General features: G+C 39.4%; 1 protein-coding gene across 4 annotated transcripts; it reads left to right on the forward strand.

Moving 5' to 3' along the window:
* Positions 1–19,406: 19,406 nt before the first annotated feature.
* On the forward strand, positions 19,407–60,639 carry PCDH10 (protocadherin 10). Of its 4 annotated transcripts, XM_045019801.1 has the most exons (6): positions 19,407–22,888; positions 24,659–24,717; positions 25,327–25,433; positions 34,471–34,776; positions 37,178–37,210; positions 59,384–60,636. In XM_045019801.1, the coding sequence occupies exons 1-5, from the start codon at positions 20,288–20,290 to the stop codon at positions 37,189–37,191; spliced, it is 3,087 nt and encodes a 1,028-aa protein (XP_044875736.1). In that variant the 5' UTR covers positions 19,407–20,287; the 3' UTR covers positions 37,192–37,210; positions 59,384–60,636. The 4 variants fall into 4 exon arrangements, with proteins under 4 accessions (XP_044875736.1, XP_044875738.1, XP_044875735.1 ...); XM_045019803.1 differs by lacking the exon at positions 37,178–37,210 and having other exon boundaries at positions 59,359–60,636; XM_045019800.1 differs by lacking the exon at positions 37,178–37,210 and having other exon boundaries at positions 59,384–60,634.
* Positions 60,640–72,089: the final 11,450 nt, after the last annotated feature.

The following is a 72,089-nucleotide window of genomic DNA, read 5'->3' on the forward strand; positions in this document are numbered from 1 at the left end:
TTCATTCATTCAATTACCATACTTCATTTTAACACTGAGTAATTGTGTTTATGATCACTCTTAGACATGCTTAGTCTCTCTCTGCTGGACTAACCAACTGTCTAAAGGTGTTATTGTATGCTCATTTAGTTAAACTGGTAGAACTTTGTGTGCTGACACTTTTAAACCACTGAAAGTACTCATATTGGTATAGCTTGCATCTGTAAATTTAGGCCTTGTCTACACACACACAAGTTGTACCATTTTAGCTATACCAATATAGTTGAGTAATACACATGATGTAAAGGTGCCTTTGCCGATAGAGAAGGAAATAAGCTCTTGTGAGACGACAGACAGTAATTTCTAATGATGCAACAAGAAAGAAAAGAAACAGGATGAGAAGAGAATTATCTTTGAGAAGGGAGTGTTGGTACCTCTGAGCACGGTGGAGCAATCTAGAGGGTACGCTAGCTGAGAAGCAGAACATCTGTGCAGAGATTCCCCCTCAGGAAGATGGTCAAGAAGCGCATCTACTGATCATGGGAGCAAAGAGTTCAATATTACATTCATAAAAATTTTCAGTAGACTGGGAGAGAACAGAGGACTGGGGGAAAGAAATATAAAAAAGAGTTAGTTATCTGAAATGGTGACACTTGGATCCCTGTAGATATACCAACAACTCCTCTTCATAAAACACTCCTTTAAATTATAGGTTCTCTGAAACTTAAGATTAGTTAGTATATTTCTAAGCAAGTGGGTTCCTGCCAAATGGCTGTCATTTCGGTATATTATCCAGTATATTTTGACAGAACATTCAGTACAGTAGCAAGAAACCAACCCAATGTTCAGCACTAGCATCATTCAAGGAATACAGAACAGAACATAAGTACATGTTTTAACAGAGGCTTTAATAATAAATCAGCTTAAAGGCCACCATTAGGATCAGGACCCCTGCTGTGCTAGGTACTGTTCAAGTTTAGATTAACATACACACTTTCCTTAGCAGATTTCTAATACTCTGTATAAAAAAAGTCTGTAACTACAGAGTTTAACACTTAAAATATCTGACAAATAAGTAGAAATGGATTAATTCCCCTCCTCTTCCCATTACTTGGGGATTACTCAAAACAGATTGCAAAGAATAAGCAGATATGATTAGGATAATAAAGTCATACTATGGATTAAGGTCTTGTCCATACTAGATTTTTCTCTTTTCCACTTGTGTAGCTACACCATTGCAAACCCCCAATATTTGTATTAAGCCTGTGTAAGACCAGGTAAATATCCCCCCACCTCCCAAGTGCAGTCAAACTGCTATATATTCTGTTTTTGCAATTAGACTTGCACTGATCTAATCACTGGTGCAAGTGTTCCTAGTCTAGACAAGTCCTGAACTAAAAGAAAAATAGAAGCTTTCCAGTGATTGGCCTAGAACAAGATGTATAAAGGTAAGAAATTATGTCTTAGCAGAATGGAGCAAGAAATCAAGTTAGTTTAAGGGCTTAACTACACCCCCAGAATGAAAGACTATTCACTGTTGCAAATATAAAGCAGACTGCCTGCTCTAATTAAAAGAATTCTTGTCTTTTACAATTCCTACGCAGCAGGCTCAAAACTATTTCACTGGAAGGTTCAGGGTCTATTGAGTGAAAGTGGCAGCTGTTTTACTCAGCTCGCTTCATTTCATACCAGAGTTCTAAAGTATCATATATTCTATTTCAATGTTTTCCAGCAAAGGAAAAAAAAATAATCTAAGTTGGAATGGAATTGGGGGGAAATGGTCTCTGCAAGCCAATTAAACACTGACTTTTTGACAGTCTTGCCCCCACCACACCCAACCCTTGACCAGGCAAATGTTGCATGGAGTGACTAGAGCACAAAATAGCAACAAAAGGAATGCAGTCAATAACTTTTACAAGTTTTAGTGTGTGTTCACTAGTTCTCATGTTACTATATTCACAGCTATCAAGGTGGAGGTAGTATCCTTTAGGTTTCCATATTCCTCTCAGACACTTTCCAGATCCTAACATTAATATGAAAAGTAATTGTTTTAATGTATATTAAAACCTCCCACCTGTTTTGTGTGAACCATATGCTTGAAAATGAATCTTGAACTTATTCAGCCCATTTAACAAGATTATCCTATTTGATTTTTTCCACTGTCATTTTTTCATCTTCCTTAACAGGCAGGCTCTATAGCTGAGGGAAGCCAATCTCTTTTAAAGCCTTATTCTTTTTAAGAGTTACAGAGGACCACAGACTACAATTGAAGGCTACAATGTCAGAAGCACAATCATTTCTTGTGTCATTCAAAGGCTACTACACAGTCAAAAACATAGAAAGACCAAGATAGGAGATAAACGAACATTTCTGAGTTCTAGCTAAACTCCATTCAGCCTTTGCTTCTCAGCATCCAACTGTGCAGCTAATAGGGCTGGTGGAATTTTAATTCATTACTGCCAAGTTATTTCACTAGAAGGGATTCTAAATTCTACAAAATTTTCCAAAAAAAAAAAAAAGTGTCAGCAGCTGCACCTAGGATTGGATTGCAGCCTGAGTTTATGACCAATTCTCTGTGACAAGGTTTCTCAATTACTACTAGTGGGCCATGTTTTAAGAGAAACTCCCCATGGATGGTGCTTGGAGATTCTCTACTCTAACAAATATAAAAATGAAATGAATCATTGCAAGCCCATGGAAGAACAATCACACAGTCCTCCTGTAAAGTCACAAAAGACTTACTTCCATTAATGTCAGAATTAACTAGTATCTCTCCCCACCCCAACCACCTCCACGTGGATGGAGATATAGACCTGAAAGAACGTAAATCAAAGGAACTAGAACTCTGGAGGGGGAAGTGTAAATAAAGAAATTCTAGAATAGAGTCCATAAAACACATTTGAGTTTGTGGTAACATACAGTACCTGGAAATTATTCAGAATTGCTAAGACATGTGATAGGAACTAACATGTGGTTTAGAATTCACAGAATTGACGGTCAAGAACTCTTTCCATCTTCCACCACCTCTGATGCTGTCCAGGATATTCAGCGAAATCACCAATCCCACTTCCTCCATTTCTACATATGTAGAACAGGAGATACTACTACTTACCTACATCTCAGCATATTCTAAAGATTTATAAGTTGTTCCAAAGTTGAAAAGTGCTAAGTATAAACAATATGATAGGAATTTAAGTCATCAAGAGAATGGTGATCTTAGAGATGGACCTCAATCAAAACCCTGGACAAAGCTACCCACAAACTTAAGTGACATTTGGGGCCAACTTAAATTTTAGCACCCTGGGGTGGGGTGGGGGGTAGGGATCCTTCCATAGTAAATTATGTAGGACTTTCACTTAAGGGGTGACTTAGACACACTTGTAGGATAAGTCTCTTATGAGTAAATGGAGTTCAGTGAGAATTCTCATGAGTGAAGTTACTCACAGTAACAGATGCAGAATCAAGCAGTTAGCATTCAACTCTCTGCAGGCTTCTTTATTTTTGATATTTTACTCAGGTACCATAGTGCTGAGCTGAGTCTAATAGTTTTTCCCGTGGTTCACAGTGATAACATGCATCACTGTATTAAATATAATTAAATACAGTAGCTAAGCATCAGCATCATGATGTTTGGTCATGAAGACCAGGGATCCACTTTCTCTGGAGCTCCAAACAAACTAAAGTTGCCCTTCAATGTAACAGTCAATCTGCAAACCCTCTGTCAACAGTTTCTTTGCCCAGGATCACTGCAATCACCACCAGCACTGGAGCTGCAATTTTCTGTGCCTTACACCAAAGCATGGAAGCTGTCACCAGAGTTGTTCTAATGTCACTTGAACTGTTATCAGCAATGGATTTTATGGGATCACTTGGGCCTGTTCACATCAATGAAAAGACTAACCTTGTGGTTTTTTTGGTCCAAGAGCTGACCCAGTTTATCCACATTCACTCTTGTTGACCTTGCCGAACTTAAAGAGACAAAACTTTGCTTTAGGTAAGTACAGCTAAATTTAGGCAAGGACAACTTTATTTTCTCATATCCTTTCAATTAATTGGCTCTTCAGCTGGTACTAGTAATAATTAACTATTACCCTTAAAGTTATATTTAACATTTGTTAATTCCTTGTACTTAGTTTTCAGAACTATTACACCAGGGGTTCTTAAACTGGGAGTCAGGACCCTTCAGGGGGCCATGAGGTTATTATATGGGGGGGGTTGTGAGCTGTCAGCCTCCACCCCAAACCCCGCTTTGCATCCAGCATTTATAATGGTGTTAATTAAAAACACTTTTAATTTATAAGGGGGGAGGGGTTCACACTCAGAGGCTTGCTATGTGAAAGGGGTCACCAGTACAAAAAGTTTGAGTACCACTATTACATGGATTCCAGCACAGAACATTTGTTCTTCAGTATATCCAAGCATAATGATACATCTTGCCTATTCAACCAAAAGGCAATAAACATTATGAGACCGTGGGGGCATGGCTGCCTACATTTGGCAATGTTAGAATCTCCCACAATATTACTCACCCTTTCTTGTGTCCAGTTTCTTTATATTTTTAAATATGTATTCCATTGTACTGTCCATCATTCTTCTTCACCACCTTTTCCAGTTTTAGGTTCTTAGAGATGCTAGTTAATACAGGAATGTTGCTCTATTTGTTTTGTTTTATATCATCATGAGCAAACACATTTTTTGCTTTGCTAATGCCTAACATATCAGCACCCATCTTCAGATCCAAATTTCTGGTCCATATCACATGGACCATATACCCATGGTGCCTCCTGTTATGTGTTGTTCCTCTTCTCTGTGCCTTATCTACAAACATTATTTCTCCTAATTGCTGTGTATTAAGGCAATTTGTCTCTAGAGACCAGCAACTTTGCTCTTCATGCCACATGCAGATGTAATTTGCTTCAGCATATTCAAAGAAGAGACATTTTACTCTGCTTAGAATCCTGTGGCACCTTATAGGCTAACAGACGTTTTGTAGCATGAGCTTTCGTGGGTGAATACCCACTTCGTCAGATGCAAGTAGTGGAAATTTCCAGGGGCAGGTATATATAAGCAAGCAAGAAGCAAGTTAGAGATAACGAGGTTAGATCAATCAGGGAGGATGAGGCCCTGTTCCTCATCCTCCCTGATTGATCTAACCTCGTTATCTCTAGCTTGCTTCTTGCTTGCTTATATATACCTGCCCCTGGAAATTTCCACTGCTTGCATCCGACGAAGTGGGTATTCACCCACGAAAGCTCATGCTGCAAAAAACGTCTGTTAGTCTATAAGGTGCCACAGGATTCTTTGCTGCTTTTACAGAACCAGACTAACACGGCTACCCCTCTGATACTTTACTCTGCTTGTGAATCATAAGATCTTAATCCATGATAGGTCCTTAAATATTCAAACACCATCACTTTTACAAATAAGAAATACATTGAACGGGGGAGGGGGGAGAAGAGGAGAGTGGGAAAGAAAAAAAAAAAGTCTTGATGTAAAGCCAGATAGTGAAATTCTATACTAACACAAAGTCACCATTTGCTGAACCCTGCCGTTCCCAGGTGTTTACTACAGGATATGCCCTGACAAGTCCTCTTTCATAAAAACTATTCAAAGACCTTTGACAATAAATACCTTAACACAAAAGCACACTTTAAGGGGATTTACTTGTAACTCCTTATATACAAAAACAGCTGGAAGGGGAAGAGAAGGACAATGAATTAGCACAAAACTTGCAAGTAGACTATCAGTTAGTAAGCCTCCATCTTTACATTTAACCACAAAAACAAACCCCATCCACAGTCTGTGCCAAATACCCTGTAGTTCAATTAAACACAAACATTTCTCAGAGAATAAAGAAAGACCATTGAAGTCAATTGGTTGTCTTCACACTGATTTGAAGAGTTGCATCATAATCCTATTAAAAAACAAAAACAAAACCCCACACTTCTAATGAGAATTCAGTTTAAATTTATGAAAAAAATTACGTTTTCTTTTTATTTACAGGTTTTTTTTTATAAACCTCATAATCTGACTGTTTTCTTCCATAAGGCAGTCCAATTCATTTGGAAATTTTGGAGTAGCAGAATGGAAATAAAATGACTCTCAGAAGGGCAGTCCATAGTTTATGGATGTGCCGCAGCCTACAAGAGAAATTCATAAAGATTTTAGCAAGCAAGTAAAGGATTGAATTTGTATCAAAGTCCTCACATCTGTAGTATACAGAGATGGAACAACCTAGACATTTAATTTTTCTCCATAATGAGAATCTTTAGTGCACACACAAAACCTCAATTGACTTCAATCAGAATTTTATGTGTGAAAGAAATGCAGGATCAGGCTAATATAATTTATGTTCCATATATACACACACGGCTAGGAAAACAATACAGAAACAGACAACCCAACAAAGTTCATGGTTTACCAGAAACCAATTCATAGGTATTAGCCAAAAATGGACCATGGACCCAATCCTGTATTTGTTACCTCAAAGAAAATTTCCATTGGACATTTGACAGGAGAAAAGTTTATTATTGTTTATATTTGAGCAGAAACTCAAAGAATTTACACCTACAGGCTGATGCACGTGCTCAATGCATGTGTCCACACATTTGCCAAGTCAAATGGAGCAGTATTTATAAGTAGGATTTGATCCCACTCCAAGTGAATTCAATTAACACAAAAACCACCATTGAGTTAATTGGGAACAGGATTGGGCCCTAAGTTTTACTGCATTTATTGCATGCATGGTTACACTTTTCTAGCATCATCCCCACAAGATGAGAATTCAGTCATTAGGATGACATTTACTTGCATACTGAGGTCCTGAGCAAGGTTCTCTATGTTGGTAAATTGTTGGGGCCATTATGAAATGTACTCAGACCAAATAACCAATATGACTCAGATTTATTGCCAGTAATAGTACAGAGAAAAGGTTCACTATGATATCAGTTTCTGGGAAGCTAGCTTGTGCAGCATTGCAAAGTTTACCTTACAGAGAAGGTGTGCTTCCACATTACTAAATATTTCAGCTAGTAATAATTTTAGGATGATTTTTTGAGTTTTAAAAAAAACCTCTTTCACTAAAAATCAACTCTCCCCCTCCCATTGATACTATATCCTTAAATTGTTGTTCTCTACTTCCTTTATCTTTGTTTGGATACTAACATTGCAGGTACTAGTCTGTGAAGGTACCTCCCCAGCTTGTACCCGAGTAGAACATTAGTGTATTTTGCCTTTGACAAGTTTCTTATGTTCTAATGCCAAAGTGATCTTCAACTTTGCCAAGTGTTATGGAATATTTAGCATAAATTAACAGGATTATAAAAAGATAAGCCAGTTCAGCTCTATTTTCCTTCAAATTACATTCACAGTTATGCAAAATTATGAGGGGGGGGGAGAGGTCAGACAATTATTTAGTCATAGCAGATGTTGAGGTTAAGACTGTGAAAGCTTTACAACCAGTTGCAAATTGTCAACATCACATGCCAAAATATATGAAGTAAATAACCTTAAATGCCAATAAACTCTCAAGCAGCATTTGTTACTTTGCCTACCTGTAAATTTTGATTATTGATGGAAAGTTTGCAGGTAAGTGTACAGTGAAGTGGACATTGACCAACATTTTCCAATAACAATCTAATCTTTCCAAGCCTCGTCTTAAACTGTAAATGTCTTCACACAGTGTTTGCATGGATATTATAGTACTATAATGTAATGGATGGAATAACTACCAGGACACCATCCTTTCAGGCTAGTGCTATCACTTTGCAGAGCAAAATTGCATTGTCTATATGCTCAGCTGTTGAGTCTATCACACTCACAGAAGGAGAACATGCTGGAGCTTCACATGCTAAAGTGGGTGGGGTGGGGGAGAGAAAGAGAGACTATCTTTTAAGGAGAGGGGGGAAAAAAAAGGAAGAGTGGAAGCTCCCAATGACCATTTATTTCTCAACTGCAAACTTGAATATTCCAACACAGTCATAATTTATTCAAAATCAGAAATTAAAGGAAAAGGTGATGTCATAATAGGAATCATGAAGAACCTCATTGACTTTCTGCAATGATTGTGGTCCAAATCCTGCTGTGTGATGTCTACGATAGATAACCTTTGATTGAAGTGTGTTATCAAGTTCTGCAGTAAGATAATGGTATAGTAATATCTAGCTCTATATAGCACTTTTCACAGAGGCCTGAATTTGTTTCACAGAGAAGACAAGTATCAATATCACCATTATTCAGACAGGGAAACTGAGGCACGGAAGAGTAAAGTGACTTGCTCAGGATCACTAGGCCAGAAACTGAGCTAATAACAAAACCTAGGCCTTATTCTCCTTAGTCCAGAGTGGCCTCACTGCTTCCCTAAAAATGTGTAGCAATTAAATAACCCCTCACCATGGTAATCACTTCTGATACTTACAAAAATTGAATTAAAAAAAAACACACACATACACCCACCCACCAGCAAGGAAGCCTTGCACAAAGCATTCTTCTGGAAAAGGATAAAAAAAAACAACACCAAACATATCTAAACATTTTCCACCTCACTAACAAGCCATGGTCATGTTTAAGAAATTGGCATGTCAATCAGATTTGTTTTTATTTTTCCCCCTCCCTCAGCACTACCACTCAAGATGATAGAGAATAATTACTGCCTGCTGAAAAATGAAAGATGGGCAGTGTGACTTTGTCAGTTATATAAACACTTATGCAGATAAAGAACCATTGGTCATGTTTAAATTGTCATAACTCCAATCAGGGATTTCCAGTTAATATACTTAAACACTACCTAATAATCCTACAGGAGTATTTTAAAATAAGAGTAGACAACTATCATTCTTCATTTCAACCCTTTGCCTGTGGTAAGAATAGCATTTCTGAAGTTGTTTATCATGATATTTAGTGAAAGTCAATATACAATGGTAGTTCCAAGATAGCATGCAGTTTCCTTCAGTTTGCACTTTTCCTCATTATTATGTGTAACCAAACACGGCAAAGGGTCAACTACAAGTCATCATACAGAAGATGCATAATCAAGTTTTCCAGTAAGTTACAACTTTAGCCTCGATTCTCCACCATGGTCAAGTGCCATTTGGGAACAGTGAAGTTGGATGCGACACAGCTCCTTGATCCCATGCCACATAGCACCAGTGTAAGTTAGAGCTGCTGAGGAACACCTCTAAAAGGTCTCGAGCTCTCCACACATCTTTATGGCAGCAAAAAAATCAATAGTATTGGAAATCTGCTCCAACATGCTCTTTCTGACACCCATTGTAGCTCTCATCTCACAATGCCCAATGTTGATGGTGGGGGCTGCAGTTCAAGCAGGAGACATGCCAGATTTCCACCAGAAATCATAGGGGAGCTCTCAGCTAATCAGATGGAATCCCCCAAGTCATTTTTAGCCACTATATTCTTCTCAAGTGGTGCCAGCTCTTCTTACTCCCAGATCATATTCAAGTTTCTCCTTTGTCTCTTCAAGATCTTTCACAAGTTGGCTCCCTCTTACTTGCTTGTTTTGTTTGTTCCTTTTACTGCCTCTTCTCTGCCCCCCAACCTCCATGAACTCTGCTTAGCCCAAGCCACAACACAATTCTTCCTTCATGTCTCCCCCCGCCCCCAATTTCCACACCTTCTTTAAAGCAACCTCTTCTGCCTGGTGCTCCCATAACAAATCATAAACACCATGTCTTCTCCATATTTTCCTTGAGTCTTTTCTCAAACCCAAGTTCTTTGGCTGCACATAAAACTTAACTTCAGCTATATAGGAGCATTTGTATATATTTCATTAAAAAAAGGAGTTAAAAGAAATTAAGTTTGCAAAAGTCAAGTACTCAAAAGTTAGGAAGTGCCAGAATGAAAGCTGCCCCCACTCTCTTCAGTGTCCAAGAAAAACTGCAGAGCAGACTTGAGCAGGGTGAAAAAGTCCACAGAGTTTATCAATGCAGTTTCCCTAACAGCTCTTGTTGCAGGGTCCCCTGCCGAGAGTGTTAGTAGGCCCCTCAGGCCTCTCCCAAGAGCCAACAGAACTTTATAATAAAACATAGTTCAAAACAAACTCACTCGTCCTGTGTAAGGCCTACCTTCCTCTAGCACAGCTCCAACAGTTCACTATCCCTACAGAACCCATCCTTTCCTCACAGAAAGAAAGGTGAGAGCTCTGCTCTTCTCCTCAGCTGGCCAGCCAACAAGTAGCCTCTCTTCCTCCCCTTTTTAATCTACCCCTTAGCTACTTGACAGTGAGTGCAGGTGAAGCAGGGTGGTGCTGAGTGGATTTACAGCAGCTCATTAATCCTTGCTGACTCAGTGAGGGGTTAATATACCCCTCCACACTGAACAACCTTCGTTCACCACCCTTGCACATGCGCATTATAATACTGTCTAATTATGTGATCACATATTTTTCCACAGCCCCATTCACTGAATAGGTAACTATCTGGTATTCCCTTTTTTGGTCACGCTCATTCAGTACTTTACTTAATGCACAGCATCCAAACCCTGCACTAATACAAGATTAATAATTTCTTCCTGCGTGTTTATTTCTATGGATCTCTTCATAGTAACTGGCTGCTTCAGAAACATTCATGAATTTCTGTTCAAGGCACCCCTGTTGAGAGGCGTTATTATTGTACCAATTTTACAGCTGGGGAATGGTGGCACAGAGAGAATAAGGCCAAAATTGTCAGATGGCTATCCAACTAGAGAAACCTAGGGTCCTGAATTTTCAGAGTACATAACATGTTTATAGCACATTAGGTGTTCAAAGCACAGCTCCTATTGACTTCAGTTGCAGTTGTGAGCACTTAGTTATTCTGCAAGTCTGGCCCCAGATGTCTCACATTGGGCATCTAGAAAATGAGTATCACACAATCAGTGACCTCTTGTGAAAAATTTGGTTTAAATGACTTACCCAGCATCACACACAAGAAGTCTGTGGCTTAGGGAGGGATAGTATCCAATTCTCCAGAGCAGTATTCAATTGCCCTAATAGGAGACCATTCATTCTCTTCCTGAAATCTCCTGCCTCAGTCCCATTACACATCTTCTAGCTTCTGCAACAAATGAGGCAAGGGGTCATAGAGACAATCTCCTTCAATAAACAGCCCTGATTCATTCCCACAGTAGATGCAGCCTGCATATGGAATGATGCTAGGATCCTTTGGGGAAAAAAATAGTATGTGGTCATGTATTTAAATACTATTTCATAATGCTTATGCAGCAAGGGAGCTAAATAAGATTTCATGGACATCTTTAATTCCTGCTTTTTCTAACTTTTCAGTATTTGATTTTGTGACTTTTTTGTAAATAAAAATATTTTACTATTACTATTATTGCTAATGTAGTTTCCCAAGTTAAAAAAAAACAATTAAACTGCAATTACATCACGGGGAACCATAGTGACTCCAAACTTGGATCATCAGCAACATTTGGACCCTTAGTTCTGCACCACAGACCTCTTCTACTTGAAATAATGGGGTAACTTGTAGCATTAGTTGGCTCTTATCCTCAGTAAAGACCAACCAACCAATAGAAGGGGATGAGATACACACTTTGCCAGTGGACAACTATTTAAAGATAACAGAAGAATGTAGAGACTCACGCTGCCTGGGCCAAGTTTCACATTCTGGAAGGGAGTATTATCTACTGGTTATAGAGACTTCTACCCCTGTGCCCTTCTGCTCCTATCCAACCCCATTCCATTCTGCACCTACATTGCCCCAGCCCCTTCCTCACACTCTGGTTCCCGGAACCCACTCTTCCCTGACTCTTCTTCTACTCTTGTTTCCCCCTTAATTCTCTGCATTCAACTCAGGCTGCATCTTTCTCCATGCTACCTTGGCACCAGCATTGAGAACACAGGTTTGCTGCTTCCATTTCCTGTGCCCAGCAGCACAGAGCAGCCAGGAGCAACAATTTCAGGGAAAATTCTGCTCAGTCTTTGCAGCCTTGGTGTCATGGGGCTGTGCTTCTCTGGCATAACCCTTTGTGGCCTGTTGCAGCATTGCAGGCATATTGCACTCACATCTTTTCAGACAGTTACACAGAGTAGATTAGTTCAAGCCATGTTTGCTGGTCTGGTTTATTCACTCATTCTACAGAGAGTAACTCACTGTTTAAATCACTCAAGTTCATATCCATCCTGAGTCCATGAAAATACCATCTGACCCTAGATAGCTATCTAAGCCATAGATCTGATAATTTACATATGGTTAAAATTTGATTCAAGAGTACTGGTCAGTTTCCTCCCTTGTTTAGGAGGTCCCAGCACTCCTCCCAGAGCTGGGTTGTACTTCAAACAATCCCTCTGCCCATCTCCTTAAGGCAGGAACCTCCTAGCTCTCCTTTTTTGTTGCTGGAGTTGTAGTTCAGGCAGCTTCTCCTCCAGCTGGCCCTTTTCCCACTCCATCTTTCCATCCTCAGGCTAGGAGCACTCTGGGAGTAAGCTGGGAGTAAGCTGACTTTCACCTGGTATTATCTTCTTCCTGATAAGTTCAGGGTCCTGCAAAAGCCTTCTTGCTGCTTGTAGCATCTACAGATATCTGTCCTGCTACAAAGGAGGAGGCAGCATTAATGCTGGCCCCTTCTCCCAGCTCATTCTTATTGGCTGAGTGAGAGGGGCACCCTGCCTGACCCTCTCTACAAGGCTCTGGGACCTTAAAGATACAATAACAAGATTCCTTCTAAATGCTACTTCTTCCTAGAACCCTTTCCCCCTTTCCTCATAGCTCCTCGGCTTCACATTTCAGAGCACCCCAGACTCTTTAAGGACATGACATGTGATAAGGACGAGTTTACTGCTAGACAGCATTTAAAGGGGCAGATAACCCCATTACACTTGGGATTGAACACATTCATTTTCACTGGGAGGATGGCATATCCACAGTCTGGTCAACATATAGAAGTTGTGAGGGGATGAAGCATGCTCAGTGCATACACAATCTTCAGAGAATTTAGCTGCCAAATTTTTACAAGTCTCTACTGAGCATATTGTCCAAATTTAGGTGTATTTTCATGGGGACATCAGGGCAACCCACTACCCCCTCATCATCAAGGCAAATCCCAAAGCCTCCTTCTAGATTGAACAGAATCCAGGTCAATCTCTAGCTAGGACCTCAAGACCATCCGTCTGGATGTTCAGTTTATATTTGTCATTGGTGAGCTTATCATCCCCATGTCAGGGCCTATAACAAGGGATGGCAACCTTCGGCACATGGCCATCAGGGTAATCTGCTGGCGGGCCATGAGACATTTTGTTTACATTGACCATCTGCAGGTGCAGCCCCCCACAGCTCCCAGTGTCTGCGGTTCGCCGTTCCCAGACAATGGGAGCTGCAGGAAGTGGTGGCCAGCATGTCCCTGCAGCCCACGTTGCTTCCCGCAGCTCCCGTTGGCTGGGAACAGTGAACCATGGCCACTGGGAACGGTATGCATATCCTTGGGGGTACACAGAGGTCTTCCATGGGGTACATCAACTCATCAAGATATTTGCCTAGTTTTACAGCAGGCTACATAAAAAGCACTAGTGAAGTCAGTACAAATTAATTTTTCATACAGACAATGACTTGTTTATACTACTCTATATAATATACACTGAAATGTAAGTAAAATATTTATATTCCAATTGATTTATTTAATAATTATATGGAAAAAATGAGAAAGTAAGCAATTTTACAGTAATAGTGTGCTGTGAAACTTTCTTTGTATTTTTATGTATGATTTTGTAAGCAAGTACTTTTTAAGTGAGTTGAAACTTGGAGCATGCAAGACAAATCAGACTCCTGGACGGGGTACAGTAATCTGGAAAGGTTGAGAGCCACTGGTCTAACCTTCCTGTTTTGTCTGATCAATCACAATTAAGAGAGAAACTCACTGTGGGAGTGGTGGAGGTGGTGGCAGTGAACCTTTCTCCGCTCACACAGATATCTTTAATCAGGCCTTTCACTTAATTTCTGAAACTGTTCTGTATCAGCATCAATGTCTGAAGCAGGATTTTCAGTCTAAGGCCCCATCAGGAAAAACCCGCATATCTTCCCATTAGCAAAGCAGAAGGTTTGGTTTTGTTGACAGTGTCTTGTAGATCTTATTTACAATCTTAATCACATCATTGATTTCAGTAATCTTTCCTGCATTAAGAATGGATATTAATTCTCTTAAAGCAGGACCTAGGTGGGTTTTGAAAATCCAAATAATTAAAATTAAGACAAATAATAACACTTCATATATCCTTTAAGAGTTAAAAACTCCATAAGTTATTTTAAGGGCACAAAGAGTGCCACAATATCCCCCAGCCTGAAGACTATGGGTGCTGTCTAAAGCAATTTACTAAGGTCCAGATCCTGCCATCCTTACTAATGTTCAGTAGTATTTAACTTTATGAGTTGTCCAACTGATATTGCTCATGGAATAAGATACTGCTCAATATGAATAAAGACATCAGAATCTGGATTGAAGATCTTGGGAGCGTATAGTCTTGGGTAGACTATACGATGCACTCTCAGGCAGATAACTAAGGTTTCTGGGTCTAAGCGGGTCTCAAATCTTGGCAGGACCAAGCACTGTACCACAAAGTTTCTTTTGTAGCTTCTTCAGTCCCAGAGAAAGAAATGATCAATGTTTAAATATGAACATACAGCAAATTTTTCCCCATTAGGAAAATCTGTGAAATCCTGTAAATACCTTTGCAAATGGAGGTTTATGGAACATTATGATGAACCCAGAACATTGATTAGCAGCCATATATTCTTCTTCCGAGGAAATGTCATTGCTGTTGAAAAGTGATCACAATGTTTAAGAGATCCTTTCCCAAATCCAAAACCTTGAGTAAGGCGGAGGGGAGGGAAACAAAAACTAGTTTCTGGAGGGAAAGGAGGGAAATGATGATCCAAAATGAGCAGTTCTGGAGGTGAGGTCACTTGCTAATTTTCCACCCCAGTCTGAAGGATGGATTTACAAGCTTTAAGACATTAATTTACAGTTCTAAATTGCAGAGTGGAGCAAAAGGCGGCTCTGAAAAAGATTAGTCTCCATTTGGTGATGTAAATGGCAGCTGAAAAGATGATACATGGTAAAGCTGTATGGATATTTGAGCGATAAGGTGGGTGATGATGACCCCCTTGTGTCTCTAACATGGCAAAGGTGACAGCCACCTGCTGGGCTCGATTTTCCTCACTTCCTTCAGCAAATAAATAAATAAAATAAAATAAATAAATACAAATATAAACCTCTTTTGGTGCTGGCTCAAAAGGCATGCCCGGTTTAAAGATACCTCGGGAGTTCTTATTAATCAATACCCCCTACCGAAGAGAGTGGTGTTCGGCATCAGAACTGAAACAGTATTATTAGAAAATGATATAGTGTGCGTTAGGATGTATAATTCATGTTGCCTTCATTTGCTCAGACCAGCGTAAAAATCCATAAATCATTTTCTTGTTCATGTATTGCCTAAGTGCAATTTGTCATTTTGCATTAGAGGGTTGCTTCAGATCATCAGCGCTTTTAATTCACTGGTTAGAGTTTAACAAAACACCAGCCCTGCTTGACAACTGAGACTACATAGGAAGGAAGCGCTATAGCATGTAGCTTAAACAAAATGGAGACGTGTGTTTGATTTATAAATGTGGAGATAATGCACTTATCTGCTACAACTCTGGCACTGTCCTGAGCTGAGAAAAAGAAAAGTGATCTGTTTGTTCTCAGAGGTCCTCAAAGTATTATATGCTTGACAAATACAGTGTTTATGTGAGCAGGCTTCTTTGCTTAACCTAGCAGCTCCAGTGTATTTTTAATGTTGGCTGTATGAGAATTATTCTCACTTGAATATATCCTGGGTGCCAATAGACAAATTAGTCATATTACTTTAAAATATTTATTTATGCTCCACCACTGAAAACAAACACATGCAATGTTTACCTAGAAGTGATGAGCTTGCTTTCTTGATGAAATGCAGTTCCCTTGGCTTTGGTCGTCATTGGTTGTTTAATCACACAAAGTGGGCCATTTTTAACTTTTGAGGGTCCCTGTTTATTGTCACATCTGGACTTACTGCTTTTACTCAATTACTTTAAAAAAATCGCCTTTCTCGATTCTGAGCACTGAGCTCTGGCACACTGCAATAATAAGAGGCTTTAGATTAGAAACAGATTGCTTTCAAGTCATGTTAAATCACTGCAAACAGTCATATATCTAGACGTAAGTTAACAAAGTGGTTCCCTTACAAAGGAAAATAGGATAGAAATTCCGGGTATTTTTAAGTTTGTTGTTACACATATAAGGAGGAATTACTGCATTTTAAAGAAAAAATAAACAAAGGGGAAGAAAAATAAACAAATGATCCAACTCCAAAATAAACAGCCTCAGTCATTAAATCATTTTATTATAGAAAAACCAACTAAATCCAAGAGCCAAACTGTGCTCCTAAAACTTTCGTTTGCAACGGAATAAGAGGTGGGGGAGAGAATTGTTAGTGTAGGGTCGACTTCCCGCCCTGTGAGCACTGATGGGTAACTTTAATGGTTCACCCTCTCTCTAGGTTGCTGCTCTGCTGTAATTACTGCTCCCGTGGAGACGCAGCACTGTGTTTGTTATATTGCACTTCAAAGCAGCCGTTATTACAACAACAAAGCCATTTGTTTATGTAATCCCTGTAAACTAAGAGCTGTGGACGCTGCCTGTGAAGGAAAATCAACAGAGCAAAGCGAAGCGAATACATTAAACCTTAAAGTTGGTGATAAATGCAAAGGAATGCAAAATAAGATCCCAGTTCAGGGCGGGTGGAAAGGGAATTTCATGCGAGATGGAGTATGCTTGGGTCAACATCTGGATGGTGGCTAGATAAAAAATCCATTAAAATTCCCTAACTGCAGCTGGCATGCAGAGCTTTGAATATTTTGGATTACTGCTCCTGCAAGCGAATACAAAAAGAAGCATATGAATAACCAACAATTGAGTAACTGATGTACTGAATATAAACAGCTATTGAGATAAATAAATAAAAGCATCTTACATCACAGTTTCATCCTTTGGAGACACTGGGGAAATCCGGGAGGAGAGGAGGAATGAAGCCAGCGTCCGGCACAGAAATGCCTCTAAAGAAATCACATCTTGCCTGCAGTGTGCAACTTTAACCGCTAGGAGGAGCCTGCTACCTACAATTGCAAAGCAAATCCACTCATCCCTTCAGCTACTACATCTGTATAAAACTTAAGTGTTATAGTTGATGCAGTGATTATTTACAACCAGATCCGTCCATCTATTGTGTATCCCTCTCTCTTTAAGATTTCCAGGTCTCAATGAGTTGCCGGCGCTTGCGTGAAATTTAACTTCCATCCCCAGATTGTCTGAAACAGAGATTTAACAATCTGCATTGTCATTCAAGAGGCTTTATTTTAGATAAATGCATACAAAAACCAGAGACACTTTTTTTTAATGCACCAAAATTTCGAGGAGTCAGCTAAAGCCCCTTCAAGTTACGTGTCCTTCCTTTCGGATTCTAGGAGTAAAAACGGAAGGAAGGAAAGGGGGTGGGGGGACAGACAAGGATGATATATTGATCCGATGGCTGTATTCATATTCAGATACGCCATAATCTCCTTTTCATTGATCCACAGGTCCTTTTATAAACTGTCTCTCCATTCTCAGCCCCAGACATCACGCTGAAATCATTTTAGCTGCAGCGGCTTTAGCTTGGCTTTGCCGGGTTGTAAATTTACTGCAGCTGGAAAAGGATTAGCCATTTTTTTCTGGTAACCCAGCTTTAACTGCTCAAAGATAGGACCCATTCACATGAAAGAAGCGAAGGGAGGAGCAGGAGCAGACTAGACAGCAATGAATGAACAGATAGAAAGATAAATACAAACATTTATAAATACATAGAGGATTTTTATAAATGAACCTGTATCGAAATGTAATTTCCTCTATTTCCACAATAGAAAAATGCATCTGAACAGAGAGCTTGTTGAAATGTATCAAAGGAAGCCATCCTTCTACTGTTTTACTAGTTATGATCAAAGATGTGATCACGAATCACTGATCTTACAAGAAGTCTCTCTTTCTGCCTAATATTTGGTGTTCCTTATAAACAACAACCAAATAGCATTTAGCAAAAAGTGAAATTTATGAACATTTCATCCTAATTGTACCAGGTTTAGAAAGTTATATAAATGGAACTTCAATTTAATAAATCACCCCCAGTTTAGATTTATGAACACTTGTATCAAAATTAATCTATAAATCTTAACTAGATGGTTTACATTTAATGTAGACACATACATACATATCTCCAAAATGCGTGTTACCTATGGACTTTAAATGCAAAACCTATTTACATCAATGCAAAAATTGTCATTGACCCTACTTATCACCGTCTTCCACGTCTATTGTCCTTCCACTACTGGGGTGGCAGGGGGAGAGAGAGAAGGCATCTCGTGTGCTGGTGTTATACAAGGCGTAGGACTATACAATGTGTGTTCCTGAAGGGTACTAGTTTAAGTTGCAAAATAGTATTTCAGCAAAGAATACAAAAATTGATATTGTGTACAGTTGCAATAGTGAAACAGCTACTAAATAACATTTATCAAAGTGCTTTCCATGTCAGGAAAGTTGAAACAAAGTAAACACCGATAAAAGAATGGTCCTTTGTATCCAGAACATTTTAGTAAATAATATTTTTCATCAGCAAACTTCTATTGACTCTTCCCATCTAACCCGCTTCTCCTCACGCACAAACTAATTTCAGATCAAGCATTGTTGACATTTATTCCATTCCATCACACAAATGATCATATTCTGCTTTGATTTACATCATGTACCATCTCTTTCACTTCAGACAGTGAAGCTGCAGAGGGTGTAAATCAGGCCAGGATTTGGCCCAAATGCATGACGTTGTTAATTAGGTGAAATAGGAAAAAGTGTAGGCGTGTGATGGAAACTTGCACTCTCTCATTTGTCAACTGAACTAATTATTTAAGGCAGCCCAGAGTAAAACAAGACACAAGTTTCCCTTGTTTATTTTTTAAAAATGTTTGTTTTACCATTGAACCAGATATAGAGCTGGCCAAATAGGAAAAAAAAAAGTTAGTAGCTGATGGAAATTCCTCCTCCACGGGGAAAACTGGTTATTATTGTCGTCTTGGTTTGCATTGATGACGATAGGTGATCTCCCTATTCAGTAACTGCAGCAGGGGAATAGTAACTTTCCGAGGCAGAGATTCCCCAGTAAGCGCTTCGGGAGCTGCAGGGTTATTCTCTCTCTCTGTCTCTCTGTGGCTTGCACACAGACCAACTAGAGCGCTGGATTCTCCCCCCTCTCTCTCCCCTGTGATGCAGCCTGCTTGACGTGCCCTGGACCCAATGAGCTGTCGACCCTGTGGGTGTTGCTACACATTCATTGGTTGGCAGGAGCAGGGCGCTGCGCAAAAACAGAAAAGCCGAGCGCTCGGAGCTCAGAAACTGCCAGTAGAGATCACAGGAGCTGGAGCCGGGACAGGAGGAGAGCTGCAGCGAGAGAGACAGCGGCAGAGTGAGAGAGGGTGAGAAGAAAAAGCATCAAGAGAAGAAAGACTGATCAGCACATCAATAACGAGCAAAATGATTGTCATCCTCGTAACAATGGCAATAAAAGAAGAGAATATAAATAAAGGAAAGAAAATATAAAATAACAATAATTATTATTATAATAAAGGAGAAAATCCCAGAGAAATTCAGGGAATGAAAGTTTTGGGCGGCAAATCTGCTCTCTGCCTTTTTGATATCAGATCCTTTTGCTGGTTATATATATATATTTTTCATTTTTTTCCTGCTTTTTTGCAACTAAAGAGGGCATGTGCAGCGGTTCCGCCAGCAGCATCTATCCCTCCTGCTCCCATCAGGAAGGCAAACCGAGGACAATCTTGAAATATAAAAATTTCCTCCTTGGGATTTGCTGCTGCTGCCTCCACTGCCGCTGCAGCGGTGCAGTGCCAAGACTCGGAATAAATAAGAGCGGGCTACTGTGTATACTGTGTGTATATCTATCTCCATACAGCTCTAGGTATTATTAGTTGGTCATTTATTTCGAAGATCACAGATGAGGTGGGGACACCTATCTTCTTCGTTTGATCAGCGTGTGAAATAATCATAAAAGGAGGGAAATGGGGGAGAAAAAAATACTAATATGAAGCAGAAGGAATAATAATTAAACAAACCCTAGATCTAAATCCCACTCAGATCCCCCTCCCTCCACGCACGCACACTGCCCTCAGTATTTTGAGAGGAGGAGGTGGTGGTTTCTAAAGGAGGAAGTGGTATTGGGGGGGATCTCTTTCCACATTTGGAGATGATTGTGCTATTCCTCCTTGCCTTGCTCTGGATGGTGGAGGGAGCCGTTTCTCAGCTTCACTACACGGTGCAAGAGGAGCAGGAGCATGGCACGTTCGTGGGGAATATCGCCGAGGACCTGGGCTTGGACATTACAAAACTTTCGGCTCGCCGCTTCCAAACGGTACCCAACTCTCGGAGCCCTTACCTAGAGCTCAACCTGGAGACTGGGGTGCTGTACGTGAACGAGAAGATCGACCGGGAGCAGATCTGCAAGCAGAACCCCCCTTCCTGCCAGCTGCACCTGGAGGTCTTTTTGGAGAACCCCCTCGAGCTGTTCCGGGTGGAGATCGAGGTGCTGGACATCAACGACAATCCGCCCTCCTTCCCGGAGCCCGACCTGACCGTGGAGATCTCCGAGAGCGCCACGCCGGGCACCCGCTTCCCACTGGAGAGCGCCTTCGACCCGGACGTGGGCACCAACTCGCTGCGCACCTACGAGATCACCCCCAACAGCTACTTCTCGCTGGACGTGCAGACCCAGGGCGACGGCAACCGCTTCGCCGAGCTGGTGCTGGACAAGCCCCTGGACCGCGAGCAGCAGGCGGTGCACCGCTACGTGCTGACCGCGGTGGACGGGGGCCAACCCCAGCAGCGCACCGGCACCGCCCTGCTCACCATCAGGGTGCTGGACTCTAATGACAACGTGCCCGCCTTCGAGCAGCCCGTCTACACCGTGTCCCTGCCGGAGAACTCGCCGCCGGGCACCCTGGTGCTGCAGCTCAACGCCAGCGACCCGGACGAGGGCCAGAACGGCGAGGTCATCTACTCCTTCAGCAGCCACATCTCGGCGCGGGCCCGGGAGCTCTTCGGCATCTCGCCGCGCACCGGGCGGCTGGAGGTGAGCGGCGAGCTGGACTACGAGGAGAGCAGCGTGTACCAGGTGTACGTGCAAGCCAAGGACCTGGGCCCCAACGCCGTGCCCGCCCACTGCAAGGTGCTGGTGCGGGTGCTGGACGCCAACGACAACCCGCCCGAGATCAGCTTCTCCACCGTCAAGGAGGCGGTGAGCGAGGCGGCCTCGCCGGGCACGGTGGTGGCGCTGTTCAGCGTCTCGGACCGGGACTCGGAGGAGAACGGGCAGGTGCAGTGCGAGCTGCTGCAGGGCGACGCGCCCTTCCGCCTCAAGAGCTCCTTCAAGAACTACTACACCATCGTCACCGAGGGGCCGCTGGACCGCGAGCAGCCGGGCGGCGACGCCTACACCCTCACGGTGGTGGCGCGGGACCTGGGCGAGCCGGCGCTGAGCACCAGCAAGTCCATCCAGGTGCGGGTGAGCGACGTGAACGACAACGCGCCGCGCTTCAGCCAGCCCCTCTACCAGGTCTATGTGAGCGAGAACAACGTGCCGGGCGCCTACATCTACGCCGTGAGCGCCACCGACCGGGACCAGGGCGCCAACGCCCAGCTCGCCTACTCCATCCTGGAGAGCCAGATCCAGGGCATGTCCGTCTTCACCTACGTCTCCATCAACGCCGAGAACGGCTTCCTCTACGCCCTGCGCTCCTTCGACTACGAGCAGCTCAAGGAGTTCAGCTTCCAGGTGGAGGCGCGCGACGCGGGCGAGGAGCCCCAGCCCCTGGCCGGCAACGCCACCGTCAGCATCATCGTGGTGGACCAGAACGACAACGCGCCCGCCATCGTCAGCCCCCTGCCCGGCCGCAACGGCACCCCGGCCCGGGAGGTGCTGCCGCGCAGCGCCGAGCCCGGCTACCTGGTGAGCCGGGTGGCGGCGGTGGACGCGGACGACGGGGAGAACGCGCGCCTCACCTACAGCATCGCGCGGGGCAACGAGGCCAGCCTCTTCCGCATGGACTGGCGCACCGGGGAGCTGCGCACCGCGCGCAAGGTGCCGGCCAAGCGCGACCCCCAGCGGCCCTTCGAGCTGGTGATCGAGGTGCGGGACCACGGGCAGCCGCCGCTCTCCTCCACCGCCGCCATCCAGGTGGTGCTGGTGGACAGCGCGGTGGAGCGCCAGGGAGGCGGCGGCCTGGGCGCGGGGGGCGGCGGCGGCGGCGGCGGGGGAGGGGCGGGAGGGGAGCATCGCCCCAGCCGCTCCGGGGGCGAGACCTCGCTGGACCTGACCCTCATCCTAATCATCGCCCTGGGCTCCGTGTCGTTCATTTTCCTGCTGGCCATGATCGTGCTGGCCGTGCGCTGCCAGAAGGAGAAGAAGCTCAACATCTACACCTGCCTGGCCAGCGACTGCTGCCTGGGCTGCTGCTGCTGCTGCCCCTGCTGCAGCCGCCAAGCCCGGGCCCGCAAGAAGAAGCTGAGCAAGTCAGACATCATGCTGGTGCAGAGCTCCAACGTACCCAGTAACCCGGCCCAGGTCCCCGTGGAGGAATCGGGCAGCTTCGGATCCCACCATCACAACCAGAACTATTGCTACCAGGTCTGCCTCACTCCGGAGTCAGCCAAGACCGACCTGATGTTCCTCAAGCCCTGCAGCCCATCCCGGAGCACTGACACTGAGCACAACCCCTGCGGGGCCATAGTGACAGGTTACACGGACCAGCAGCCAGACATCATCTCCAATGGCAGCATATTGTCCAACGAGGTAAGGTTGAAAGGAAATTGTAATACTCTCCAACCCCTCCGTATCTAGCAAGCTTCCCTCAGCTGTGCACGTTCATTATATGTGCATGCCTCCCTGTGCTGCTTTGCTTGTTTGTTATTGTTTTACGGTTTTGACAATGAAAAATGAGCTTGCTTTTGGTTTCTTAGGTACTCTGATGCCCCTGATTCTCACTCTCCCTAGGGCTTGCAGGTCTCAGCCACTTCTGATTCTCTCTTGACTTGTCAGTGTTACTGTCAAGCTGCACTGCAGTCTTTTCCCAACCCCATCTTTGCTTTCAATTAGTCTCTTGAAGCTGCTGCCCTTCCTTTCCCGGTGAAGAATTTCGCTTTTCTTTGCCCCTCCTTCATAATAGCCTCTTATCGTCATGCTTCTTTGATCATAAATATTTGCATGGTTTTAATCACCTGTCAACAAGAGAGCCTGACTGACACTGCATAATAGTTTTAGCTGTGATGTACGTTAAAGTGAGTCTGTTGCTTCTTTTCATTTGAAGCATCAGTTGTGCACTGGACAGCATTTCAGAAACTGTTGCATCCAAACTCCCACACCATGTGAATATGAATGAAGCTTGCTAGCGTTTCTGCATTAAAATAACATGATGATATACTAGTTTCTAATCTTATATTTAACTGTGTGCTGTTTTCTGGACATTGCTCCTGGCAAAATCACTGCAATTGGCATTCATGAAATTACCTGCAGAATGAATTCAGAGTTTTCCTAATACAAAAAAGTAAAGCATATATATTTGTTTTTAGAAATCTTTACATGTACAATTAATGCTGTGGGAAACCCCTCTGGAGTTTGTGAACATCTTTATAGTATGCAGGAGCTTTAATTAATGTGAAAATTAGTGTTCATTAATTGACTTTTTTGACTCTGCCTTAACAGTTCTTTTCTATACTGAAGGAGAACTTGGAAATAAAACATCACAAAGAATTTCCATGAAAGCATACATCAAGGCTTAACGTTCTTTCTCACCCATTAAACATGTTGTCTATATTGTACTATCTATTGCGTAAAGAATTTCTATGAAAGCATATATCAAGACTTAACATTCTCCAATTAATCATTTTGTCTGTTGTATTTTAACTAATGTGTGGATCAGTACATTATGATGATGTACCACTGAAAGAAACTGCAGTGTTCCTTAATACTGATTTGCTGAGTACTTCAAGGCCAGTTAAGATATTGAGTTATATTTTGTTTAAAATTGTTTAAAAATCTTTCAGCAAGATTTTAAATGTTAGCCTTTAGTGTAGACCCTACATCAGATGTTTGTAAAGACATGTAGCTTCTGGTGCCTTTTGAGGGCAACAGGATATCCCATATTTTCTTTTCAGGAGTCTATCTGTCTGATGATTACTCTCCCTTTTTCTCATACAGGAGATACACTCAGGGGCAGATTGAGACCCCCTGACCCACAATGTGTGGTACTTTACACCACAGGTAGCCCCATTGATTTCAGTGTAATTAACTTACAATTGTGGCATAAGATACTATTCATCATGATTAAGGGGATCAGAAGTTGGCCTTAAATAACTGAGGAAACCCCTTGTTTATTGATCTATAATGCCACTTGCATGAGTAAGGCCACCGGGGTTTGGCCCCTTAAATGTAAGGAAAGAATTATTTATGGCCTACCTATAGCTGTACCTTTGTGATGAGTGTTCCTGGCTGTACGTGTGTGCCTTCTGATGTTGTTGGTTGTAAAAATATTGAGTGAAAATAAGTTCCAATTATTTTTTCTAGACAAAACATCAGCGTGCAGAGCTCAGTTATCTAGTTGATAGACCCCGACGGGTAAACAGGTATGAACTCCTTATTCTTGTTTTCTTAATGTAGGAATATATCCAAGATGTATTTTAGCACGTGTGAGTGGGGATGCAGAAATGCATTTATTTCAGATGTAAAATAATATCTAAGCAACCAAAATGTATTTAAAATTATGAATTTATTTACACCTACCATTAAATAAAATAAGCAGTGCCATGTAAACATCTCTGAATTATGGCTTTTGTGAATCTGTTTTAAGTCATCTGAAAAGAGAGCAAATTCTAATTCTGTACTCGTCTAAAATGTGCTTTAAATACTTATGAGTCCATCTGTAGATTCTGACAGATAATATTGATTTATCTGAGTGTAAATTTAGCCTTCCAGCTTAAGCAAATGCTACCAATTATTTATAACAACTACATGCAACCCAGGCAGTGTAATAATGGCTACTGTCTATTTCAGTTGGATTAATAATTCCTGAAAATACATGTTTTGTGTATGATGGACTGATTGGTTCTGCAGAAATAGTGTTGCAGAGAGGAGGCCTGGATGAATGCAGCACCATGTGTGGCCATGTGATGGCAGAAGAATGTTTTATGAGTCTCTCTTCATGTTTATTCTAATAAGATTTTTGATGTTTCTAGTTCTGCATTCCAGGAAGCAGACATAGTAAGCTCTAAGGACAGTGGTCATGGAGACAGCGAGCAAGGAGACAGTGATCATGATGCCACTAATCGAGGTCAATCCTCTGGTAAGTCCGATAAGGGAATCTAAATATTTGATCTTTTGATAAGAGCCAGAAAAGGCAATTATGTGGTTATAAATAATATAACATGAGTGTTTATAGGTACAGCATATGTATATTATGGATGGATGAATTTACGGTCAACTTGATGGTATACTGAGATAGTCAAGAGATTGTTTCTCAACCCTGACTACCTTTTGAGAAGTATAGCTGTTTTCTGCATGTTGTTCTGTATCCATGGTTCTTCCTGCACATTAAAGCAAAGCTGTTGGTATATCTTTGTAGCAGACCACAGATTTTTCAGCAGCCGATTTGAGGGATTTCAGAGCATTAGGCAACTTTGGTTAGTAGTGTGACTTTAGCTGGCATGGTAGTGTGAAGCATAGTGGGAGTTCCCAAGGGAAAGACTGAACTTTCTGATTGAATGACAGCCAGATTGTGAGGATTTTTGCTGGGATTGGTGGAGACATTTAGAGTGCTTCGAATATGTAATGAGTTATACTTTCAGACTTTCTGAGGCTTGATTTGTAATTCAAATAAAGTGACTATATAATATAGTGATGTCCTTGTTAATGAGTGTAAGGTATACTATGGTCATCCCTTCAGTCTTAATAAAAGAAAAAATGTTTAAAAATACTATCATATCATGATTTAAGGCAGATAGATGTGTTTAAACAGTGGAATTATTTCTGCATGTATGTTGTTCTCTCTTTGCTCTCATATTAGTGTAAATTCTTTTTGAAAGATAGGCTCTGTGTATTTGTCTGTAACAAACACACATACACACACACAGACACTACACTCAGCTAATAATTCAGGTGAACACAATGACCAGTGGTGTGGGAACCTCAGATCAGTTATAACTTATTTCTCCTTCTTCTGCCCAGGCATTTGCTGAAAGTGTTCTATGAAAGGTGATTCCACACTCCCTCACTTCCCTCCTCTTATCCCCATCTCACTGATCTCAGACCAGCATTCCCAGAAGCATCAAAGAGAAATGCTGGTCGTTTCCACATCTTGCCCAGGAATTGTGGCTGCTACAGTCCCCTGCTCTGCTAACATGCTGTGTCTTCTCATGCTCTTGCCACTGTCTCCTTTGCCATGGGAAACCCAGGCATCAGGGGAAAACAGGACACTCAAGGGCCCCTTTATATTGCTGCAAGTCATTAATATGCAGACCTAATGAGACTCGAGAAGAGCCAAGAGTCTCCGGAGCTCCCTGCTCCTTGCTGGGCTTCCCGCTAGTTGAACAGAGTGTCTATTTTGTGTCTGGGAACCTGACAACAAACCAGGTCTTGCCAGAAGTTTACATCTGAACACAGAGCCCCCTTTCATTTTTGGCCTATATATGGCGTATGATTTATTGTTGTCTTAAAAAGCAGTGCATTTAGCCTTCCCCCACCCATTCTTTCACACAGTTTCTGATGCAGCAGCAATCAGTGCTAGAGAGTTATAAAAAGTTCCCACTCCTCCTGCCCCTCTCCCTCTGTTTTTTTAACTTAACTGCATTTCTTTCTTTTTTTTTACATGTTTTACTGCAGCACTCATCTCAATGAACATTTCAATCAGTTTAGTCCCTCAGCATAATGAACCATAATAACCAAACAGGAGAGAAAAGAATAAACAGCTGCATAAGGGGCTGGATTTGAAAGACTGATGGTGGGAATATAATCACATAGTTGCACATCAGCCAAAAGCTATTTTATTTTGGAATCATCCAGTGCTGTTACTATAGTTATGTTTCTGCTACCCCCACCACCTCCTCTTTTTTAAAGTAGTATAATTCAAACATGAATATTGAAGCCATTCTCAAACTTGGCACCAGTTTTCAGACTGAGACAATTCTTTTTGTTGTTTTTGTTTTACAATGAAGAAAAAAAAATCTATTTTGCTCTTTTAAAGACATTTAATGGTTTAATATGATTTATGGGCTCACGCAATTAAAACAGATTTGACATGAACAAATGAAATTTGACAATAAACTTTCTGTCTAATCAGAATTAATATAACGAACTGAAAACACAAACATACAAAATTCAACATCCAGTTTTGATGAACTACTAGAGTGCATTTAGGGTAATTATTTTGCATAAAGATTTTTACAAAGCAGGTTGTAAATATGTATTTATAAGGTTTACTGGAAATTTCTAGAGGGTATTTTGGATCTATTGGATGCATATAGTAAAGTCTAATATAAATCCTGGGCTGAATCTTGCTGTTGTTACACAGACATCGGCACCAGTGTTGATACAGAGAATGAATTTAGTATTAAACTTTTACTCATACACTTTCAGTACTTCTTAATAAATTATATGAAAGGATGGGAGTAAATCTTGTTTGAATTTCAATGATTTGAGGGAATATGATGTCTGAGGACATTGCTTCTTAGTTAATTTTAAATGTAGCTCTTCGATTTTCAATTCTTTCCAAATTAGCAGAGAAAAGACATTGGTCCACAGCAAGGCTAGCAAAAACAAAAACATAATGATGAGCAACATCATCTCAGTGAAAAATTATATACGTGCGGCCCAACTGTGCTCTCTTATCCCCTTATGCTGCTTCTTTTCAGCCTTTCTGCTTATATGCTATTATCTACCATCCTTCCTTTGCATTTGTCTTTTTTCTTCCTCTAGCTCTATATTTGTTTCCTTTTGCTTTCTTCTCTTTCGCCTTTCTTTATATTTTGTGTTTTTTCTTCCTCATCATCATTTTATCATCTGTCTCTCTTCTTAAGATAGTACCCGCCAGAGAATAGCATCATATTTATGTCCAGAAATACTTGATAAATGGTTCCTACAGCAAAATTAAATACACTCTTAGTCATTTTCACACTGAAGCTGGCTTTGCTTGGAAAGGCATTTTGCACTTCATTTTATTGTTCCTACTGTTACCAGTTGTCCTATAGTAGTCCAGTGCCTGGTCAAAGTGACTGTGGAAGAGGTAGTGGTTTAATAATTGTGAACCATGGCACATATACATATGCATAATATGAGTCTTTCACTGTGTGATAGTTCCACCATGCACAACTGCTTAGGAGGTATATATTGAAGTAAGATGTTACAATCCTTTGAAATATTATAGGCCAGACCCTCTGTTGGTGTAAACTGCAGCTCCAGTGACTGAACCAAGAATTTGACTCATTTAAAAAAAATATTTTCTTAATATTGATTGAATTTACTGCATGTGAAAGGTGCTTGATTCTGTCTGTCTGTCTATCTTAGATACTTATACGGCCCCCAGTACTGTAGCATCTGAATACCTCACAATCTTCAATGTATTTATCTTCCCAAGACCCCTGTGAGATACGAAGTACTATTAGTGCCACTTCACAGTTGGGGAATTCAGGCACTCCCATTAAAATCAGTGGGAGTTAGGTTCCTAGATGCTTTTGAAAATCCTGCTATAAGTGACTTTCCCAAGATCATACAGGTAGTTTGTGGCAGAACAAGGAACAGGTTCTCCCGAGACCCAGGCTAGTACCCTAACTATTGGACATCCTTTCTCTCTGACTTAGAGTCTTGGAGAGAAAAGTCCTTATTTATCTGTAGAACAGATACAGCTAGATCAATGACAGTTCTAGCTTCCCCACATCACCCCTAAATGTGCATCAATCATATTCTAGAGAAATCTCTTTAAAGAATGAAATTAATTTGTTCTCCACACCTAATTATTTTCTTGGCCTCTCTTTTGAGATTGCCAACATAAATGCCATTTACTGCTCTGTATATATATACACATAAATATATATACATAAATGCCATTTACTGCGCTGTATATATATATATATATATATATATTTCTATATATATATATATATACAGAGCAGTAAATGGCATTTATGTTGGCAATCTCAAAAGAGAGGCCAAGAAAATAATTAGGTGTGGAGAACAAATTAATTTCATTCTATGTGCTTTTAAGTTTTATAATGTAGACACCTGGCCACAAGGACTTGTTGCGATGCTGCCAGTTCATTTCATTTAGCTGGTCACCAAGTAACCATCTGATGATAATGGCTTTTAAACACTAGATTTTTTGGGATCTGCTGAATTCAGTACATCATTAGTTTTACATTACACATTTTATGGAATTAGTTTTGTAGCATAATTAGGCAGATATATTTGCATGTATATGAAACATTGTAATACAACAATACACCCACGTTGTTCCATTAGGTACATCTGCCTATTCTGCAAACTATTCAAACATGTAATATCAGAGATCACAAGGCTAAGATCTAAAATTAGTCTTCCTCTCACTATGGGCAAGTGTACACTACAAAATTAAGTCAACCTAAGTTACATCAACATACAGCCACCTCAATAATTTTACACATCCACACTACGCTCCTTATGTCAGTGGTGTGCATCCTCCCCAGGAGTGTGTGCACTGATTTAACTGCCAGTGTTGGGCATTGTGGGATTGTTTCTGAAAAGCAGCAATAGTCAATATAAACAACACAGTATCTATACTGACACTGTGTTAACCTAACTACATTGACTTAAGCATGATGCCTCTCCTGGAGATGGAATGATTAAGCCAGTGTAGTGGGCAAGTTACATTGGTGAGAGTTACATTTTAGTGTACTCACTTACAGAGTTAGGTCAACGTAAGCTGCCTTCCATTGACCTAACTCTGTAGTGTAGACCAGGTCTATATCTGTAAGAGACTGAACATTTTACAAAGACATCTGTTGAGTTTCTAGGAGTTAAAGTGCCAATTGTGCCATTCCACACCCTCATATCAAGTGATTTGTGCAACAGCTTTAGCACGAGCCAATGTGTCTATCCTGTGGGATGCAGGAACAGCACCATATTGTAACTGGTACGGGGAAAACAGATTGAGAAATAAAGAGAAGAAATTCCAACAGTGAAAGGACAGAAAAAAATCACTATTCCTTTCCAATAGAACAATTAAATACTGTTCTGAAGATCATTTGGGAAAAAAAACCATGGCAGTGAACATAAAGTGGTGTAGAAAAGTGCTTTTGACTCTAGCCGATTTTGGGGGGGGGGGGGGGGGGTTTGCAGGATTCTTGAATTCTTAATGATGTTTGCATCTCAGTGATCCAGATTAGGCTTTGAAGTTATTATTTGGAAGAACTGAATCTTGGGGATGTTTAAATCTTTATTCATGCTGTTGTGAAGATGGAGACAGTTTTATGCGGGACAGTATATCAGTTGCCTTGTGAAGGCTATCTTCATAACAAAAGAAATTACTAACATGCTTTCATTATTAATAAAAAATTATGCCGTAAAACATAACATACCCCGAAAAAAGAACAGTTGCTTTATTAACACTTTATTAGTATTTGCTATTTGTATTACATAATTAACATCAATAATATGTTTGAATATATTCATTCATTACTCTTAAGGTTTGGCATGTGGATCATTTCTCTTTAATTACATTTTTTAAAATAAGTTATTTAAAAAATGAATCTCAAAAATTGCCTAAATATCTCTTTGATCTAAAGAGAGTCTTTCATGCTAACTAACATACATATTCATAGACATTTTTGGTTTTGTCTTTTTAAAATTGGGATAAAAGGGATAATTTAGAGAATCAATTAAGAATCTGTCCAAACCAACCAAATTCAGGAATGAGAGTTAGCGTTAAAATTCTGCCCTCAATCCCTATCTCTGTTGGCCATCCTAAATATGTCAGGCCATGTGGCATGTGAAATTGTTCACTGTCCAGTGACCTATCGAATAACTGGATTACAGGGTAAGGAATGATCTCCTGGTCTTTTTTTTCATGCATATATTAAATTGCAATGTTTATCGCATATTGTTATTTGAGAACTCTGTGCCAGATATTTATATTCTTTTGATGCAGATATTGAATTTATTCTCACCTTTAAAATCTCAGTTTATCTGGTACATAAGACTTTATATTTTTCAATTCAATTATAGTATGAAATATTTCTTCACTGTGGATTTACAATTATGATGGATAGTTTAGTCCAGAAAGACTGTACATCTGGCAGGATATATGAAGGAGATACAATGGAAGTGTTATACAGCCTGAACTTTTTTGTGCGTCTTATAAATCACAAATATCGTGTTTGGTTTATGAAGGAGTCCTGTGACGGATGCTTTATTTCACTTTCTGTGATATAGCCTCCTTCCTCTAAAACAGAAAAATAGACAATCATTTTCCTTTCTCTATTGCTTTGCACATTGAATAGTGTTAGAATGTTTTGCAAGAATGTCATCCCATTATACCATAATTAAAAAGGACAAATATCTAGCTATTATATCATAGTTAATAAAATTGAGTATAGGTACCCATGAGATTTCAAAACTAGAATGCTAATTTGAATTTACTGTGCTGTAAATATATTAATATCTAAGGGCCTGACTCTGCACCCGTTAAAGTCTGTGGGAATGTAGTCACTGAGAAGTGGAAGCAGTCATCCCTGGACACTTCCTCCCCCAGCCATCCACCCACCCACCTATATACGCATTTGAATTCTGTCTGTCTATTACAGCCATGGATATTAGTAGCTAGATCTTTATTCTTAAATCATCTTCTGGTACCTTCCCTTTCCTTCAAGATAAATCAGATTTGGAATATACAATATACATTTCAGAGCCCCCTGTTTTCATTATTTCATTTATTAAAATATTGATTTGTAGTGGCTATAACATCATTTTCAGGTCCTATAATAAGCTGTTATATAAAACTGTTCAATGCACTGCTGTTGGCAAGCAGAAATCAAAGGAAACTAAGAACTAATAGGTGCGTAGACAGAATTTTCCGGTTTAAAAGCTGATATAAAACCAAAATGGTAATATAGCAGGTAATTTTCCAGGAGAAAGATAAACCTAGGGAGAAGTTAAAAAAAAAGGGTCTGCCCTTGAATAAATATCTAAAGCTGTCTCTTCCCACTGTCAAAACAAACAACAACAGTTCAGTGTTTATCCTCAAGCTTTTCTTTCCCTTTCCCATCACCGTTCCGTTTCAGAAGACATTGAATTAATTTGGTCACTGAGGTAATATTAGTGAAATGTAATTTGTAATAATTTTCCTACAAAATATATGGATATTATTTACATTTGACATACATTAGGAAATCTGAAAACAGAGTATATCAGTTTGTATTAAGCGTTGCCTCTACCTTCTGATTTGCAAAAATCCTTAAAACAGAAAGAATGCCTTACTCTGCACAGAAAAAAAAACATTGGAATTGTTCTAATACTAGTGTTAGTAGTGATGGTGTATGGCCACCTCTTTGTAGAATGTACATGGGTAAACCTTTCTTTCTTTGTTTTATTTATCATCCCTTTTTTGTAGTAGATGCTACCATTATGATATCAAGAACTAAACTAGCCAGCTACCTCATGAACAATTTGTATGTCTTGCATGCTGTTCCTGTCTGTTTCCTTAATTCCAACTGCAGTTCACGTTTGCATTCCTCAACAGCTCACTGATCAGTAATTTATTTCCAGACTTCTGCTTACCAATTATCAATGGAAGGTTATAATCGAAGCTGGACTTAGTAACATACATAGCTTAATTTAAAATAAAAAAGTCATTATAAAGTGAGATTAATCTGTGATGAAAGCTTCTTTTTTTATCATTTATCTAAATGAATGTCCTCAGTTCCCAAGCACTTGTTGATAACTCAAAGGAGATTCTTATTTGCTGAAAAATTGTTTTCCACAGTGAGAGATAACACATAACTATTACTAATATAAATCAAATTGCAAAGCAGAACTGTGGCAGAATTTTAAATACTAATCCTCACCCAGAAGATCAAGCTTTTCAAGTTCTTTATGGTGTAGACTGGTGAATAAGTTACATTACATGAATCTTGTTGTAGGTGTTCAGAATTTTTCCTAGTTCTCTTTCAGTGAGTTATGACACTTTTTTGTAATTCTAATGCACTGGTTGTAAATACAATATTTATAACTGATCTTGTTCATTTTTGACACATATATATTCCAAAACATTCAGTTTACTCTACAAATAAAGGAAAAAAATACCTCTCAACAATTGTGCTCTTTCTTTATGCTGTTGAATGTCAATCTGAGACAATAGTATTTATTCCATTTTACTCCAAAGACTTCAGACACTACTCCTCCCTCAAGAAATTTAAGCCAAAGATTTAAGGAATCAGAGTCAGGAAATATTCAGTTGAAATACCAGTCTGAAGATAGTCAATGGAAGTATTTCTTGTCATTGAAATCTTAATAGCTTTAAAGGATTTGTAAGCAAACAGTTTTCAGTTGGTGAAGACAAGTGTTTGCTGATATAGTGAGCATTAACACATTTGTCAATAGTATCTGCAGCCATGTCACATTGGACTACAGCTACCTTCATGCCACTAATTACAGTAATTTACTATGGGACTCTCTCCAGTCACTAGAGTGGCTTGATGATGGTAAGAACTACTATGGTGGCAATAATAACTAACTCTGAAGAATAAAAGGATGGTTTTAATATGTCATTTTCCTCGCACACTCAATTGATACGTACATTCACCTGTTTTGTCAGAACTGCTTTTAGTAATTCATAGTCTCTGTCTATATACATTTATATACACACAAACTATTGCTTTATAGGAGTCATTAGTACTGAGTTTTCAAAAGCGAATTCTCAGATTTCTTATTACTGAAATTTTGTTCTTTTTGTAAAATCCATGTTCACTATTTTTTTCCCATTTGCACTGTATTAAGTATTAACAAGCGATGATCTGCTGCCATCACCTGTAAGTTGAGTTAGTCTTGTACCTGAATGAGTTCTAGGAAGTAAGGTTCACAAGAGATTCTGAGAAGTGAATCATCATCACACTTCTTCTCATGATTGTTTTGCACACTGTGACATTCTGGCAGTACCTCTCTTTGTAAATGGTGGCATTGACTGGTGAAGACCAAAATGATCAGATCTTTTGTTGGTGGAATGAAGGCAGTGGAAAGAGTTCTAGTAAGATTTCTCTTCCTATCGCTCTTTTCACCCACCATGTTCTTTCTCATCTGTCAGCAGCTTGTCATGATGCTGAAGCTTATATCTACAGTTTCTTTCTCTTTCCTGCTTGCAGGCATGGATCTCTTCTCCAATTGCACAGAGGAATGTAAAGCACTGGGCCACTCGGATCGGTGCTGGATGCCCTCCTTTGTCGCATCCGATGGACGCCAGGCTGCAGATTATCGCAGCAATCTGCATGTGCCCGGTATGGACTCTGTTCCAGACACTGAAGTGTTTGAAACACCAGAAGCCCAGCCTGGAACAGAGAGGTCCTTTTCCACCTTCGGCAAGGAGAAGGCCCTTCACAATACTCTGGAGAGGAAGGAGTTGGATGGACTACTGACTAATACACGAGCGCCTTACAAACCACCATATTTGAGTAAGTACTATTCAAAAGGCTGCGTGAAAATGTTCCCTTTGCGGGAATAAAACTTGGCTCTCTGCTATCCTTACTATGAATAGTACAATCAGAGTATAGGAGGCAATGAGAAAAAAAAATTACTGCTCTTGGATTCAGATACCACTGAAAAGGACATTGTTGAATCTACTTAAAAAAGAAAAGACTTTGTGTCATGATAGTAGGTCACAGTTGCTAGCAGCAAAAACAGTATAAGGTGATGGCAAGCTACATTTTTGTTTACAATTTTAACTGCTCCAGGTGCCTCATTTTCTTATTGATACAGAACATTATTCATCAAGCAGTGCTGGTATCATACCTACATTGCTAACGTGAAGCAGGGTTTGGAAGGCAGCAGATGAGTCATTTTTTTTACACACGGTTCTCACTATCTTTTACTTTCTTGGTCATCCTACAAGCTATAAACTTGTGTATTCTGATCAATGCTTTCTATCTTGTTCTGAATTCTTACCTCTTTTATAGTCATCATTGTGGTTGGGTGACACAAAAGACAGTGTGTAGACATAGGAAAGATAGTTAATTATGCGTTTTGGATTCTGAGCTAAAAGGTGTACACTAAAATCATACTTGGTCTAAGACATTTTATATCTGTATTTACTAGCCCATTGTATTTTATTAAGACACTACAAGAGTTTATGATGCTCATTTAGTCTGTGTGACTGGAGCCAAGGAAGCAGTGTTATACCAGTGATCCTTCTTATACCACCGCTGTCCCTTAGGAAGTAGGTGAGGTGAGGAATGTTTCTCTGGAGTTGGCTTTTTATTTAATTTTTAAATTTCAGATGAATTCAGTAGTTGTGAAAGGTGCTGCACCGAGAGCCCTGGAAACTGAGGTCTGTCTCCAGAAAGGTTCAGCATGGACAGCAGTGGTGCTTGTTTTTCTGATCTCCCTCATGTCTGTCCTGATAGCGTGGGGGTACCTTTCAAAGTGTGAGAGTAGTTCAGTCTTCTTACCCATTCAGTCCTTGGATTTTCTGTTGAAACTATGAAAAAGGTTGGAAAATTATTAGTTTTGTGATGTGCAAACTCACTTATAAGGAACTGGCCTGAGGCAAGCATCTCATTTCACATAGGCCAAAAACACAGCTATCAGCTAGCAATGTCTCCTATACTCTTCTGACAAAGGTCAGGTGTGAACTGTTGACCTTGTAGTGAACTCTTCTGTTTTTCATTACCAATCCTCCATAACCATCCAGTCTTCCAAAAGTGTCTTTTAGTATCAGGGCACATTCTTGCCATGAATTATTAATTTCATCTTCATAATTTCAACTAAAATGTTTGGATTTTATAGCACTTGCAGCCTCATTATGACGCTGTCTTGTTCAGTTTAGATACATTTGTTATAGAGAGGATTATCCATAACGATGCCAAACTAATGCTTCTGTTTAATTGTTCTGTGGCTTGGAGGTTGATTATTTTAAAGTAAATGTGCCTTTTACTGTTAGTTTAGTTTTTAAACTTGTGTGCAGTTAATATAAACTATTCAGCTTGTCAATCTGTAAGCATATTGTCCCATAGTTTATACTTTATTTTCATCACAAACTATGGCATGAAAAAATAAAGGAAACATTGGAAGGAGTGAGTGGTATGTTGTGAACCAGATTCAGCAAAATTAAATCTGGACTCCGAATTGCACTGGACTTCCAATACAAACCTTCAAAAAAAATCTAAATATTTCTGTCTTCTATTTTCCCATATTTAATGTTTTCATTAGTACAATTTTAGATTTTAAAATGTATGGCAAATAATAAAAGAACAAAGAAAAGAAAGTGAACCTATTACACTGTAGAGCTGAGCAGATAATTCACAATGAATAATTTATTCCTTGAACAAGAAAAGAGAAGAGGCTAGTCTCAATGTAGTGTTAAGGAATGCACAGGAGATGCATTCTCCAGTTCAGGAAATACCTATAGTTGAGTCACTAATTAATAGTGACCACAATATAATTAAGTTTAATATCCTCATGGGATGCACCAAAAAGTGGCATGTTGTTAATAAATTTTAGAAAGGGTGATTTAAAAAAAAAAAAAGAAGCTAGTCTAAAAGGGCCCTCAAGTGAGGAAAATAAAAGCTATTTAAGCACACCATACCAGAATCATAGCATATATGTAAAACCCTACGTGAAAAGAAAGCAGGAAGGTAAGAAAAAAGAAAACATATGGTTAAACTGCAAGAGAGAAGAGGGTTACTTTAGATAAATAGGTAACAATTTAAAAAATACTTAGCTTAAGTAAACCCAGTAGAAAGAATCATAAATTAAAACAGATAAATTGTAAGATTGAAATTAGGAGAGATAAGAGGGTATTTTTAGAACAAATAGCCAACGATATGAAAACTAATACAAATTTTTTTTTTTTTTTAGTATGTCAGAGGTAGGAAGCCTGTGAGAGAACAGGTAGGTCTGTTGCTCTGCAATTATTGAGGGTAAAGAAATCACAGAGAAGCTAAACAGTATATTTTAGTTGGTCTTTACAAAAAGAGTGTTAGGGAAGCTACCTACCCCAGACCAATTTTTTTTTAGTAAAGATGAGGAAAATGAAACTGAGGTGCGAAAAGATGAGGGGCCTGAATAAATGGATACATTAAAGAGAAACAAGTCACTAGCACCAGATGGTATTCATCAAGAGTTCTGAAGGAAGTTTAGAATGAAATGGCAGAATTTGTAACAAAAATAAGCTATTGTGGGGGATGTCTAATAGGTGGAAGGAGGGTCCCCAGCCAGCAAGCCAGAATCTTTAGCCAAGTTCTTTGAATACTAACCTGATCCTGAATAAGTAATATGCAAAGTAATATGTTAATGTTTTATTGTAAGTATGCCTTAATGAAAAGTGTGGGTTTTTTTAAAGACACTAAGCATGCTCCTGAAAATTACGGGCTGGTACCCTTCTCAATTTAGTACCAGGTATATGGCTGAAGTGATAATGAAAGATGGAGTTTTAAACAATATACAATTATGAATATGCTATATTAGAAACAAACCAGCATGTCTTCTGTAAAAGAAAACCCTGCTCTTCACTCTATTAGAATTCTTTGAGGATGTTTAAGCAATGGTGGATAAAAAAGAATTGGTTGATACGATGAACTTTGTCAAAAGCTTTTTGAAAGTTCAGACAAATTATAGGAGGCTATTAAAGTGACTAAGCATAGTCACAGGGTTAGAGGTAAAGTATTATCACACATTTGAAACTATCTAAGAGACAGAAAATTATTAGGAATAAATGGATAGTTTTCAGCACCAACAGAAGGTTAACAATGGGGTTCCACAAGGGCCTGTACAGGGACCCATACTGCTTAATATATTTAATGATGTGGAAAAAGGGATGAAAAGGGAAAATTTGCAGATGACAGTAAATTATTTTGGTTAGTCAATACTATAGTACAGTGTTTCTCAACCAGGGGTACATGTATCCCTGGGGATATGTTGAGGCTTTCCAGGGGATACATCAATTCATCTAGATATTTGCCTAGTTTTACAACAAGGACTAGCGAAGTCGGTACAAACTAAAATTTCATACAGACAATGATTTGTTTATACTGCTCTATATACTATACGCTGAAATGTAAGTATAATATTTGTATTCCATTTGATTTATTTTGTAATTATATGGTAAAATGAGAAAGTAAGTAATTTGTTAGTAATAGTATGCTGTGAAACTTTTTTGTAAGTTTATGTCTGATTTTGTAAGCAAGTAATTTTTAAGTGAGGTGAAACTTGGGGTACGCAAGACATATCAGACTCCTGAAAGGGGTAAAGTAGTCTGCCAAGGTTGAGAACCACTGCTAAAGTAGACTGTGAGGAACTTCAGAGGGACTTAGCAAAGCTAGGGGAAAGGGAACATAATATATACTGGAAAGAGTTATTTGAACTATTCTTGTACCTTTATAGATTATAAATTAACTGTTACCACTGAGAAAAAAAAGACTTTGATATCACTGAGGACAATGTAATGTAATCACTGAGGTTCACGTGCACTGGTAGTTAAAACTGTAAAGAAAATGCTACGTTGTACCAATAATGGAATAGAAAATATACTGAAAATATTGTAATGCCATTATGTACATTCATCATACCCTCTCACCTTATTGCTAAGTTCAGTTCTGGTCACTCCAACTGAAAACAAACAAACAAAGCCAAACACACAAAAACTCGTAGCATAATGATTAGAGGCATGAATATACTTCTGTGTGAAGAAGTACCGGAAAGATTAGTACTGATTAGTTTAGGGAAGATGTGAAAGGGACTATGAGGAATACAGAATAATAAATGATACAGAGACAGTAAATTAAGCAGTCCCATTTACCCTTTCTTATAACAAGAGAATGAGGGGGCAACAAAGGAACTGCAAAACAATCAATTTAAAATTAATAAAAAGGAACTACTTTTGATACAATTCAGTTAACCTGTGGAATTCATTGTTATGAAATGTAATTGAAACCATGAATTCTGTAGAATTTAAAAGTATTATCAGACATTTGTATGGATAAATGAGAGCATCAGCAATTACATTAGAAAGTATGATGATATAGAAAGGGATATAAATCCTCATGTTTCAAAAGGGCTCAGAAGAAACATCTATGAGTAGATTATTCCATTATAGGTTTTTCTTCACCTTCCTCAAAGCATCTGGAATGGGCCTGTGTCAGAGGCAGGACATCAGACTAGCTGAACCACTGAATTTATTCAATATAGCAATTCCTATGTTCCTGTGAATTTAGCTTATTTTTATGCTAAATGAACATCCATGAGCAGATCAGGATATCCTCAAATTCCTTTGTTATACTAGGTTATTTGATTAATATCTTTTCAAAATTTTCACTGTGTGGATTTATCATAAATATTTGAAATGCACGCTGTGCTGCTTAGTTGTGACTCAGGCAATAAATCACAGGGCCCTTTACTCATTTCTGATTGGATGAATGCACAAGCTCTACTAAATTGAATACTTGTGCATGCAAATTTAAAAATTCATTTTCCTCAAGTAGTCAGGCATGGACTTGAAACTGACTTTCTTCAAACATCTTTCCTATTAAAACTTGATCATTTGAAGGGTCACAGAAATCAAATCCTGAACATAGGCCAGAGCAAATTCATTTAAAAATTTGAATGAATATTGGGGTGGGGAGAATTGCATTTTTTCCCCCAGCTCTAATTCTAAACCTTTGTTCTTCTTCTGCTAATAGATGTGTGTTGTTTTTGTGGTCTAATCTCTTTGGGCCAGGACTGTGTCTCACTACATATCCGTACAGCACACAGCATAATGGGGCCCCAATCCTCATTGGGGCTTCTGGACCAAAGGGATTAGACCATCAACCTGTTCCTAATCACCTAGGATCAGATCCTGAAATGGTATAAACTGGCATAATTTAATTGAGTTCAGTGGAGCCATACTGACTTCCAGCAGCTGAGAATTTGACCCTTAATTTTAAAAAATGCATTGACTTTCATCCTATTTAAACAACTTTGTCTATCTTGTGGGTCATCCTTGATAGATAGATAGAAAGAAATACTTTTGAGAGCTTCTGAGAGTTGTGAATTGATATCAATAGAGAATTATTTTTTCTTATCAGCAGCAGAACAGGCACAACGTGGACAGCGGCAGTGTAAGGCAGAAACTAACCAAGCTTAGCTACACTATTCACCAATGTACCTCATCCTGGACCTGGAGTCTCCCTACATTTATAATCTTTGACCACGATTGTTGTGGTTTTGTTTGTTATGAACTCCAGGGCTTCAGTCCTGCAAAGACTTAGGAACATGCTTAACTTTGCATGCATGTAGCTTAACTTCCCATTGAAGTCAACAGAATTGTTCTTATGCATGAAGTTAAGTATATGCATATATCTTTGAAGAACTGATTGCCTAGGAACTAGATTATCAACTAATCTCAAACAAGCTACCAAAGAACAATCATAAGGTATGTTTTTCCCCCTCCCACAGCCATTATTAGGATTAGCAGAATTCAGTTTTTTTGTTTTTTTGTTTTGTTTTGTTCTTTTTTTAAATAATTTTGATGGTTAATATCAATGTTTATTTTTAAGCATTTTTTATTTTTATCAGTTTAAATTTTCACAGGTATGGAAAACTGGGGGAGATCAGATGGTGGGGGCTCGGACAATAATTATTTATCGACAATAGATGTTGAAATGCAAAAGTTAAAGCTTTATAACTGTTAAAACATAAATTGTCAATATCACGTTAAAATATACAAAGTAAATATCCTTAAATCAAACTCTAATAAGTTCTCAAGCAGCATTTTTATTACTTTAGTTTTCTGAAATTCCTATTATCATCGATGGATATATATTTTTTTATTGGTTTGTGTGTGTATGGACATATCAATGTTTACCGACATTTACTGTTAAAAATCTGATCCTTCCAAATGTAGTCATTATCCATCAACTTGAATTGGTTTAGAATAAATGACCCAGAAGTAAAAAGTGTTCCATATCTTTTTAACATTACACGGAGTCAATCGCTGACTTGTGGTGATTTTTCGCAAGGAATAAAACTGTGTTGATAAGGATTTTTATTTAATTAATTTATTTATTTATTTATTGGAGTTTGGGTGTCCCTAGTATCAAAGAGAAATGTTACTTCATGATAATATATATACCACAAAACACTTTTCAACAAAAGGTAAAAGCAAATCTAGGAAAAACAAATTTCATTAAGAATTCCATAGTATTTTTTGAAAAAATTAAAAATCAATCATGTAATTAATGAGGCTCTTATGTGGTCAGTACTGTGAAAGTGGAATTTTCTTTTCTTTTTGTGTAGTTATGCCTTCCTTCTGAAAAATGGTTTGCATAGCTTTACCATAGCTTTTAAGTATAATAAAAATAAATAGGTACCAAACAAACCATATATTCACCAATATTCTGGCATTACCGTCCCCCCCCCCTCAAAAAGTAACATTTGAAAAAAAATAGGTGCTTAATTTTTAAAAGGAGTAGTGGCCTTGTACCCATTTTAGCACGTGCATTTATGCACTTATAATTTCTCACACAGTTGTACAAACAAAGCAGATATTGGTATCACAAGGCTTAGCTGGGCCCCTAACTTGTGATTTTTCTCATGCAAATGCAGAATTTTCATATAAAATTGTGGTACATATTTGCAATCAAATATATATAAACATGCACCAAAAATGCATGTGCAATTGGGTTCTTACTTCTAAAAATTGACTGTAAGGGTTGCATTTTTCAAAGGTGGCTTCAAACAAATCTGCACTGAAATGCACAAGTTCAAGTACTATTATTTGGCTGTGCAATCAAAAGAATGTGTATGCGTAAAACTTTATATGCATGCATGAGTGAGTTATGCATGTGCAAATTCTATAATTTTGTGTACAAAGATGGCTAAAAATTTGCTCCTCATCCTGTAATCTGACCTGTAAAGGTGATCCCCTTATGTTGGTATGGAGTCCCAGTAGAGTGAATGGAATTCTTCCTGGGCACCCATATGGCTCAGTTTTCAGGATCCAGGCTTTTATGTGCAAATGATTTGCATGTGCAAAATTGCACACAAAAAAATTGGGGGCTGAGTTGCATAGATAGCTTTTAATGCACAGAACCCAACTGTGCATTTGGCCTGTTCTTCTAAACACTACTAGGAACTCTTGGCTTTACCACTGTAATTTTTAAAACGCTGAGAGACAGAAGTTGTTATATAAGTAAAACTTATCAGCGTAAATTTGTTGTGGGACATTAAAAGTAATTTAAGCTATATTTCTAAATAAAATAAAGTATTTAAAAATCTTGTTATAGGAATGAATAAGGTAAGCGTGAAAGGTGATATGTATTCACTGGTTACAGTAAGTACTCTATGATCCTACATAAATTACTCATGATGATTCACTGCTCAGCCGTTATTGAGTAACTTACATAATGTTTTTAAAACGCCTATTCTCTACTATTTTATATTCTTCATGTGACTGTATTCCTCTTGCAGTCATGTCTCAAAGGGAGTAATGGTAACAAGGTATCTAATGCTATAATAGTTAGAGAGGAAATGGATAAGTCACATGACAAAATCAAGAAGGAAAAGTTTAGAAAATGCAGAAATAACTGAATATGTTCATTTTAATATGGCCTAATAAAATTTACCCTTGAGTGATGTTATTTTAATTGAATTGTTCCATTTTTTTAACATGAAGAAAAATGAGAGAGACATTCAATTTTCCATTCTAAACCAGGAATATTAGCGGCCTTATTTAGGCAATATTTACCTGAATCTTTTTATATAGCTAAGACTCTAGACAGAACCTCATAGTATCCCTCTATATCAGGGGTCGGCAACCTTTCAGAAGTGGTGTGCTGAGTCTTAATTTGTTCCCTCTAATTTAAAGTTTCGCGTGCCAGTAATACATGTTAACATTTTTAGAGGATCTCTTTCTATACGTCTATAATATATAACTAAACTTTTGTTGTATGTAAAGTAAATAAGGTTTTTAAAATGTTTAAGAAACGTCATTTAAAATTAAATTAAAATGCAGAGCCCCCTGGACCGGCGGCCAGGACCCAGGCAGTGTGAGTGCCACTGAAAATCAGCTTGTGTGCCGCCTTTGGCACCCATGCCATAGGTTGCCTACCCCTGGTCTATATTATAAAATAGCAAGGAATGCAATAGTAAGTATAGCAGTGGTTCTCAAACATTTGTATTGGTGACCCCTTTCACGTAGCAAGCCATATAAATTACAAACACTTTTTAATATATTTAACACCATTATAAATGTTGGATGCAAAGCGGGGCTTGGGGTGGATGCCAACTGCTCGCGACCCCCCCATGTAATAAGCTCATGACCCCTTGAGGGATCCCAACCCCCAGTTTGAGAACCCCTGAAGTATAGGGAACACTTTTCCACCACTGAAATGCAGCCACTTCTGGGATGAAATACCACAAATATCAGCAACTTGCAACAGTTTAGGGCAAAAAGTAAAGAATACATTTTCTGTTTGGTTTAAAGAGGGATTTGTTGTGAGGTAGGCAACTTGAATTTGACCAGGTTTCTTGAATTTACCCCTATACTTTTATAAAAGGTGCCACAAGCTCTTTTATATCAAGTTGTTGGAATCTTGTTTTTACATCTCACTGAAAGACAGCACCCACCAAACACACACACCATTTTAGAACAGTGGTTGAGTAGTGTCAGGGTATGTCTACACTGCAGTTAAAAACGTGTGGCTGGCCTATGCCAGCTGACTCAGACCAAGGGGCTGTTTAACCATGAGGTAGATACTGGGGCTCAGGCTGGAGCCTGGGCTCTATACCCTGCAAGGTGAGATTGTCTCAGAGCTCGAGCCCAAATGTTTACACCACAGTAAAACAACTCCTTACCTTTGGGTTTTTGATTGCAGTGTAGCCATACCGTCAGAAAATAGAGTGTCATCTTCTGAATCACCAACACTAAAATATTAAAGAAACTAACAAAAAATCTGCTGAATATATTGTCGGTTATTTTTGAGAATGCTGAGTCTGTCATCATAGGGTAACATTTTTAAAGCATCTCAGTGACTTAGCAGTCAGTCTCATTTTTAAAAGTGTCTTCGGCAACAGGACTTAGGCTCCCAAATCACTTAGGCAGCTTTGAAAATTTTACTCACATTAGGCATGCAATGTTACATAGAAGTCAATGCTAGCATCACATTTATTATGAAGGCCCACTGCCTCTGTCCTTTTCTCTGGTGATTGACATTGGAGTGTGGAACAGAACTTGCTCCTACCCCTGGCTCTATGCAAAGTAGATTCTCCTCATCACAGCTTCAACATATGCACTCCACAATGGAGGAGGGACACCAAGTGGTTCTTGCTCACAGCCAGGACCGGCTCCAGGGTTTTTGCTGCCCCAAGCAGGAAAAAAAAAAAAAAAAGCCGTGATCGTGATCTGCGGGAGCTCTACCGCTGCCGCTTCAGTCTTCGGCGGCATTTCGGCGGCAGGTCCTTCGCTCCGAGAGGGAGTGAGGGACCTGCCGCCAAATTGCCGTCAAAGAGCCAGATGTGCCGCCCCTTCCCTGTGGCCGTCCCAAGTACCTGCTTGCTGGGCTGGTGCTTGGAACCGGCCCTGCTCACAGGTCACTCCATGGCAAAATGATCTTCTTCATACACCCACACTAGTTAGCTCCTGTTCCTTTGCTTGTCTTCTCACTGTTCTATATACAGCAAAACCTTTAAAACACCCCTCCAAAAGGCTTTGCTTTTCTGCTTTTCCTTCCTCTACTTTCATTTGTTTAGGCACATCCCCTTTCCCAAATGTTTTTTCCCCTGAGGGAAGGAAAGAGGACAACAGTTTAAAGAACATGATACATAATTGGTGGGGGGGGGGAGGAGAGGCAAGGAAAAGCAGTCCTCAGGAGTAACCGCACTGATATCTTCTTGACATTTACACATGAACACTCTAATGTCCAGTACCACATTGTTACCTGACAAGCCCATTTCTCCATAGACTGTTCTTCAACTTTGTTCTCACATGTCAGCCACTGACCATGCCAAGAGATTCATGCTAGCAATGGGGATTGCTGTTGGCATGAAGCTACTGTGAATATAGTTAATTTGTTTTCAGAAGTCACTGCAGTCCAGTGAGGTCTCAGTGAATTGGAAAATGACACATTTAGTAACTTGTTTTAAGAAAGGAAAAAGGGAGACCCAGGTAATTAGACCATTAAGTTTAACTTCAGTTCCTGGTAAATTGCTGAAAAAAATAATAAAGCAATCAGACTCAGTTTGTAAGCACCAAGAGTAAAATAACATGGTGAGTGGTGAGCAATGTAGATTCATGAAAACAATATTAGACTAAACTAATTTAATTTATTTCTTTGGTAGGAAAACAATCTTTATTGGTTACAGAAAATATAGTCTACATAGTGAAGCACGTCTTCAAAACATGTTCCTAAATTCTACCTGCAAAATGTGTGCATGCATGAGTTGCAAGAGTAAAACCTGTATTTGCATGTATACATAATTGCCAGTTTTACATATTCTGTTTTAGTATTTAAGCATGCAGTATGTACTGACCGATCTGTGGTGTGCAATCCAGAATCAAGGTTTCAAAAATTCAGAAATGTGGTCAAGCGTAACTTCTTAATACAGAAGCAGCAAAGAATCCTTTGGCTCCTTATAGACTAACAGACGTTTTGCAGCATGAGCTTTCGTGGGTGAATACCCACTTCTTCGGATGCAAGGAGTGGAAATTTCCAGGGGCAGGTTTATATATGCAAGCAAGAAGCAAGCTAGAGATAACGAGGTTAGTTCAATCAGGGAGGATGAGGCCCTGTTCTAGCAGTTGAGTGAAAACCAAGAGAGGAGAAACTGGTTCTGTAGTTGGCAAGCCATTCACAGTCTTTGTTTAATCCTGAGCTGATGGTGTCAAATTTGCAGATGAACTGGAGCTCAGCAGTTTCTCTTTGAAGTCTGAAGTTTTTTTGCTGCAGGATGGCCACCTTAAGATCTGCTATTGTGTGGCCAGGGAGGTTGAAGTGTTCTCCTACAGGTTTTTGTATATTGCCATTCCTAATATCTGATTTGTGTCCATTTATCCTTTTCCTTAGAGACTGTCCAGTTTGGCCGATGTACATAGCAGAGGGGCATTGCTGGCATATGATGGCATATATAACATTGGTGGACGTGCAGGTGAATGAACCGGTGATGGTGTGGCTGATCTGGTTAGGTCCTGTGATGGTGTCGCTGGTGTAGATATGCGGGCAAAGTTGGCATCGAGGTTTGTTGCATGGATTGGTTCCTGAGTTAGAGTTACTATGGTGCGGTGTGCAGTTACTGGTGAGAATATGCTTCAGGTTGGCAGGTTGTCTGTGGGCGAGGACTGGCCTGCCACCCAAGGCCTGTGAAAGTCGCCCACAGACAACCTGCCAACCTAAACGAGGCTAAACAAGTGGGGATTAATGAATCTAGAGATATGGAGATTGAGAGGGAAATGAAAGAGATATATTTATATATATATATATATATATATATATATATATATATCAGCTGTTACAAAGAGGATAGGGATAGGGATCAAATATGATCATTAGTCAATGAGTATATAGCACAGGAATGAGTGGTTTAAGATGAAGCAGGAAAAATGTAAGTTAGCGATTAGGACACGTATGCAATGGAATAGGTTGCCAATAGACAATTTAGAATTACCCTCACTGGAGATGTTCAATGCTAGATATAACACCCATGTATCAGGAATGGTTCAGGAATAATGAAATCAGTCCCACCAGAATGCATGAGTATAGATTATGTGACCTATTCAGGTGTCTTCAAGTCTGAAATATTCTATGATTCTCTCTGTCTCTAAGACAATGATGCTGTGTGTATTATCTACCATGTTATCAGAAGATATTATGGTTATAGTACAACAGAGAAGAAAAAATTGCTACTGGTTGGTACTTCTAGTGAGAACATTGGCTTTCACTTTTCTTTGGTCCATTGTAGAGAATAGCTGACTGTTCTCTTCATTCACCAGTAGTATCTGGAATGCATCATTTCCACAGTAAATATGGTACCTCAAGTCTGCACTGTGTGGCAAATTGTTGGAATGGCCCTCAATGTAGCAAAGTATTGAGGATTTTATTCTCAGAACTATGGTCATTGTATGTTTTTGTTTGTTTGTTTTTTCAGATTGGGAATGAAAATGGAAATGTGAATGGTCCATTAGTCCACACAGACATGCACGTACAGCCCCCAATGTAGTCAGTTTATCTGTAGGGCCTAGAAGTCAAAAGCATATTAAAAATGAGGAACTTAAATTTCTTAAAACAGGTGCTGTTAAATCCCGCACTGAAACTAGTCAAGTTGACTGAGTGTGTGTCAATATAGAATTTGGACAACAAACTTTAAAAACAAGTTGATCATCCATTTAGGTGTTGGTGCAGATTTCAAAATTAATTTCTAGTAGGAAAAATCACTGCAAAGTGACCCTCTTGTTTTTAGACAAGTGATATGCCCCTTTTTAATGGGGAATGTGTGTGTGTGTGTGTGGGAGGGGGTAATATCATCAGTATCAAAGTAAATCTCAATAGGCTTTAAACACTGTGTGATCAGTGCAATGTCCATCAGTGTCAAATCTCCAGTTGCCTTGGAATCATTGTCCTGGAATTGATTTAAGTGAATTTGGACAATTAAATCTTATATGCACTTATGCAAGACAAAAGGAAAGGGCACTATATGTGATTACTTTATTTATTATGGGCAAGATAACTCTTGGATATGCTTGTGTAGAAAATCATAGAATCATAGAATCTCAGGGTTGGAAGGGACCTCAGGAGGTCATCTAGTCCAACCCCCTGCTCAAAGCCAGGGCTTTGTCAAGCCTGACCTTAAAAACCTCTAAGGAAGGAGATTCCACTACCTCCCTAGGTAACCCATTCCAGTTCTTCACCACCCTACTAGTGAAAAAGTTTTTCCTAATATCCAACCTAAACCTCCCCCTCTGCAACTTGAGACCATTACTCCTTGTTCTGTCATCTTCTACCACTGAGAACAGTCTAGATCCATCCTCTTTGGAACCCCCTTTCAGGTAGTTGAAAGCAGCTATCAAATCCCCCCTCATTCTTCTCTTCTGCAGACTAAACAATCCCAGTTCCCTCAGCCTCTCCTCATAAGTCATGTGCTCCAGCCCCCTAATCATTTTTGTTGCCCTCCGCTGGACTCTCTCCAATTTATCCACATCCTTCTTGTAGTGTGGGGCCCAAAACTGGACACAGTACTCCAAATGAGGCCTCACCAGTGCTGAGTAGAGGGGGATGATCACATCCCTTGATCTGCTGGAAATGCCCCTACTTATACAACCCAAAATGCCATTAGCCTTCTTGGCAACAAGGGCACACTGTTGACTCATATTCAGCTTTTCGTCCACCGTAACCCCTAGGTCCTTTTCTGAAGAACTGCTACCCAGCCATTCGGTCCCTAGTCTGTAGCAGTGCATGGGATTCTTCCGTCCTAAGTGCAGGACTCTGCACTTGTCCTTGTTGAACCTCATCATATTTCTTTTGGCCCAATCCTCTAATTTGTCTAGGTCCCTCTGTATCCTATCCCTACCCTCCAGCGTATCAACCACTCCTCCCAGTTTAGTGTCATCTGCAAACTTGCTAATGGTGCAGTCCACACCATCCTCCAGATCGTTAATGAAGATATTGAACAAAACCGGCCCCAGCACCGACCCTTGGGGCACTCCACTTGATACCGGCTGCCATCTAGAAATGGAACCATTGATCACTACCCGTTGAGCCCGACCATCTAGCCAGTTTTCTATCCACCTTACCGTCCATTCATCCAGCCCAGACTTCTTTAACTTGCTGGCAAGAATACTGTGGGAGACTGTATCAAAAGCTTTGCTAAAATCCAGAAATAGTACATCCACTGCTTTCCCCTCATCCACAGAGCCGGTTATCTCGTCATAGAAGGCAATTAGGTTAGTCAGGCATGACTTGCCCTTGGTGAATCCATGCTGACTGTTCCTGATCACTTTCCCCTCCTTTAAGTGGTTCAGGATTGATTCCTTGAGGACCTGTTCCATGATTTTTCCAGGGACTGAGGTGAGACTGACTGGCCTGTAGTTCCCTGGATCTTCCTTCTTCCCTTTTTTAAAGATGGGCACTACATTAGCTTTTTTCCAGTCATCCGGGACCTCCCCCGATCGCCATGATTTTTCAAAGATAATGGCCAATGGCTCTGCAATCTCATCGGCCAACTCCTTTAGCACCCTCGGATGCAGCGCATCCGGCCCCATGGACTTGTGCTCGTCCAGCTTTCCTAAATAGCCCCAAACTACTTCTTTCTCCACAGAGAGCTGGTCACCTCCTCCCCATACCGTGCTGCACAGTGCAGCTGTCTGGGAGCTGACCTTGTCTGTGAAGACAGAGGCAAAAAAAGCATTGAGTACACTAGCTTTCTCCACATCCTCTGTGTAGAAAATCCTAAGTGTAGTGAACAGAATTTAATGATCTTTAGGATTTATTTATTTAGATAAAAGCAAGGATGTTTGTGAGAAAGTGTTCAGCATAGCAATTACTAATCCTTTGTATTTCAGCCTCATTATTTTATTCACAGCCTGCAGACCTACTGCTCACGTTCTCATTTGATTTTACACAATCTGAGTAATTGTACATATCAGTCCAAATGCTATCAGATTTCAAGGGACAAATTCTGTCTGGTTACAATATGTGTTGGCTGGGGAGGGGGGAGGTTCTTCATCCTCTTCCCAACTTTGAGTAGCTCTACCAGACACAGCCCTGTGCATAAGAAAAAGCATGGACTATGTGTTTCCTACTCCTCTGGTGGACAGATAGTGAGGATCCCACTGCACAAAGACACACTCAGACATATACACACACTGGCCAAGAGAAGTGGCTGATCTCCCTAAAGAGTGTAGTCGGGGTTCTGGAACTATGGGTGCTGGGGGTGCAGTAGCACCCACTGGCTTGAAGACGTTTCATGATATACAGGGTTTACAGTTTGGTTCAATGGCTTTCAGCACCACCATTGGAGAATGGCTCTTCATATTCAGTCTGAGGTGTTGGCCCAGATCCTCAGAGGTACTTAGGTGTTGCTCTGTTCAGCATTGCAATGCCAAATCTATGGGCGGCCTGCCACATAGTTGAATCCTAAATTCTGAGTTAGGCGCCCAAGCAGAGAGTTAAATGCTTAAGAAAAGGATCCTCTGAAGCCAGCAAAGTAATCATGAAACCACTTAAGTTAGGAGTGAAATGCTGAAGGGAAGAGTGGATGAAAGAGAAGAGGAGACTAGGCCTAAGTAGCTGACCTAGTGTGCTTTCTTCTGCTCAGGATCCTCAGATACAAATCCTCTCCTGGAGTTAGGCCCCTACTCCAGGTCAGCTGCTTAGGTAGCTCATCCTTTAGCAATCAAAACCATTTATTTCCCTCTGTCTGCTGCTCATGACTCATATCTGTCTCACACATCCTAAGTTTCCCTGTTCCTTGACTGACTTTGGTGCAGGTTCTGTGCTGCTTCCCCACTCATCAGTGGCCTGCATCTGGCCATCCTGATGTGGGGCTGGCAGGTAACAGATGTTAGGCGTGCTCAGAGCATGCCTATAGGGTCAGTCCCCACTTGTGAGATAGGCAGTCCCTGCCTCATTTGAGAATTGTAGTTCAGGGCTTCCAGGACTTTGGCTTGAGCCAGGGCTCTGAGCTGCTCATTAGTTGTGGGGTAGCATCAGGTTATAGGCAGCTTTGTGAATGCTGACCATCAGAAACATAGGCATCTAGGGAACTTAGGTGTGTAAAGGATCAGGCAGCAGTTGAGCAGCAATTTTGAAAATGTCATTGGCACCTAATCAAGGGAATTCAGTGCCTAAAGAGGCAGATAGACACCTAAATACCTCTGGGCCATTGTATCTTTATACCACTTCTTACTATGTGAACTGTATCTAAATGGCACCATGGAGCCCTAAGAAGTTATAGAGCCCTGATGTTATTCTACTCACTTCACTAGAGCTACAACATGGGTGAACTTGGTTGATTTTTCCTTCTAGATATGAAAATGAGTATTTTTCCAAAGTCCTTTTTGCAACACATTGTTGTCATGCAGAGAAAGTTTTTAGCAAAATAAAATCCTCTAAATTGTGACTTTTGAACTCTAAAAACAAACATGCAAATGTACAGATGTAGGCATGGAGCACAAAACATCCCATTTAAGCTCTTTAAAGAAAAAAAAACTTCCTCTCTGCATTAATCAGTAAGGAAAGAATATTTGGGAAAATGTCATCTTCACATTTGTGAACTAGTGATTTGGGGACTGCACAAGACTGACAGTATCCCATTAAGAAATATCTGGAATGTCTTTTAATGGCATTTTCATAAGATATCATCAGTAATCATTTAAAAATTCTCTTTAAATATTATATATTTAAAATGACTATATGAATTGTGAAATGTATTGGATTGACAGCTTCGGTGACTGGAACATTCTCTGTCCAGAGAACAGCTTTAACATGGGCAGCAGGAGTGTAATCTTTCCCTTCCCACATCCCCACCCTGGCACTGTATCTCATCCTTTACCTGGATAAACCACCACAAAGGGTGTTGCATTGTGGTACTGTAATTCACTCTGCATTCCCATTCACTCCTTGACCACTCTTTAAAAAGGGACATTTGGAATGGTTTTGTGATGTGGACACCTGCCCACTAATTACTAGACTGAGACTGCCAATTCTTTTCATATAGGGCAACAAGCTACCACCAGATAAATTGCAATCACTAACAAACTGGGCTAACTTTGCACCAGAGATACAGAGCAGACATATATTGCTAGTCATCTGAGTAATCCAATCCCCCCAGCATCCCTGGTGAAATTCTGGCCCTGTCCAAATCAATGGGAGTTTGATAGTGCCAGATATCACTCTCTAAGTGTTTAAAACATATAATAATGCAAACAAACTATAGAAATATAAAGACAGTTCAAGACAACTAATAATGCAAATTGAAAATCAAGGTAAACATAATGTAAATGTGATGTAGGTTGGGGATGTCTGTCATACCAGCCCTATGACTGCTTTTTTCTTTCCTATGGCAGCAACACCCACCTTACCCCGCAAAGTGACCCTCTGTGCTTACCTCATATAGACAGGCATGGTGACAAATACTACAGTGCATGGGATTGTGCCCTTGCATGGCAGCCCAGATGGCAATCTCCAGCACAACTGCTATGTGGGGTTAAGGAGTATAAAAGTCTTTGTACTTAAACTCCACACTAAAGGTTAATTTGTCTCTGTCATGGGTCTCACCCCCACTTGGAGCTGTTGGGTTCCAATGTGGGGACCTGCACTGGTTTCCCTCTAAACTAAAATCCTAGTTTAGATCTAGTAAAAGCTGCCACCACTCAATCAGGAAATGTGGATTGAGACACAGTCCTTCCCCAAAATCCTAGGGGATTCCAAGAGCCCCAAATCCATGGAGTTCTTACACCCAGGAGAAATAAACCATTCCCCCCTTCTTGGCCAGCTGCACATGGTTGGCCAAGTCTTTCCCCAGTAGCATGGGGATGGAATAATTGTCATAGACAGCAAAAGTCCACTTTCCTGACCAGTCCTTGTACTGGTCTTCAGGGATGCTGTACCCATGGCAGGTCCTTTTAAAAATTTTTAAGAAGGCCTCAGTGTCCTCACCTGCCATGTAGGTGGGAAATTTCTTGGGATGGGGAACTGTGCCTGGAGAAGGATTGTTAGGGTTGACTGGAACATGTGGGTTAGCTCTTGCTAATTCCAGGTCTTTGTCTCTTAACTTCATTTAGATCCCATCGCTGCAACCATGTCATGGTCTCACCCTCACTTGAAACTGGGGGGTTTCAAGTTGAGGACCAGCATGTATCCCCCCCACCCTAAAATCCTAGGGTAGGTCTCCTTTTTGCTGCCACCACCCGGTCAATTTACGTGGGCCGGGACACCCCTGTTTTCCCCCTCCTCTTTCCAAAGACGTTCCCTGGGGAAACACAGATCAACTCACAGAGGGAGAAACCTCCCTGTCTCCTCCCTCCCCTCTCTGCCCGGAGATAAGCTTGTCTCACCACCGAGAGAGAGTTTCTTAGCCCCCTCCCCCTGTATCCACAGTAGAAGGGATTTAATCAAATCTTTATAGAAAGAATTTATTAAAAGAAAAACAAGAAAATACACAATCTCTATGAATCCAAGCTGGACATTCATAGGGTATAACCTTACTAATTTCTGGAGAGAATCTTCTCTCCTTCTCAGTACAAACAATACAGGCAGAATTAAGAATAATCAATAACAAACACACAGAATTGCAAACATAGGATTATTAGATGAGGACACAAAGTACCTTTCTAATACTATCTTGACTAGAAGAAATTAGTTCAGAAAGATGGAAACTTGCAGAAGACTTGATTAAACATCTGGACCCTTGTAACTCCAAACGGCTAAGAACAACACACACACGAACAGAGAGAAAAAGTTCCCTCCTAGGAATTTTAAATTCTCTTCCCTGATTGGTCCTCAGGTCAGGTGTTCACCAGGTACTATGTGTTAACCCTTTACAGGTGGAAACTTAACCCTTAACTAACTATTTATGACAGGTTCTCAGGTAGTAAATATAGCAGGATATAGTAGGGGGAGGGATAGCTCAGTGGTTTGAGCATTGGCCTGCTAAACCCAGGGTTGTGAGTTCAATCCTTGAGGAGGCCACTTAGGGATCTGGGGCAAAAATTGGTCCTGCTAGTGAAGGCAGGGGGCTGGACTCGATGACCTTTCAAGGTCCCTTCCAGTTCTAGGAGATTGGTATATCTCCAATTATTACCTTTTATTAGCATGTATAGTGCTGCCTTGTTTCCTTTCTGTTTTTCGGTTACATGAGTGTCTCTGATTGAAGATATTTTTTTTCTTCCTCCTCTTGGTAGCAGTAGAACTAATATTTATACAGCAGCATTAGTATGCATGACATTTTACATGGTCCCTTCCCTGAAGAGTTTTCAGTGTAAGGCTCAATTCGATCTTAAAGCTACTGCCCCATCGTGAGGGAAGTATGGGGTCGCACTGCTACAGGTATTATGCCATGATTTTTTTCTGGCACTGTCAATGCATAGGGTGGGCATGACTGCAGCAATGCCATAAAAGAGGTGCAACATGCATTCCTTTTTGCAGCTGACCCTCTCTGTTGGCCATTGTGAAGGGAAGCTGCAGGGTCATGACACTTCTAGGGTGGCTAGAAACAAAACAAAAAAACGATGGGGCAGTAGAAAATTTATAATAGATTTAAATAAAAATTGGAAGCAGAGTACAGCAGCCTTACATTAACATTTATTCTTCCATTGATATGCATCCATACCTATACCATTAATAGTTACATATAGAGATTGAGGAAAGAAGACACACAACAGACTTGGTGGAAGAAGAAGAAATGAAAAGGGAAGAAAAATAAGATAATAATAATAAGATAAAAATAAGAAAAATAAAAGAAAAAATACAATAACTATAATTAAAAATTCTGGCTTATAAACAACAACAGAAATATATTGAACAAAGCAGAAGATCTATCAAGATACACTCAAAAGAAACCTTTCCATCACAAAACCTCACCCTTGTACTCTTTTCCCATTTGCCCTTTTGTCTGTTTTCTCTCATCTTGCAAAGGAATCACTTAGGTCTGGATTATAGCTAGATTCTAGGTCGGTTATGAAGAGGGGGAAAGGTACAAGGAGCATTCCTTACGCTAATAACTCCCAAACAGGGACTTGCCAGTTGCCACATTTGCAAACCGTGCACTTCTCTGAACAGAAGAGTAGTCCTGTCTTTTGTGTGTCTTCTTTCCTCAGTCTCTATATGTAACTATTAATGGGATAGGTATGGATGCATATCAATGGAAGAATAAATGTTAATGTAAGGCTGCTGTACTCTGCTTCCAATTTTTATTTAAATCTATTATAAATTTTCTATATTATATACTCTCACAGTAACATTCAAACCCCTTGCCCTTTGGAGAAGGACAACTACCTCCAAAATAACATAGATTATGGATCTGTAACAATATTTGAACTACCCTTCATGCAAGTTGTGATGGTTGGTGCATGATGGAAGCATCGCATAGTGATTAGGGGGTCAGCTCCTCTTTAAGACAGAGTAGGGCTGGTAGGGGGCCCCTGGACCCTCCCACTGCACAGGCTCCAGCCCAGGGTCCTGTGAGGGTTACCAAAGGGCAGGCACCCAGGAACGCCTTACAGATACCTTCCCTGGGCCACTTCCAACCCCTCATTCTATAGTCCAAGCTTTGCAGTCTGTAGCAAAAGTTACTGAAGAAAAGGTGTTTACTGCACCTTTAGTCTGCCTGGGCTCAGCAGGTAGGATCTTCTTTTCTCAGAGGCACTGTCACAGCATCCCTTCTCAGTAGCTTCTAGGACAGGTCCTTCTTCCTGCCTTGTCAGCCCTCTTCTGAGCTATCTGGCTTCCTTTTAAACTCCACCTCCATCTTTATGCACCCCATCACACAAGTATGCTAATAAGAAAAATACATATTTTAAAATGGCTTTCTATTTGTGCTGATTATTTAGTCCTCCTTCTCCTTCTGCCTCAAGACACTTATTAAAGGGTTGAACTTATGTAAGTATGGTAGTAACATTATTAAACTTTACTAATTTACAACATTTGTAACCAAAAACTGTCATTCCCAGTGGCTGTATATATAAAGCTTTCTACTCCACTATATTTCAGAGTTCATTAATGAGAACAGAGTACAAGAACAGTTAAATGGGGATGAAGAAAGAAGTGTTGTCTGAGATAAAGACTGGGAGCCAGGAATTCTTGAGGTTTTTATACCAGCTCTTACCTTGCTTTTGATAATTTCCAGTTCTACAGTGCTTTCTACCTATGGATCTCAAAGTGGATTATAAAGAATAGTGATTTAGGCCTTGTTGTACCTCTATGAGATGGGAATAAGATTGCTTTCCTATTTTACGTAAGGAGAAATAGTGGCACAAAGAGATTTGGTGATTTTTCCCACATCCACACAGAAAATCTTTAGCAGAGCCAGGAATAGTCTCAAGATCTCTTGGCTTCCTGCCTTCTGTTTTAACCACAAGACCATCCTTCTTCCCGTTTTAGCTCTCTGACTCAGTTTTCCCATCTGTAAACAAGGATAATTCAGGGTCAGACAAATTTCTCTGCACATGAATTTCTAGCCAGGCACCCTTGCAGAACAATGTAGAGGAGGTAGGTTTGATCACCACCCTTGGAATCCAGTTAATCTCTTTCTGGCGGTGTTCCACATGGAAGAGTTCTCTTAGGTTTTGGGACCAGGAAAGACTTGGATCAGGAACTTAAAAGGCACAGACATTGCAGATATGTACTTAGTGTTATAAAATGGGCTAATTGTGGTGTAAGCACATAAATTAAAAATAGTAATTAAATAAGAAAATTTACACACTGACACAGGGTAAGGCAAAGACATCACCAGCCAGCTACTACAAAAATGCACTCATTCACTTCTAAGGAAAGCCTAGGCAAACAAAGAGGTCATACTGTGTGCTCTGAGAGATCTAGATTCCAATGGCCCTGATTCCAGTGCACTCACATTGCCAGATAGGCAATAAAGGCCAATAGACCTTAATAGAGCAGCAGTTGTCCCTGATGTGAGTTTGTAAGGGTGGGAGGCTTCATCCCCTGCAAATTCCAGGGCTTCAAATTAAACTGTCTCAAGGGAATGCATGACAGGAATCCCAGTTGTGATTTCCTGCATATCTGTCCCCTTCCATGGCTTTCTCAATAATGGCAGGCAATCGGGGCTACTGTGCTTAACTATTTTACCAGGCTATTGCGAAGATTCATATATGAGTGTTTATAAAGAGCTTTGAAGATTAAAGGAAATATATGTGGTATTTATTTATTTATTTAAGGATGTGAAATCCAGTACTTAGAATCTGACAGTTTTGTGCATGGTATGAGCTTCTGTTGAATTTTCTGGATACCGCAATGATACTCTGACAGAGGATCAGGAGCTGTAAGTGGCTCTTTAATGTGTCTCCTGCGGCTCTTTGCAGCATATATTAAAATACTATGCAATTTAATTATTCACCAATCTAAGTTATTAACCAGTTGGGATGCTTTTACTCTGTTATTAACCAATTGTAGACTACTTGGTCAGTCATTTTGCTGTGAGAGTAATTATCTATCGAGTACAACATCATACAATATACTCACAAATTATTACAGTATTCTATTACAGCAGAAGACACAGTCAGGACCTTTACATTCTAAAGCACAGGCCTACAAAACTAAAGCCAAATAAAAATTTCATTTTTTTATTGTTGTTTGTTGTGGTTAATATGAATTGTAAAGTTCCCTCCCCCCCCCACACACACACACTGTTCAACTGCAACAGAACAGACAAAAATAGATAGTTTTATAACAAATATACACTAGTAATGTTGGTGAATATTTATTAGAAAAATATCTCATTAGTTTATCTGTTTTGATGCATCTTGCCAGTGGAAAAAATCTTTACAATTCATAGTCACTAAAAAACAAACATATTTCTTATTTTGGTTTAGTTTTAATGTTAATAACAGATCTGGTAGTTTGCTGTGTTGAACTGATAGGATGATATACTGAATAGACTTCATCTCTTATATTTGTAAATCATGAGTGCCAGATGATAGTCTATGTCGGCAGACTAGATTAGATGAATACATAATATATATGCTAATAGATTTCCCCATAAATAATCTAACTTCACTGTGAATTATATTGTACTGATTTACAGTATTTTTTAGGTGAACCTAATCGGTGTCTTTTAAAAAAAAAAAAAGAGACATAGGATAGGTCTATGTCAGGGGTCGGCAACCGGTGGCTCGCGGCTCGCCAGGGTAAGCACCCTGGCGGGCCGGCCCGGTTTGTTTATCAGCCGCATCGGCAAGTTCGGCCGATCGCGGCTCCCACTGGCCGCGGTTCGCGGTCCCAGGCCAATGCGGGAGGCAGGAAGCGGCGCGAGCCGAGGGATGTTCTGGCTGCGGCTTCCTGCCTCCCGCATTGGCCTGGGACCGCGAACCGCAGCCAGTGGGAGCCGCGATCGGCCGAACTTGCCGATGCGGCAGATAAACAAACCGGGCCGGCCCGGCAGGGTGCTTACCCTGGTGAGCCGCGAGCCACCAGTTGCCGACCCCTGGTCTATGTGATTTACATATATGAAGTCATTATAAAGTTAGGAAGATTTCTTTTACTTTAATTGTAACACTTCACTTCCATGAATGGACTAATCTTTGATTCCTCTACATCAGACTTTGCCAATTTGAAGTTTAGGTTAAAACTTGAATTTAACATGAAATCTTTTAGACAAAAATCAAGACGTCAATCTAGTGAGCCAGTTCCATTTCTTATCAGCATCAGTGTGACTGAGATCAGAATCTGACTCAATCTCTTTTCCGAATGCTAGTACAAGTCATTTGTTAACTTTGCTCCTAATTACAGTTAAAAAAGCCAATGTCTGGAGATAATATAGCTACCACAGCTGGTAGATTAGGATACTGGTTTGCTAATGCATTGACCTGTTTCACCCATGTAACACTAGTTCAATTTCCAGCATGTCAGTAAATGTTTGGATTTAAATTGTAGAACTAATGCATATTTTTTTCCATCTCTCTGTCAAACCAGACTAAAGGGTCAGTTGGTGATGAGGACAATGATTCTCTTTGAAAGGGAAGGAAAGTCAGCTTCTGATTCTTTTGGAAATTCTAGGTCTTGTTTCAAATAAAAAGATGAACTAGAAAAAAATAGACTTGGAAATATCAATAATAGTGAACCTGCAAGTGTGACTTTTTGCCTTATTCATAAACCGATTGTATAAAGGCACATTGGAATACTTGCCATGTCATGTTAGACAGATAATAAAACAGCATGCGACGTTTGGTTTTCAGAATATCAAACCACAGTAAGACTGTTCTCTGAAAAGTGATTCATCATTAAACTATTTGCTACAATGGGAATTCCAAGTGACAGTTTGTCACAAGTTTTGATTGTTTCTCTACACGTTAAGAAATACTAAAACAAAGAAGTGTTGGAGACTGATTTTTTTTTTCTCAGAAGTGTCTTTCTTTCTTTCCTGCAGCGCGGAAAAGGATATGCTAGTCAATTCTACAGGACTTACCTGAAGCAGCATGATTTGCACAAAAGTCGACCAACAAAAAGCATCAACTTTTCAACTTCATTATCTTGGCCATCCAGTTCTATGTAACTGAAGGATTTGTGTGCTGTTGGAGACATCATGGCCAACAATAGGACCTAATTGCTCTCAGCAGGCCTGAGAAATGAGTTGAAATGTGTGGAACTGTAGAAACTTCAGAGGCAACTGATCTTGCCTTTCTGATCAGTGTGTGCCTGTTTACAGCACTATATATCTTTCTCTCTCCAAAATGTCACTGAGCCCTTTAGATGTTTATATTCACCACAAGAAGCCAATCATACAGATAAAAGAAACGTGCATTATAAATGCAATATCACTGTTTTAAACTTGACTGTTTTATATTATTTTTGTGTGATCAAGTGTTCCCCAAACTATTCCAACTTTACAAGAGAGATTGTGATCATAATCTTTTCACCCGTGGGTCATAAAAATGTTGTTAATCTGCAGACCCACAAAATATCAAAGACATTCTGTAGTTTATACACGTGTTGCAAAGTGTTTACTGTACTCTTTCAAAGCTTCTAAATAAATATAAAATATATATATATATATTATATTATATATAATTTTCCGAAAAATGTGGTACAATTTAGTTGATTTTTAAATGGATTCATATAGTCCAAACCATACACTAAAGTGCGAAGGTAATTCAGGGTCCCTAAGTTATCCTTGCTAAAAAAAAATAAATCTTTAATAATATTTCCCCAATTTTGGTATTTTGGTCAGTCCTGTTTTTCCTTTGTTGTTGTTGTTGTTGTTTGTTTTTGCTATTTTTAAAGCTGTAAGAAACAACATTTTGTTTAGAAGTTGTACTGAATTTTCAATGCCAAAGATGCAGCTGTCAGTTTTACCAGAATGAGCACTGACTATGTACTATCAAAAGTATATATCAATCTCCATTATTTTGATTCTATTTCTATGGTTTTTAATTTGGTATCACAACACCTTTTATAAAGGATCTATAAACTCACCTGTATATGTTGTTAAAAAGAACACTGGGTGTCTGTACATTTTGAAATGTAAGATGTAATGTAACTGAAGATAACTGTTCTAAGGAAATCCTCCCAAACTCCTGACACACACATCTTTCTTTGACATAATTTTGTGCAAACCTAAGCAAATATATATATCTTTTCATCTTGGCTAGAAATGGTTTTTGATAAAAGGCAAATCACAAAGTCATAGGGTTGGCTGAGCCGTTATTTTTTTCTTCTTTTTTTACATTAAAGAGATTTGGAGTAGGAACATGGCACATTCTCAGACTGACCCTACTCTCACTGGAATTAATAGGAGATTGACCAATGATTTCATTGGGAGCAGGATCAAGCCTATCCATATTGTTTTTACCTTTTTTAATAATTCAACAGACTGAAATGTTATCTCACAGATTTTTGTTCATACATATATAAAAAACTTGTTTGAAAAGAAAAGCCTTGAAAAGTAAAGTTTAACTTTACTTTCAAGTCCACAGACTTGAAGTATCATTTACAAGTGTAAAATCTAATAAGATGTTTCCTTTTTTACATTCTCTACTGTACTGTTCCTTCTATATTTCCTAGTTATTGCCTGTCAAATACTGAAACGTAATTATAGAATTTTGGGTTATCAGCCCATTGACGTCAATAGAACATGGAATTCCCATTAACTTCTGTGACTTTGGATCAGGCCCTTAGATCCAGATTCTGAAAGCCTTGTCAGTGCTGAGTATAAATCACAGCATGAGTAAGAGTGACAGAATCTGACCTCCAAGTGGTGGAAGTTGTTTTTGTTTTTCCTTTTTTTCCCAATGGCAATTGCTATTAGATAGAGACATGCAGATCATTTGTACGGAGTCTGACGTACTATTGATGCACACAAGACTCTCACTGCTTTCAGTGAGAGTTCCATGCACAGAAAGCTACCTGGATTGAGCCCTAATGTCATCAGTTTATTTCATAAGTCTAACAAAATAGGCTTGTTAAACACTTTTAACACATATTTCTAGCTTATTTGTACAACTTACAAAAACTTCTCGGGATCCTTTTTAAAATGTATATATAAAAATCACAAAAAAGCACAGAAAATAGCTATTGATCTGAACAAACACAGCAGTAGGATGTTTCTTTAGCTTTAGGTAATGGGACTTTAGTCACCTACATGCCTTGTTAGTTTTATGAAGAATGGGCTATTTTAGTAATGAAATGTGTGAAGTATATTTCATTTGAAGAAGTCTGTCAATTTGTTGTTGCTGCTTTTCAGGCAAGAAAGTGATTGCCCTTCCTGGAACTGGTTTTGCTTTAATTCTAAACCTCTCTTTAAACTGAGATATATACTGTAAAATAAGGTTGTTTTCAGTCTTGGGAGGAAAAAAAATCACATTTTTCTTTTTTAATAGACTATTGAAGTGCTTTTTATTTACTTAAACCTCATTCACACTTTGCATGCAATTTTTTAAAATAACCATATCAAAATGATTTCATATATCTCCATGATTGGCCTTGTTCCATGAACTCCATACTGTATATGTACTTGCATACATGCATTTCATTTTTTACCGTAACTAATCCTGCTATCAGTCCACACAAAATAATCCTATTGAGTGCAGTGGGAGAGCCACATGTAGAACAATGGTCAGACTGAGCACTATTTAGGTCTCGATTGTGTTTGTAGCACTTAGCTGATAGTAGAAAGCAGAATGTAGCTGCATTGCCACAAGAGGAGCTCTGCATGTAGGGCTGTCCAAATAACTGAATAGTCAGTTCAGGTGCAGGTCTGGAAAAAAAAATTAAATATATTTTGGGTCAACCTGAAATGAGAATATTCCAAAATTTTCTGTGAGCCACAATGTAAAAGAATAGATTCATTTTGTGCTGACCAAATTGTTTCCATAGACCTAAAATGAATAATTTAAAAAAAAAAATGAAATTGAAGGAAATTCTGAAACAAACTGTCCTTCTGAAAGAAAAAAAATCCATATTTCTGACTTTTTAAAATGTTTTTTGATTGAAAAAAATTGCCAAAATTGACTTGAATTTGCAAATGGTTTCATCTAATCCAAATCTGTGTTTTTTGGCAAAATAAAGTTTTGCATGACAAATTTCACCAAGCTCTACCTGGGACGCATTTTGCCCCTGAGAGAGACAATCATTCCCATGGCCCTTCATTGCACTGGAAGGGAAGCATACTCCTCACCTTGCATTCAGGCAGTTGTGTTGGCTATTTCATGGAGTGTACAGTTCTATAGGCTTGATTTCAAAATATATTTAGGCACCTATAGGTGCAAATAGGCATCTTGTGGAATTTTCAAAAGTGCCTAGGTGCCTAATTAATCACTAGCCGCCTATCTGCATCTTTAGGAATCTAAAGACATTTAAAAATTTAGCACTAGGTCTCTGCCCATTTCCCCCAGTTCCCACTCTCTTGCTCCCAGGGGAAGCTTGAATATGTACTTGCATTCATCTGAACACCAAGGTGTGGATCTACATATAGCTCTAAATAGATGTGTAAGGACTGAAATATCTTGTCTTTCCTGCATGGCTACATTGAGGTTAGGAACAATCTAGCTCTGAATTAGGTGTCTAATACCATAATATATATTACAATTTATGGGCCCAATACTGCAAGCTCTCATTGTGCAGAACTGCCCCTGAAGTCAATGGGAGTTACATGCAGAAAAGGCTTTCAAGATCAGATCCTATGAAGGATAAGGAGAGGATAATATTTATTTATTTTAAATTCATTTTAGATACATATGAGAGAATTTCTTAGTGGCTTGCCCATTCAGTTTCTTCAAAGCCTTTCCAGACTGACTTTGTGCCAGAATCTCAAATTGTAATAAACTCGTTAGCTATTTTTTTAAAAACAGCTAGTTTAACATAGGCTTTTATTAAATTATATTTTCTAAGGAAAAATTAAGTATTTCACATAATGTATTACCAGCTGACTTGACCAGTATTTAGAAAGTTAATAAGGTGAATATACCCAGTGTTACAAAAGAATGTTGAATGACCTACATACAGATGAATACAGTTTGATCTATTTGTGAGGTTTCTAATTTATAAATAATATCCATAATATATGGAGATAATTTTAATTAAAATCTGAAAAGCTGCAAATGAGTTTCTTTCAGAGGTGTACCGTCTTATCAACAAATGTTGACATAAAACACATGTGCACATGTAAAAAAAATGAGATTACTTACTATAGAGGTAATGGCTCCATAACGAAGACTGGATTAAGTTTTCCATGTAAAGTGGGAATTCAGCCTCGTTGTTACTCTCTCTTTATCTCTCACACACACACACCCACACACACCCCAGACATACAAAATTTTGCCCATAGATAAGAAAAAACATGTTTTTCCATTACTATAATCCGTCATGGTTAAGGGCAGATGAGTATATATTCTTCCTGAAATGGTGTATTTTCCTGGTAGTATTGCAAAGCTGTTATGTATTTATATGGCTTTTATTTTTTTTTTTTTTAAAAGGGCTAGGCATACTCTCCCATTGTTCTATGTTTGGGTCTCCAGTTTATTTCCAGAAAAAGTTTTGTATAAAAATCTTTAAATCCTAATTCAAAATGAGCAACTTCGATGTAAATTTAGTCATTTCAGTTTTACTGCAACACATTGGCACCAGATGTCTATAAATATGGGAAAGTTGTTTAATCTATTTGAAGTACAGTGCAGCAGGCCAATAAGACTTCATTATGCTATTACCACTATGGAAAATTCTGAAACTGAGTTTAATCTGTTCCACTGATCCCCACAATCAGAGCCCAAAAGCTTCTTTAAAAGCTCTTCCATTTTATTTTCTCACTAATCTGCTAATCTGTTTTGGTATAAAATAGATACACATACAAATACACACACATTTAAAATCCATTGTTGAAAATCTGTGTCTTTGTAGATATCCTCATATGTAAGAAATGGGCAAAAACAACTTGGACAGCTTTCTTGAACTGAAATTGTTTTTTGAATTTGAATTTGTTAATAAAGTTCATGATATTGTATGTTGGTTGAAATGTTAGAAAGAATGAAAGCTATGTGGGTGTAATTCTCCAGGAAGCAAATGCCTCATCTAGGAAGCATCCTGCCTGAAATGTTAGAAACCTAAATGCTGGAAATTTTACTGAGTGAAGATGAAACAGACTGTGATGAAGCTACAGAGGCAGTGTTCTTGTTCTGTGTGTCTGAACTGATGAAAGTATCCACTGGATGTAGTTAAGTTAGTTACCCAGAAAGCATCAACACTGAATTTAGGTAACACATTATTTACTGTTCTTGCTGCAAATCAATGAGATGAAGAAAAACACACACACACACACACAAAATGCAAATCTGCAATATGCACAAATGTAATAAAACCATGTGCTAATTAAACAATACATCTCTGAACTCAAGTGCACAAAAGTCAGGAAAAGCTGAAAACAAAGGTTGCTCTGGTGAGATTTAACTCAATTTTGTTGTACATCCGTCTATTTTTAGTAACTGCTCTTTGAATTACATTAATAACAAAGGGTAATAATACACATTACTAACAAAAGGTTACATTGAAAACATGGCAGAGTGAAGGTAGCCAGACCAACCTTAACTTTTTGAATTTCCTGACTCAAGTGCTTGATCTTGCAACCTTAACATTTTATTAACATTTGCTTTGTGCATTCAGAGACCAAGCCTGTTTCCAATGAAGCCTATCCAAAATCCCACTGACTAAATAGGAGAAAGTTTAATTTGTTTTTCTCCACACAGCTTTTTAGCATGTGCAGCTCACAAGCTTCTCCAGAGGAGCCTTTAAATTATCTGAAGACAATAAAGGAAAATCCAATTCACCGTGTATTTAACATATGTATGCAGTGTTTATAGCTGTGTGAACATGTATAAACTTAATGAAATCTTCTATTGCACCTGATCAGTGTGAAGTCTTCACACGGCCATATTTTAATTCCAGAGATTTTATCTCAAATCAAGCAAAGGCAGAGAGGACTATATCTGTGCTCAAAGCTTCAAATTTCAGAGTGTAACTGTGTCTAAAAAACCCATTATTTTATGGGTTTGTTTGTTTTTTAAATGAAAAAGGTGTATTGATTCCACTCACAAAAGAACTCAAAGCTGGCCAAAGAGTTATGCTCATGCTATCTGGGGAAAAATAAATATAAATCTGTAGGCAGAAAGCAAGAATAGGAAATATCAGCCCAAAAGGTGAATTTGGAAAGTTTACAGACAATTATTATAGAAACTGCTCTTCAGCCTTAACTGTACTGGACACTACCAAATCTTTGTGCTTATAGGTTCTCAATCTAGGTGGTGTAATTTATTCCACCCCAAGGTTCCAGGGTGAAATGTTACTACCTTTTATTTCTGGGGGGAGGGTGATCTCAAAACCTTTCTGTTAAAAACACAGCTGTAATATGTGTCTCCCTCCCCACACACACTCCATCTCTACATGTTTGGAGATGTTCTAATTTTGCATTTATATCTCAGTGTAAAAAAAAAATAAAAGCCTCCTGGCTCTGATACAGTTTGTAGGCTAAATTCTGCTTCCAATTATATCCATAGTAACTCCATTGACATCAGTGGAGTTAACTCCAGATGTATATCAGTGTAATTGAGAGTAAAATCTACACAGGACAAAGAATTTTATAGAAGTGTTTGATCTTTTTTTCTCTTGGTAATAACTCTAGTTTTACTAGTCTCACATATGCCATGAATTGGTACATAATAATAGTCTGTTATTCATCATCATAAATATTGTGAGAGAGAAAGAGCTAACTGTGACAGCAATATGTTTTTTGTGCCTTAGTGTAGCTGGGAAAAAATGAAGAATGTAAGTGAACATTATACACCCTGAAGATGATGGTCAATGTTACCCTTGGAACTCACAATCATTCAGCTTTTTGAGAATTTTCAATTTGATTTATATTTACGTTGTCAAGAGGGGGAGAGAGAAAGACTGAGAGGGAAGTTACTTAATACACTCTAAGGAGAAAATAGAACATACCTTATAGTGATACCATAAACCTCCATCAGACCCTAGAGCAGAAAGATTCATCTGAAAAAAAACCCAATACCAGTCTCATTCCATTTGAGGTATATACTGTTAATAAAACAAATAATGCTGACTTTAAAGGGGCAGTAAATCATTATTTACAAACAAATGCCCTTATTACTATGACTTAGATTTGGAAAAATGTTAACAACCTAGATTACTTTTGGTTACCGTTTGCTTTTCTCTCAATGTGGATTGTTAAAAATTGACCAGTCAGTTTAAATTTGTACTCAGTTAATACTACTAATATAATTATAGGTGGACCAAGTGCAAGGCTTACATAAAGGATGCCTAATGCTTTTCAGTCACTTATAACTTTAAAGTTTAGCAAACACTTGGGCAAAATTTTTCCATGCTTGTTTCAGCCTCAGGTTTAATTTTTTTCAAAGTTTTTGCCAAAAAGTTCCACTGTTTCCAAGAATAATGCTAGTGAAAAATAGGATATTTGTAGAGTCTTATATGGATACAAAATTTGTATCGCATCCAGTCCGTGATGCACAAAAATGATCCACAGCTATCCGCATCCATGGATGTGGATTTCTGCTGATATAAAGAGAATATCTGAGGATTTCAGGGCTTCTAGATATTTGCCAATCTTTTTAAAAAAAGATTTGATCATTTTGGACTACCTCTAGCACGCAAGTGGCTAGGAGCAGGGACTTGAAATTGACCCAGGGACTCTTGAGGTCAGAGAAGTGAAAAATCTGACTGTGAAAAATCAGTCCTGATTTGGCAGTAATAAGCCAAGCAAAATGACCATTTGCATATGCACAGTAGAATTTGTTAGATATTTAATCCTTAATGTTGTGAATGAAAGTCCCAACAGCATAGAGAATGCTCCCATGCCACATTGAACCTCCTGTATTGTTCTGAAGTAACATACAGACTTGAACCTTCAGATGAAACAGTCCTCCTGTTTTAATCCATCAGAGTAACCTTTAGCCTAGGAGAAGGTGCACGTGTGTAGAAGCCAGGAAACCCATGTATTTTAGACTCACCTTCTCTACTAACAGGTATTCTATGTACTTCACATAATTTATTATTAAGCAAGGCCTCAGATTCCTGGTTTAAGAGAGATACAAGTACTAGTCTCCTCATTTTACTGAAGGAACTACTGAGGTTGCAGTAATTACTGAGGTTGCAGTTGTTAGAGAGACAAAGTGGGTGGGATAATTATTTTATTGGACCAACTTCTGTTGGTGAAAAAGACCTTTTGAGCTTATGCAGAGCACTTCTTCAGGTCTGCAAACAGGTTGCACAATGCAATTTCTAACAGAGCTGGGAATAGAGCCACAATCTCTAATGTGGTCTCATCCGTATAGCAACAGTACCGCCCGCATTTAAGCTTCCAACTCTACATGCTTGGCTATGCAGTCCATAAAGCTCATATGTAATTTACTGGTTCACTATGATATGCATCTCCCTCTAGAGCTTGTCAACAGAGGATAACAGAGTTAACACTTTTATCTTAAGTCACAAAAGTCTCTGTTATAAATCTGAAGACCTTAGATTCAAACCCAAATGATGGTTTATGTGGACATTATTACAGATGCGTATGATAGAAACTCTTTATTTTCTTTTTCATTTTTTCATCCCCAAAAACCCCAAAGAAATTGCATAACAGCCTCCCCTCTTGTCATTCCCAACTCATACAAATAAAACATTCTGTGTTATATAATGTTAAGGATGCAAAACTGAGTACTCAGGACTCCCATCTCATTCAATGTACAGCATGGCTAGTGCTCAGGGAATGGATTAGGTTTGTGTAGTGACTGAGTCAATATGATCCTTGCCTCATTTGCTGCAGAATTTGAAAATTATGTAGGAAGAAGACATGTCTTGTGGATAAAATGTGGGACTGGGACCCAGAAAACTGATGTCTATTTCTCATTGAGCTACAAACCTCTGTGATGATGGGCAAGTAACTAAAACCAAAATGTTCATAGATGACCACTGGAACTAATTGCATCTTCCTCATTTTCTGTCTGTCCATTTTGAGACACGTAATGGCTGATTTTCAGATGTGCTAATCACTCATAATTCCACTTGAAGCCAATGAGATTCTCAGAAGCTCAGAAACTTGGAAAAATGATGCGCTAGCTGTGTCAAATTGAATGCCAGATTATTTGGGCAGCCAAAATTAATGGACAGTTTTGAAAATGTTGGCCCTAGTCTTTCTGTGCCTCGATTCCTTCTCTGTAAAATAGGGATAATGATACTTTCTTGCCTCATGAATGCTTTTAAGACAGCCAGAGGAGCCCATGAGCATCACCAAAGAGGCTATAAAGAAATAATATATTCCATATCCATTGAACCTTTTTGAAGGGGTACATTAATGAAGGCTCACAACAAATGATGAGGATAAAAATAAAAAGTTGAGCTTCTATCTCACTCCTAGAGTACAATCCATCTTGTGAATTGAATGAGGCATGGTTCTTGTGGAAAAAAGTGTATGTGATCATGTAATCAAAGATTGTACCCTAATGCATATACACAAGAGGAAATAATTTAGTCACAGAGAAACTTAATTCTGGTGTTTCCTAACTTTACTTTTTATTAAGGTAAAGATACAATAAAATATTAACATATTACATCATATATTATTTATTCAGGGTCAGGTTAATATTCAAGGAACCTGGCTAATGATTCATTAACATTATTTTAAATAAGTTTTCATATAGAATACAATATATATAATTCAGACTTGTGCTAGCACTTTACCGAACAAATAGAGTTATGGTCCTTGCCCCCAAAAGAATACAATCTATTTTTAGATGTGTCACAAGTGAGAACTTGTCTATACATAGAAGTTGCCCCAGTATAAGTTATTTTGGTTTACTTAGATCAATACAACTATTTCAGTAGAGCTCTTCCAGGTTGTTGTGCACCAGTGCATGTTGCAATGCTTATGTTCATACAGCAGCATGCTCCATCTATATAAGCATAGTTCATGATACTTTCATTGTAGTTAGATATCCCATGGGCCTCTCCACCGTTAGCAGGTTCAATGCCTTATGGGAAATGTTCATGGTCCACTAGGATTTAAAGGAATTCTGGGAGCAGGGATCTGTCACAAGGTGACTGTCTCCTTTAAGAGGTAGGGTCCAGTGCACTTGTGACTTATCTGCCTCCAGCTGTGTCTAAGAGAAGGTATCTGGACCATATGAAAAGAGAGATAAGAGAGGGGCATGTGAGAGTTGCCCGAGAGAGACAGGAATGGCTGAGAATATCTGGACCCAAGAGCTACTGGGAAGAACAAAATGTGAAGAAAGTTGTTGGTGAGGACTGGCCACAGCTGGGAAATCCCAGCTGAATTACATGAAGGGTTGTATAGGAACAAGGGTAAGAATCAACCTGGTTAGGAGAAACTGAGTCTGAAACAAGAGGCTTGATGCTGCAGGGTGGATCCCAGGTGCAGGGATAGGACCCGCATGCAGGGAGAGTGAGTAGAACATTTGTGACTGACCTGACTTGAGGCTACTGGAGAAGAGTTTATGGGATAAAAGCAATTCTAGGAACTCTCAGGTGGATGGCCTAGAGGGTGGGGCCCTGGAACACAGGCAAAGAGACTGAGAACTGAGTGGAGGTGGACTCTCAGGTGGATGAACTGGAAATGATGACCCTGGAGTGGGCATGGGAAAATGCAGTGATCCTATTGTACTTTAGAATTTGGGGAAGCAGGGTTTAACCTGAAGAATCCTTGTGACAATTTCACACGTATATAAATAAATTATGCCCAAAGGTGGTATTTTGAATGGACACTGTGAGAGACTGTGTTCTTTTTTTTATTATGGGCAAATGAAGGGAAAAGGGGGACAGATGCACTGGCCATAACATGGCCTGCTGCAGGGGAGCCGCTCGATATGGTGACTGCCCTACTACAGATCAAACTCCCATCATGCTTTCTACTGGCTATATTCCTGGATCTGTGTACTAATCTTATCCCTATCCGGAAGAATAATATAAAGCATCTCTTTAGAAGCACATGACAATTGCAATATGGAACCTGCCACTCAAGATTGCTACTGGTCCATGAGGAACCAATTTGGCGTGGGGCATCTACAGTAGAAAGAGTTGTCATAGAACTCTGCCAGGTAACTCAGTGTCCTGTTAAACAGGATAATCAGGCTGAGCAATGTGCAGGAAATAATATGGACCTGAACAGTACGGATTCCCCAATTGGGATAGTGCTACTCAGGACTCATAAACCAGTTTTGTGCCTGGCTTATCTATATTCTGAATATCAACCAGAAAGGATACTTCTTACTGATCTGTTGTCCTTGATGAACCCTCTGAAGAGTTTGAGAGAACAATCTACATGTAACAGCTTTTAGTCGCAGTGCTTAATGCACCACTGGAAGGTGCTCAGATATTATGGTGAGTCTGGTAATAGAAACCTATCTAGAATAGAATAGATCACTGGGAAAAGATTTACAGGTATTAATGTTGGTTGGTGCAGGAAAGTCCATAATGCCAGAATATTCAGAAAATCTATCTGATAAATTTCACCCTCTCTCCCAGCTATGCATTTGACATCAATGGGATTTCTTTACCAATTGTTATTTTGGGAGATCCAGCCTATCCTTTGCTTCTCTGTCTCAGGAAATAACAAACCATAGGGAAGTGGAGAGAGAATGGTGTGAGGAGACATACAGAATGCTAGTATCAAACTGAGAGACAGGTTCCCCAGTGCCCTCTGGCTCTTTTGCACCACTTGGCAATGCAAAGCAGCAGTAAGCCCAATGTAATTGACATCAGTGAATTTTCTGTACCCATTGTACTCAAGGTCCACAGATTCCACTGGATAATACTACAGAAAAGACTAAAATCAAAGCAATACAAGCACATAATTATACAGTTATGGTACAGTATGAATCTCTTAATGCTTCCATTAAAGCTATTTTTAATGGTAAAAATTAACTCTAGAGAGGCAAGATGGAAGAAGTGGGTGTTTAGTTTTTAAAGAGGGTTTTATAATTACATATTTTCACTTTATATGTAAATAGCTAGTCACCCAAGTACAATCCTACCTGACCCCTGACAGCTATCTGCAGCTACTGTGGCCACATGACTATGTTTAGGTGCTAGCTTAAATAGTAGAGCTAGCACATGTATGTCTACCTGAGCTAGAACTCCTGAGCTCGGAGTGTCCACCCAAGTTACCCTTGGAAGCAGCACACAGAACTCACAGCCCAGGTGAGAAGTGACTTTAAGCCACCTTTGGACCCTCCTGATCTTGATCTATGCCATGGCTCCTGGCATGACTTAGAGACCCTGGGGGTCTGTCTACATTACAGCAGTTTCCCTGAGTTGCCCTACAGGCTGCAATACTGGCTGTTTAAAAGTCTCGTACCTCCAGCCTAACCCTTGCATGCCCTCTGCACCAACACTTTGTCAAGGGGGTTTTGAATAATAGCCTTATGGCTGTCTCCTCTGATATTGTGTTTAGGGGAGTCCTCCCCTGGGTAGATCTAGGGTTTTTAAGGCTGTTTAACTTGGCATACAAAGGCAAGAGAGCATTTGAAGATCTTATCAAAAAGACCAAATCTTCTGATGGTCTTGAGCCCTTCAGCTGGCATAACTGACCACAGGAGTAACATCTC

Source organism: Mauremys mutica, chromosome 5 (assembly GCF_020497125.1).
Source record: "Mauremys mutica isolate MM-2020 ecotype Southern chromosome 5, ASM2049712v1, whole genome shotgun sequence".
Lineage (NCBI taxonomy): Eukaryota > Metazoa > Chordata > Testudines > Geoemydidae > Mauremys > Mauremys mutica.

Coding starts and splice junctions, on each gene's coding strand:
- PCDH10 (XM_045019803.1), top strand. CDS start 20,288: ATGATTGTGCTATTCCTCCTTGCCTTGCTCTGGATGGTGGAGGGAGCC. Junction 22,889..24,658: donor GCAGCATATTGTCCAACGAG/GTAAGGTTGAAA, acceptor TATTTTTTCTAG/ACAAAACATCAGCGTGCAGA. Junction 25,434..34,470: donor TAATCGAGGTCAATCCTCTG/GTAAGTCCGATA, acceptor TCCTGCTTGCAG/GCATGGATCTCTTCTCCAAT.